The 71,454-nt window shown below is 51.3% G+C and overlaps 1 protein-coding gene across 1 annotated transcript; it reads right to left on the reverse strand.

Annotated features, from left to right (window-relative positions):
• Positions 1 to 2,207: 2,207 nt before the first annotated feature.
• Positions 2,208 to 58,293, reverse strand: Syt17 (synaptotagmin 17). The gene is made up of 8 exons (XM_026402494.2): positions 58,279 to 58,293; positions 54,753 to 54,770; positions 53,949 to 54,097; positions 49,113 to 49,261; positions 45,703 to 46,322; positions 26,546 to 26,666; positions 24,904 to 25,059; positions 2,208 to 2,404 (listed from the first exon to the last, which is right to left on the reverse strand). Exons 1-8 carry the CDS (start codon positions 58,291 to 58,293, stop codon positions 2,208 to 2,210), a joined length of 1,425 nt encoding a protein of 474 aa, XP_026258279.1.
• Between the last annotated feature and the right edge of the window lie 13,161 nt (positions 58,294 to 71,454).

The following is a 71,454-nucleotide window of genomic DNA, read 5'->3' on the forward strand; positions in this document are numbered from 1 at the left end:
TCTTTTGGCACTAGAGCCCCGGCCTCATTGACGAGCACCCCATCTCTTGTCCTGAGCGCCACCGTACCCCTGTCCTCCCTCAATCCGCTCATGCTTTTTGGCCTCTGTTCTATCACAGCAAAGAAGCCGTCCCTCCCGTCCTCTCCTGAGGACATAACTGGCCCCAAATTACTTCAGAGCAGGAGAGAGACCCTGGAGACCGCCCAGGTCCCTTCCTGCAATACCCAATATGGCCAGGAGGGGGCGACACATCTCAGTCCACATGGCATTTACCTGGGTCAAGCCAAGCAGTTTTGGAGCGAAGAGTCACAGTGGCAGTGTGTGAGCCAGGGGGAAATAGTCTGTATTCCTATTTGTCAGCACTGGGGTGACATGAAGTGTGCCATCCAATGTCCTAAAGCTTCCGTTTCAAAAGGCTGTGATAAGGATTAAATGAGATAGCACCTGTATTGGGTTAGCACACTGCGTGGCTCATGGACGGCCACCAATAAGTGGGAGATGTTAGTACAAAGGGTTAAATAGGCACACAAGCCTTTGTCATGCGGAGGTCAGGAAGGAGCTGTTGATTCAGTCTTGGAAATAAGGGAGGGACAATTTAACCTGGGCCTGAAGAACAGCAGCTGTTGCCTAGCAGGCATCAAGCCCTGGGCTTAATCCCCATGGCAACCATGATGCTCATATAAATGGGAAGAGACGGTCCAGAGATGGAGTGAGAAAGCAGAAGCCTGATGGCCTCACGTGATCTCCTGGATCCAGCTTTGCCTGAAGCCAGAACTTCCCCTGTTGTTTCAACTACTTGGAATTAATTTCCTGACACTTGTCTTCTCTTTTGACGGATTCTCCTCTCAGTCCTTGGATCCATACACTTTCATGTTTTAGCTGTTCTTCCTTCCAGGACCCCACACTAAGGTTACCCACAAGGTCCAGCATGACTGGCTGTCGGATCCCACTGTGGCAGGCTGTAGGCCAGCGCTCTACCACTGAGCCACCACCCCAGCCCCTCCATCCTTTATATCCCACGTTCATGAAGGAAAAAAAAAAAAACCCACCAATACATGGCACAAATAAATAATCTTTAATTTCAGTAAACAGCTCCTCATCACGCTGGACGGTACACGGGGGGAAAGACACGAAGCATCCCACAGGGAGAAGGAGAGGCCTGTGCTAATTCTACACTAATTCCCCAGCCGTGAGAGGGGCCTCGGTCCACACAGGGACACGCCAAGCTCCTCCGAGTGTGGTTAAGATGACGGTCATGGAGGGGGGGGTGCGGCCACGGGACTCCACGGAAGTCCTCGGTGGGTCTCCATCGCCAGGATTCACGTCCTGGTGACTCGTCACACACACATATCCCCGTCACCCGAGGGGGGGGTCTTCGACAGACAGGGGACACAGGGACTGGGTGAGATCTCACAGGGTGCGGGAGGCGGACAGAGGGCATGCTCAGGGCGGGGGTCCTGGCCGGTACCTGCTCTCCAGGACACGTAGGCACACAAGTGTTCAGCGGAGGGGCACATGCACACAGACGGACACGCACAGGGCCCTGGGGAGTCAGTCCCCTGGGGTAAGCTGACACAGGGACAGGTTCAGTTCAGCCAGGAGAGGGCTCTCACGCTTGGGGTAGTTCTGCGTGTGTGTGGCTATTTGGTTTCTCCAAATAGTCCGATCTCTATGTGACAGTCACTAAGGAGGGGACGACGATACTTACACCTTTGGAGAGAGGTATTGGGTTTGGAGAGCCCCAGGGAACAGCCGCCCGTCGTCAGGGGTGGGTTTCAGGCCGGGGTGGATCAGGGCTCCCACCTGCTGGCCAAACTCTCGCTCAACTTAGTCTTGGAGATTGGCTCACTCAGGAGGCCCTTTCTCCCCTCGGGGTACAAAGTGCATTTGGGGACAAGGGCATCAACAGGAGCAGCGCTGGCATTAAGTCCCACGGCCCACTCAGCGCTCGAGATGTCATGGGGCTTCTAGAAAGTTCTCAGGCCTCCCTCAGTGAGGGCGGCCGTTGGGTGGTCAATAGTCTGCTTCCTCTCGGTTCTGAGAGGTCGTAGGTGAGCGTGCGTGTGTGTGTGTGTGTGTGTGTGTGTGTGTGTGTGTGTGTGTGTCTGTGCGGAAGGGTGTGTGCGGGTGTGGATGGAAATAGGGAGGTGACACATTTTTTCTTTTTTTTTTTTTAAAGCAATTGAAAGCCTTCGCCCCTGCGGCCCTCAGGTCACCTCCAGGGAGGCAGGGGACACGCGGTCACACTCCGCCCGTGACCTCAGGCTGTGCCACTGCTCCACGGCCGTGCGGTGGGTGTTGAGCATCCGTCGCCAGTGGTTGGACTCGGAGGGCCCCGAGGAGTACTGGCCGATGACAATCCTCCCGATGAAGTCGTTGCTGCTCTTCATGTTGTGGCCGAACACTAGGGCGCAGGAGGGGAGAGAAGGGGGGACGGGACAGAGAGCAGGGACAAGACAGAGACCGTTAGCGGACACACTGCGCCTCTGCGTATGGGCTCGCTGCTCCGGGGACGGGGTCCGTTTCTTTCATGGAGCGAGTTCCCCGATGCCCTCCCCTCCTCTTCCTGTGGGTCTCTCTGCAAAAGCCACGTGGGGTCTCCCGCTGTCCCTGACCACGCAGGCCCTGTCCCCACGGCCCAGTCTTTCCCCGGCTCCCCTTTCAGCCAGGTAGCAGCAATACCTGTCACAATGCACTTAGGGTCCCCTGCCTTGCCAGGCTGCCTCAAGAGCAGTGGATGGTTCTAGAAGCTGTTCTGGCGAGCTGCTGCAGTCCAGTTGAGTGGGCACCCCTGAGCTGCTCAGGGGTGGCCCCGTTGGCACTGCGGGCTGGATTACCTTTTGCTGTGCCTTCTAAGAAACAGAGCGGCGTCTCTGGGGTCTAGCAGGTAGATGCTAAGAGCAGCCCTCACCTCCAGCTGGGACCACCCCCAAAGTCTCCCAAAGGTGGGGAGACATTCATCCCCATGAGAACCACCAGGGTGAAGCTCTGGGGTGAAACTCAGCTCTGTCCTTTGACAGAGCCCTGTGACTCTGAGGCGAGGAAGTCTCTCTGAACCTCAGATTCTTCTTTGGTGCAAGAGGATTCTTGGTAGGACATCATCTCACAGGTCGAGGTGAGGTTTCAAGGAAATCGTGTGTGGAAAGCTCCCAGCTCCCATCACCGAGCCCCTAGCAAGTGGTTTCATAGCAAGTGCTCAGTCACGCCTGCACCGCCACTGGGCCCTGAACTTCTGTCCCAGGAATGAGGCAAGTGGGCTGAGAGAAGCGGCCGGGGCAACTTCTGCCACCTCCGTGAGGCCCGTCTCCTTGGAAGGCTGCTTTGTAAATTCCCAGCACAAGCTTCATTTATGTCCTTTAAGCCCTAATGAGATGGTTCGCTTGATTTATCTTCCCGGCCAAGTTCTGTCTAATTCTTTCCGCGCATGTGGGTAGCCGGAGCATAGCAGCCCGCTAATGGGGGAGCAGGCTGTGTCGCTTATAAATGAAGGGCCGCAGAGGGGGAGAGATCACACAGTCACCCAGCGTGAGCCCAGCCAAGGCAGGCGGGATCCCAGGAGGGAGGCCGATTATCAGATAAAACAGCTAAAATATGCAGCCCCAGACAGAGCTGGAACACTAACAAGCCCCGTTCTCCCCTCATGGGGCTCATGCCAAGCATTTCAAATGATAAAAATGGGGGGGGGGGGAAAGAGGAGTGGAAAAATAAAGACAAGACCCTCCCGCCCCCATCCGATATCTAAGAACCAAGAAGACCTCATGACCTAGGATCAGTCAAACGCCAAGCCACGTCCCTCCAGGGGTCCTGGGCCCCATCAGCTCTCTGGGGGAAAAATGGACCACGTATATTTTTTGTACATTTGGTAAGGTGCCCAGTCCACACAGGTGGGCTTCATTTACATGAAAATCCCTTACAAAAGAAGGGAAATGTCAGGAATAGAATCTTTGTTTAATAAAGGATTAAGACTCTTTGATGCACTTGAAAAACAATTTTAAAAACAGCACTCGGGACTTCTCTGAACCGTGCTTAGTGGGGGATACAGGTTGGAGGTCACCAAACAAGAATGAATTCCAGAGTCCCCTTCCCCGAGGGCATCAGATCTAACAGGATACAATGATGAGACTGTTTTAGGCTCCATTTGTTTTTTTTTTCTTCCAGGGGCAAAACATTCTCTCCTTCTCTGCCTCTCCAAAGCTTGAGGATATCAATGAATAACATACCTAGTAAATCGGTATGGGTTTTATATCTTTGGAAGAGGGTTTTTTTTTTTTTTTTTTTTATAATTCAGGGGCACTTGCCCACTGAGCCCCAGCCCCAGCCCTACTCTGTATTTTATTTAGAGACAGGGTCTCACTGAGTTGCTTAGCACCTTGCTGTTGCTGAGGCTGGCTTTGAACTCACGATCCTCCTGCCTCAGCCTCCCAAGCCGCTGGAATGACAGGCATGCACCAGGAAAGGGGTTTTAAGAAAGGAAATCTTAAGGACTCTCATGTGCTCTTGCTGGAAGAGCAAGTTGGTTCAACTTTTGGGGTATCTGTTCAAAATAAAAGCGTCCTAACTTGAGTCCCAACACATTCCCTTAGTAGAGGACTGTTATCCCACAGAATTTTCTGCACAAATGCACATACAAGTATATTTTACACAGATGGGTTTGGCAGAGTCGAGTCTCCAAGCTGGATCCAGTCCACCACCTGTTTTTGTAAATAAAGTTTTATTGGAACATTGCCAAACCCATTTGCTCATGTATTATTATTATTATTTTTTAACATCATGTCTCTTTTCGGCTTCAGAGCAGGAAGGATGTCATTCTGTTCAGGGTGCTGTCACAAAATGCCAAAAACTGAGTGGCTTATAAACAACAGAAAATTCATTTCTCCCCCATGGCTCGGGAGGCTGAGGCAGGAGGATTGTGAGTTCAAAGCCAGCCTCAGCAACTTAGCCAGGGCCTAGGCAACTGAGAGGCAGAGCACTTGCCTAGTGTGTGTGAGCACTGGGTTCGATTCTCAGCACCGCAGACAAATAAGTGAATAAAATAAAGGTCCATCAACAACTAAAAAAAAAAAATATTTTTTAAAAAGGGAGGGTGATTGGGGATGTGGCTCTTTACCAGTGTAAAGCACCCCTGGATTCAATCCTTGGCACCAAAATAATAATAATAATATAATAAAGAAAGGAAGGAAGAGAAGAAGAAATAAAAATTATTTCTTATAGTTCCGGAGGCTGAGAAGATCAAGGAGCAGGCGAATCTGGACTCTGGGGAGGGCCCTTTTCCTCATGGATGGTGTCTTCCCACCACTTTCTAATATGGTAGAAGGGACAAGCCAGCTCCCTGGGGTCTTTTGTAAGGACACAGGTTCCTTTTGGGAGCGTGGATCTCAGGACCTAATGGCCACCGCAGGCCTGGCTCGTGACATCACACTGGGGACTGCACTCCAACAGGAACTGGACTCACGTCTGAATTCCGTCTGAACCCTTTTGCTATAATCGACTGTCACCGTGAACACGATGGCTTTGCTCGGTTCTGTGGGTCCCTCTAGTGAAGACTGGACCAGAGGGTGGTTTTGAGGACCTTGTAGACTGTAGACCCCTCGCTCATCAAATGTCCCCAACTGGTTTGCCCCCCTTTCTTTTTTTTGTGGGGGGTGAGGGTGCCAGGAACTGAACCCAGGGGCTCTTAACCACTGAGCCACATCCACAGCCCTTTTTATTTTATTATATTTTGGGACAGGGTCTCACTAAGTTGCTTCTAAGTTGCTGAGGCTGGCTTTGAACTCACGATCCTGCCTTTTTTTTTTTTTTAATAGATTTTATTTATTTATTTATTTATTCAATCATTTATTTGTTGGTTTATATGGGGTGCTGAGATTCGAACCTAGTGCCTCACACATGCTAGGCAAGTGTTCGACCCCTGAGCCACAACCCCAACCCTCACAATCCTTTCTTATCTCATCTCCCTACTCCCTTAGTGCTACTTCCTGTGGTCAAGTGATCATCTGAGAATCCACTTTGGGAGGTGTCTACACTGGCCCTGAGGAGCGCTAAGAATCTCATATAATAATAGCATGGAAATCCACATTACTGTTAAAAATGAGACATACCCAAGTACATGAGATGGAAAATTCTCTAAGATGTTGCTGGGAGACAAAAGTGGGTTTTAAAACTGTACATATAAATACAACCTCTTTTTGTTAAAGCGGAGCTTTACATTTAAGAAAACTCTGTATGAAGAGTGTCAGTTCACCCAGCGGTGGAGAGCAACTTTCTCTAGAGCGAAATCGCTCTGATTTCTGTATTACATAAGTATGTACAGTTTGAACTTCTTATCACCAGTACATATTTTGGAAAGAAAACAAAGAAAAAAAAAAATAAGTGGCTCTTAGAGAATTCACATCTAAATCGCCAGAAGGGAAGAAAACGAAAAGGAAGTCTAATAGCCTACGCGTCTTATCCCAATTTGCAAAGTCACTTGGCTGGTGAATCACTTGGCTCTGGGGAGGCGAGGTGGGCGCGCTGGAGGGACGCAGCCCTCCCAAGGGGAGGGCAGCGCGGTCCCGGCCATCTGAGTTGACTGGCAGGCGTCAGCCTTTGCGGATCACTTCGTAGAGTGAGGGCACCCGGAACATTTTTGAAAAAAAAAAAAAGTTCAAAATTTAAAATGCAAATTTATAAGCTGAAGCTGATGTAGAACTAATGACTTCTATAATAAAAGTCTCTTGGGAGAATACCAAGATTCGCCCTCCCTCGCTGGAGTGTGTTGCTGGAGAGAACAGAGTATTAAGATTTGACATCTAGAATCCAAAACAGGGAAGAGAGACAAGGAGACAGAGACCCCTGCCCCCTCCCTTAATGGCTAAGGAAATTGAGTCAAAAGGCTAGCAGGATTTGAAAGCAATGAACATGCGAAAGAAGCCAATTTCTTATAACTAGGTCCCTAAATTTCCTCTCTTTAGAAATATTCAGAATTACAATTTTTGTTCTAAGCACCTCCCTACCCCATTTCTCCTACTCACTGTTACCGGGGCCATATTGGAATGTAGACATGAATGTATTACTGGATAATGGATTGACTCCAAGTGCACCCTGGTCATCAGGAACCCATTTCCCAACAACCTGAACAACCTAGATGATGGCAGAAAAATAATTAAAAAAAAAAACTAACAAACAATCTTGCACCCCAAATATCCAATAGAACAGATGACATACAGCCGGTACACAAAATTCATGGAGAGGAATTCTCAGGCTTTCTCTAAGAACCTATTTACCGTATTTTACAGCAAAATCATTGCAGATTTGAAATGAGTTTTTAACTTAAGAGTTAATGACAGATCTGTCTACTTCTGTGGTGCCAATCGCCATAGCCACCCAGGCCAGGGAACCACTGGGTCCCAAGGGCAGGATCTGGAGGAGCCCGAGAAGCAACACTGATTTACTAAGCACCTACTATGTGTTAAGCACGTTCCATGGATTAATGCACGGAATCTACACCACGCCCTCTAAAGCAGGTTTCTCACTCTCAGCACTGTGCACATTTGGGGTGGATTCACTCTGTGCTATGATGGGCGGTCCTAAACACGGTCAGCGGCACTTCTGGCCACTGGATGCCAAGTGCCAGTCACCCGTGCCAGTGCACGCAGCCCTACACTGTAACAAGCAAGAGTGTCTCCTGACAGTGCTAATCCTGCTGAGAACCACCTCTCCAAGGCAGCTGCTCTCGATGGCCCCTTTTACAGCTGGGAAGACTGAGGTCCAGTCAGGTGAAGGCAGACCACCCACTGCTCCAGTCAAAATCCCGGTGCCTGAATGAGTCAGGGGCAAGTTGAGGCTCTCGCATGTTGATATTTGCAGTAAAAATGAATTTGTTCTTCTCCGTGGGAGCTAAACTCTTTGGGTTGCTAATTTCGTTTGCCAAGGCAGACGGTTCTGGAAGGGAAGCTGGATGACTTGGAATGTGGGTGTGATAAACACTGCAAATTAAAAGAAAAGAAAAAAACATCTCAATCCCACCAACGGGAGCAGATGCTGCGACAGGTCTTCATCTTGCAAGCTGGGTTCGCAAGGTAACAGTGGGCTCTCCTCTGGGCCCCGGGCTCTGGCTGCCCCTTCATGCAACTCTGAGCCTGACAGCACAGGGTAGGGACACCTGCAGATTGTGGCCGGAACCCCGACACCTCAACACTGCCCCCCGTGATCCAGCAGTGGGTGCCGGGTACATTGCTCCTGGATTTCTGGAAAAAAAAAATGTGCTCAGCCGGCAAGACCCACCCTGGTCTGCTTCCCAGGTCTTCCTTAAAAGGGCGCCCCCACTTCTCAGGGTGCGTAGAGCTGAGTGCTAAAGGGCACCTGCAGAGCCTCACCTGCCTCCTCCCTTCCCGCAGGCGCATCCCGACACAGTGACCCCATTCCCTTTGCAACTTCTGCAAAACTCCCCAAAACTACAGCACTCCTCCCTCTTTTTCTTCTTTCTGGAACATAAAAGCTCCTTTTCAGATTTTTCTTCCAAACAAGGTAGATCTTCGCTCTTCTCTGGGCCCCGGTTTCTCCATTTATGCCACCAGTTGCCAGATGCAGGTCTCCAGTCCCGACCTTCAGCTCTGACTTTTGTTGTTGTTCTAAGAAGTTTCATCCATGACTTCCGGGTGATGTTTTCCGAGCTTTCTTGGCTCATTTTGTGATTCATGGCAGCTGCTCGGACAGAACTTTCTTCTTGTTTTTCCTTCCGACAGTAACTGACAGTTTAGACAGCCACGTCATAATAATTAAAAATCAACCACACCGAATCCTGAGCTCTTTGTACTGGGCACTGAGCAGAGCACTTTATGTACATTTATAAAATTTAATCCACGTTGCAACCTGAAGAGGGGAGGTACTGTTTACACCCCTATTTTGCAGATGGGAAATTTGAGGCTCAGAGGTGAACAGAGTCCAGAGTCACCCAGCCACCGCGTGGTCCAGTAGGAATTGAAACTCTAAGCTTCATTTCTCTCTTTCTTATCTCAGAAAGAAAATCTCACCCATTCCCTGCTTTCCTCAAACCTCCCATGTGACAAGGACAAGATCAGAAGAAAAGATACACGGAGGAAAAAAAATACACCATTTAGGATAGAGCTACATCCCATAGAACCTTTCTAATACACTGAAAATATCAGGTTAAAACAAACACTTAATACCCGCCGACTACCAGACACCACAGCCCAGCCCAGCCGGCCTCCCAGGGGCTTAGAACACTCACATTGGCCTACAGCCCGGCAAAACCATCTCACAGAAGTGAGTTTGATAAGGAAGCATTGGACATCTCATGTCACTTGTTGGATATTTCATGTAACCGCACTTCAAGACAGAATGGCTGGTCAGGTACGGTAGCACATGCCTGTCATCCCAGAGGCTCAGGAGGCTGAGGCAGGAGGATGGCGAGTTCAAATCCAGCCTCAGCCAAAGCAAGGCTCTAAGCAACTCAGGGAGACCCTGTCTCTAAATAAAATACCAAATAGGGATGGGGATGGGGCTCAGTGGTCGAGTGCCCCTGAGTTCAATCCCTGGTACTCAACAAAACAAAACAAATCACTCTCCCCCTCCCAAAAATCCCCAGAATGGCCGTCTGAGTTTCCTTTCGCATCATCATAAACTCGAAGGATTGTGAAGTCCAACTGCTGTCCACTGGGGATCCTCTGCAGTGTGTGCGCCTGTGTGTTTGAAAAGGAGTCGGGTCCCCAACCCAGCAATGCGAGGTGAGGGGTGCCAGGGTCAGAATGGCCTTGGAAAATCCCATGATGATCCCTCTCAAGGGCCCACACTGGGGACCTTGCCCCCATGTCTCCAGGGACCAGCACATTTGTCTCCAGCATCTGAAGGGTGGCTGCTTTTTGGCCCGGCAGCAGGAGAAACAAACTGTCAAAGGTGCCCAGGAACGACGGGTAGGAAAACCCACACGACAGCGTCTAACACAGTGCCAACCGCGGGCCAGCCCTGCTGTGTGGACTGCCAATAAAATGTTCAGCCCCCACGACAGTCCTGGGCGGTAAGTGCAAGATGAGGCTCCCTGGAGCCCTGGGCTCTTCCCTCTGTGGACTCCTCGCCTTGGGACCCTTCATCCCAGGGGAAGCACGAGTCCCAAGGTCGGAGCCCCATTTCCTGAGCCCTACGGGTAGTGCCAAGTTGTTGAATTCTTTCATACGATTGGGACCGATTTCGCCCTCTCAATCTGGCCCTGTCTGGAGACATTTATCACCCTGTTTTCAGTGGAGAGGTGGGTATCAGCGACATCCAGTAGATCCAGCCCAAGGGTGCTGCTCAACGTTCTACAAGGTACAGGACAGGACAGTCCCCTGGCACCCAAGAATCGTCCAGCCCCAAGTGTCAACTAGCACCTGGATTTTCCAACCTCTGCCTTAGGGAAAAAGCATGAAAGATGAGATGCGTTTTCATTAACACCAAATCCCCCCTCACCTCAGCCCCCCAGGAAAGCTGCTGGTCTCCAGGAAGCTCTGCAGACCCAAGAGAAGAGGAGCCCCAGGTCTGAGGAGGCTTCAGACCCAATCAGGGGAGAGGAGGCGGAGGCTGAGGGAGGCCTCTGAGAAACGACTCAGGAGCCCTTCTGAACTGGAGGGGACTCAGGAATAAGGAGGAGCTCTTCCGCCTTCTTGAGGAGCCAAAGTCAAGATGGAAAGTTCTTTCCGACTCCTTTGGGGCTGCCGGACCACTGCTCTACTCCTCTGTGGAGACTGAGCCGCGTGGCTCCTGCGTTTGTCAGGACGACATATGGTTGAAGCATGGCGTTCGGCTCTGGGTGTGAATCACACCATCGTGGGGGGGAAGCATTTAAAGGTGCGACTGTAAAGCCATGTGCTTGTTTTTACACGAACAGCCACAATTTAAACATCCGAACGGGGACCGTCTTTGCACATTTGTTTCAGATCTGCTGGCACGGTGGCACTGGGGAACTGTTCCCTGCAAACGTCTCCAGAGCTAGTTACAAGATACCTGTTGAAGCTCTGGGGGTGGGGGTGGGGGGATAATGAATCATCTCTCCTCAGTGCCTGGATTTACCCCCCCAGCCGGCTCCAAAGGTCCTGTTGGTTGGTTTAGGAATGGGGGACTTGTGCCAGGTGTTTTAAAAATGCTCCCAGGTGCAGCCACACAAGTTAGATGCAAGAGCAGGACAGTCAGCTGACCTGATGGCCTAGCCTTGTTCTTTCTACAAACAAGGACCCTGACATCTGCTCTTTCGTTGGATTAAACTTCTCTGACTGCTATGGTGCAGATCTTGTCCCTGTAGGGTGGAGCCCTAACAGTGACAGAAAATGCTGCCTGTGACGGGTGGGGACTTCTAACACTGCATCCCCACCCAGCCGAGGACCAGGGACCTCTACCTAGGTGCTCACCCTCTTCCCAATCAGAGAAGGCAATTCTCCCCTGGGTGGAGGGGATAGAGGATAGAAAGAGTGCTGAGGTGCTACTTTAGGCCACAGTGGACACACTTTTTCCATCAAAGGACAGACACCAAGTATCTGAGGCCCTGAGGAGCACCTAAGGTCTCTGTTGCAAGTTCTCAAATTGGCAGCTACAGACAGTATGTCTACGAACAGGTGTGATTAGGTTTCAATAAAACTTTATTTATACAACAGGGAGTGGGCCAGATTTGGCCTATAAGCTGTAGCTTGATATCGGTTCTCAAAGTGGGCTCCCAGACCTGCAGCATCAGCAGCACCCAGGGACCTGTCAGAAATGCAAATTCTCAGGCCTACCCAGACCTGCTCAGTCGGAGACTGTGGGGAGGAGATTCCCGTAATCTGCTCCAGCCAACCTCTGACACTGATTCGTATCTCAAGCACACTCTATAGTCACTGGGGAGTTTTTTAAACATTATGGTGGAGAAAGGGATATCCATGGCCCGCTGTGGTGACCTCCGGAGGTGGTACTCAGGCGTCAGTTATTTTTTAAAAAGTTCTCCTGGGTTGGCCCTAACACACAGGCAGATTTCAGATCTTCTGGTCTCAGGTAAGGCCCCTCATGCAAACATTTAGATGGGGAATAGAACCCCCTTAAAAATTCCCAGAGAAAACAGCCTTATTTCTGGTTAAGGGGGGTGGGGGGAGGCATTCCTGAGCTCCATCTGTGGAATCACTTAGCTTTCCAAGACCCAAACCATCACAAAACATGTCACTCACTTCCAAGGATGAAAAATTCTGCCACAGTTAACTTATGTTTTCTTTAAATGTGGGGCATACCCTGGGGTAGTTTCAAAGGAGACTCGTTCTGAATAACAGTGACATTGCTTAAAGAACAGTAGCAGTCCTCTGACCCCCGTGCCCTGTGTACGCCAGATCTTGTCTCACCCTCAAGGCCACCTGCCAGGGTTTGAATGGTCTCTCATTTTTGAGATAAGGAGACTGAGGCTCAGGGTGTAAGTGCAATGAGCAGAACTGTTCAAAAGTGACCCCTGAAGCTCAGGAAGGACTGTTGGACCATGGTCTGTCTAGGACCCATGCCCCTGGCCTCTGGGGTGGGGGGGGCTTCCTCTACTGGAGAAAGATGAGCATAATCCCCTGTGTCTCTGGTTTCTGGCATCCCACCCAGACTGGAGGTGTCCCACCAACAGGCTGCCTGCCCATAAAGTGGCGGCAGGACAGACACAAAGTCCTGGGTCACAGTGCCTGGCCGGGTCACAGCTCTCGAGGGATGGCAGGTGGAAGTCAAGCCTCTGCCTTTCTTGCCAGGGCCTGTCCTCGGTCATTGTTCCTTGCTCCCAAGTGGAGTCTACTCTTAACCTATGGTGTGGGTCACTGCAGCGTCTGTCCTGAAGCCTGGTGCAAGGCCAGGAGTCAGATCCTAGTGAGAGGTGGAGGCGAGGCTGGGACCCAGCCAGCGGCCTGGTGGCAAAGCTGGGGTCTGAAATTGGGTCCTGATGACTTCATGTCCTAAGTCCCTGCTCCCAACCTGGCTGCTTGGCTCACGCAGCATCCCCCACGACTCCTTGAAAGAAATGAAGTTTATGTTGACGGGCACATTCTAGTGTGTTCACAAAGCACCCTACTCTTAGGATGGATACAGACACCTTTGCCGGGGTGTTCTGTGTGTGCTTTGTTGGAATGAACAGCCTGGCATAGTCACAAACCCAAACACGACCCCGAGAGCAGGAGTGCTAGGTGCTAGGTGCTAGGAATACACGTGATCCCAGGGGAAGGAGTGGCCATGGAAAGGGGATCGGAGGGAATTTCTGGGAATGTTCTGCTTCTTAATCTGGTGAAAATTTACGCACACTTCAAGACACAAAAGAGTAAAAATGGTGTCAGGATTTTTTTTTTTTAGACTGCAAATGGACAATGGCTATCAAAATGGAAAGATACATAGGCCTGACACAACCCAGGGACTTAAAAATCCACTGCTGGGATTTTAGCTCCAGGACCATTTGGACACACTGGCCAAGAAATATGTGCCAGGAGGTTCAATCCAACAGTGTCTAAACACACATACACACATACACACACACACACACACACCCCAGAATCCACTCACTCTTCAGCAACAGCACTGATGACATAAATTATCCCTCATCTCATTGGCTTGTGGAGTGTGATATAGTATGTGAAAAATGCATCTTTTAGAATAGGATTAAAGAGCTGCCAGTGCTCCCCCTGCCCACGCGGCCCCTTCAGGTCACTACATGCACATGACAAGCACCCGTAAGCCACCGGGTGGGGGAGGGCGGAGGCCTGATTTTGAAAACCCCCGTTCACCTTCCCATCTGCAGAACACGCTGTCTCCGCTTGCACCCATCTTCAAGGCTGGAGACCCGGAAGCCGTGAAGATCCTCCTGTAAGGGAAGATCCTGGAAGATCCTGAAGATCCGCATGCTCTACCCTTCATCTGTCCCACTGAGGCTGCTGAAGAGGGCCCAATGGGAACGCAGGGAGGTGACAGTACCATGTGGAGGGTACATGAACCCCAGACAGGTGCAGGACAGGGGCCAGCGGGCTCCGTGCCCAACCTGACCTGCCCTTCTCAGTTCCCCAGGGACGTCATGGTCCCCCACCCTCCAGGAGACCATACAATCCCACCATTCGACCTCGGGGTGCCTTGGCCTGGGTGCCGATGGCCTTTGTGCTGCTCCTCCTCTGCTGTGAGGGGCGGCTGGGCACTGGGGGGCATGCAGCACACAGCTGGCCTCTCCCCAGTAGATCCCGGGAGGAGGCCAAGTTGTGCGCTAAAGGGCCTCCAGGCGCTGCCGTGATCCCTGGGGCACCGTGCCATCCCCGTGGAGAACCTGGGTCTAACTGCTTTCATAAATCAGCAGGTGCCTGGGGCTTGCTGGGCACAAGGTAGCCCAGGTGACTGCCAGCCTGGGATCTGCAGACACGGGAGTCCCTCAGTGTTGACCTGAGGATGCACTCAGCGGTGAACGGTGCGCAGGGAGGCGGCACAGCCAGCTTGTTAAGGGCAAAGTCCGCTCTGTGTGGTCCCCAGCGGCTGCTCACCAGGCTCTATGGACTCAAGGAAGGACTACATTTCCCAGCATCCCCTGCAGTGATTGACAGGACTCCCAGGCCTGGCCCCAAACATCTTCCCATGCAACCCTCACTCCTCTCCCTCTCCCTGTGCCATCACCTGCTGCAGGCAAAGCCCTCCAGGGCCTCAGAAGAGAGCAGAGCCAAGGAATGGAAGGAGCCTGGTTGGCTGAATCCCGGCAGCGAGGGTCACCCTGAAGGGAAGCCACAGACTACCCGGGAAGCAGCAGGTGTCTGTGGCGCCCACCACCAAACCCCCGCGGCTCTCTCTCAGTTCCCAGCCGTCCTTCGAGCCCCCTCTGCTAGTTTCTTCCCCTGTAAAATGGGGAGGAATCCTGGGTTTGAGTCCTGCCTTCAGGACCTGGGACAAGGCCCGCCCCTCTCGCTGCCTGGATTTCTCCTGTGCAAAATGGTAACAAAGCGCCTTCAGGGTCACAGGGTAGCCACGCTGGACAACTTAGGAAAGCGCGGTCTGCCACGGCCCTCCGACGCCCTAGGGACTCACTGGGCTTGGGGACACTTCTCATAAGGAGGCTGGGGGCTCTCATTTTATCAAAGGCAATCCTGGCATGCATTAAATGTCCTGGTCCCCTCATTACCAAAGAGGCCACCAAGAGGCCAAGGGTGACCTTGAACCAAGACAGAAGAGGAACCCACCCTCCAATTCACCCACCAGCTGCCTTCGCAGCCCCAATAGGTCCAGCAGAACGGGACCCCACAGCAGAACCTCAGGTCCACTTTGGTCACCAAGTCAGAAGACACCGTCCTGGTCATGGGCCTGGTCTGTAACCCGGGATCTTAAAAGGGGTGACCGACAGTTAGGCTCCAAAGCCTGTACCCTGGAGGTGGGGCGCGCCTGCTCAGGAAGGCGGAGGGAGGCTGTGCTCTCTCACCGGCCGCCGGCTCTGCTGACTCTGCCCACCTGCCTGCTTTGTCGGGCCCTTGCTTCAAGCTCGCTCTAATTATGATTTCCAGCTCATTATGATAAGCCAACCGCATTCTGTGCTGCTCTAATAAGGGGGAGGCAGAAACCCAGAGAAGTTTTCATAATGACTTATAAACTGGAAAAGAGAGAAAATTACACCCACGGAGCATCTGCTATGTGCTAAGTCCCTGCATGCATGTCATCTTACCCCGTCCTTCACAGAGCCAGGAGCCACATCTGTTCCCCAGTGCCTCCCAGCCTTGGGCATACAGTAGGTGTCTGATAAACTCGTACCACCTACCCCCCTTACCATGGCCCTGACCCAAGGCTCTGGCCTCATTGCACAGTTTACTCTCTTCTTCAACTACCTTCTGGCCAGTCTGACCTTCTTCCTCTTCTTTGACCAAAACCAGCCTATTCTGCACCAGGGCCTTTGCACTTTCCATTTCCTCTACTTAGATGTTCTTTCCCCTTATTTTTGCACAGCTGGCCCTTTCTCAGCTCATATTATGCAATTTAAAGTCATTCTCCAGGCCCTCTCTGATGCCTTACTCTAGGATTAGTTAGGTGGTTATCAATTGCCTTACCCCAACCTGAATGGCAGCGCCAGGAAAGGATGTATTATTTCTATCTTTCTGCTCTTGTTTCAATAACAAATGCAGCTCTTCGGGGTCAAAGGGCTGTCCACATGTTTGAGGGAGTAGTCATCTGGGTGCCCAGATTCTGGTCCAGATGACCCGGGTTTGAATCCTGCCTTCAGGAACTGGGACAAGGCACTCCGGAGGCTCTCATTGCCGGGTCTCTTCACCCACAAAACGGTAACAAACATGGTCTCAGCGTCACAGTGTTGCCATGAGGACGAGATGAGCTATTTCGTGCCCGACACTTGGAGCGGTGCCTGGCTCCGTAGGAAGCACTAGATGCGAGTTTGCTATTATTATGGTCAAATATGGCACGAACAACCCTGAGAGGGATTTTTATTCGAGTCTGATAGATGAAGAATAGAGTTAAAGGCATGAAAAGGTCTTGTTCAAAATGAGGCAGCTGCTAAGCTCTGGGAATCCAGCTTTCTGATTGCTAAGCCAAAGCCAGTTTCGCTAGAGCAAAAGGTTTCCTTGAAATGTCAGCTCACGCTGCGGCTGGCACCCTGCAGGCCCTGCGCTTGGAAAGGTCAAGCTGCTGACGACAGCACTGGCTGGGTGGGGGGCTGAAGTCAGGACCAGGTGACGGCCGGGGACGTCTAGAAACATGCTCCGGGTGTCTGACATCATCCCCCACAAGCCTGACCCGGGCGCTGGCCGAGCCCGAGCTGTCGCTTGCCCACAGTGAGGAAGCCTGGCCTCTGCTGGCTTCCTGCCCACTCGGCCCAGCTGGGGCCCTGCAGGGACACGTGTGGTTGGATAAACCCTCCGCTCCTCGGTACCCCACACCCCACAGGGAGACATCTGCAATAAGGCTCCATCCAAAGGCATCAAGTCATGCAACAGCCATTTCTTTGAGTGGGACACAAACCCCCAGGGGCTCCGGCAGCTGGCCTGGTCTTCAGAGGCTGCCTCGGGCTCCCAGATGATCCCGCCAAGTCTCACCACATGGGCCAACTGGGGCAGCCTTAAGGTGAAGCTGAGAGGCAAGTGCCACCGGGGCTCGGGGCTGTGCCAGGACAGCCCCAGGGTGACAGGTTTGCACTTCCATCTGCTGACTGCTGGCAGGAGTTCTGGCCTCTGCCCACTTGTAGGATCGACGTCCCCAATCCACGGAGCCCTCAGATACACCAAGCGCCGGGCTGAGAAGAGCACACACGTCCTTCCCTGTTGTCCCCACGACAGCCTGCAGGGTGGGAGCCAGGAGCTAGACAGGAAGCCCAGACTGGGCCCAGCTCAGTGGCCTGGCCCAGGGAATGGGCCTCCGCGTCCACCCCACCCACACGCTCCACCGGCTCCACCTCCAAAATTACAGTCCACTCAGCTGCTTCTCTGAACCCCTTCTGCCGCCTGCCTGGTCCAAGCCACCGTCTCCTGGCCCAACGCAGTCGCTTTCCGGAAGAATCCTTCTGTCACCGTCCTCCCTTGCTCTCCTGCAAGCCCCGGCTAACCTCAGGGATGATGCTTTTCAGACTCAAGATCATGTTCATTCCCTGGTCAAACCGCTACAAAGGCTCCTCAGTGAACTGAGGGGAAACCCCACAAAACTCTTTTCCCTCAGGATCTGCTGGACCTGCCCCTGCTAATTCTGCAGACTCGCGTGGTCTCCCTGCTCTGGCCATCTGGGGGTCCCCTGGGAGAACCAGAGAGAGGGTCTCCTTGCTGTTCAAAATGGGTTCCTCCGGGTCTTGCTGTCAGAAGTTCAGGGGCCGCTCCCGACTTACAGGGCCAGGATCTGCCTCTTAACAAGATCCCCAGGGGATGCTCACGCACGTCACCCGCCGCGTAGAGGTTCAGCGAGAGGAGCTGAGGGACCAACCAGCGTTAGCTGACCACTCAACCGCTGGCCAGCTGAGTGACTTTGGTAAGTCCCAGTTTGATAAATTCCTGCAGAGTGAGGAATGCTCCTTGCCCCAAGAGAGGTCTGGCCTCTGTCCTGGGCTCCTGAGAGTGACCTCTTCCCCCTGGAATGTCCTGCCTCAGAGGAGAGTCTGCGTGCTTCAGGGCTTTGGTGGCAGGTCATCCTGGCAATGTGACAAACGATGGGACTCCAGGGCCACACGGCATTAGTCCTAACTCCAGAGAAACTGATGAGGAAAGATATTAGCAGACCTCCGGAGGCGGGGCTGGAGTGGAAGGAAAGACACTTGGACAGAGTGTGACTGGACCACATCAAGTGCCACACACCAAGACTCGGTGAGCAGTGCTCTGTGTGGTCACACGGGTGGCCAGGAGGAGGTGACAGTGATAACTCCACCAGGGGCGGGTGACTGGGAGCTGGGAGGCTGATGGAGACGGTCCTATGGGCCTCCTGAACTTGAACCTGTGGCTCGTACCTGAAAGGAGGAAAAGTCTTGTGGGCACTGCTGTCTCCGACTGCGGGGGCTGAACCCATCGCATTTTCCCTCTCTGAGCTTCAGTTTCTCCAACTGAAAAACGGCCATGACACAGATTGTCCCTTATACGTTTGCTGAATGAGGATAATAGGGCACAGGAGGTTTACGGTGGACGTAAGTACCACTGTTGCCACTGTCTGGATAAGAAAATGGAAGATCAGAGAGGTAAAGCAATGTCTTCATAGACACACAGAAGCCACGTCTGGCCATACGGTGTCCCCAGGGGTTGCTAATGCCTTCTGGGAAGGAAGAACTGTGGTGGTGTGGCCGAGATGGGGTCCCAGCAACCTGGTAAGGAAGCCGCCTGAGTTCCTCCAGGGTCAGTTGCCCTCGCCCGCTTCTGTTCTCTTCTCTCCTTCCAAGATTCACATGGTGGAAGTTAGACCTCTCCATCTCTCTTCCTGGGTCCCAGTTTTCTTTTCTCTGTGGCCCAAGCTGCATAATTTCTCTCAATCTCTCTTCCAGCTCACTCTCTTCTTCCTCTATCGTCATCATTCTGTCATTCGGCCCACCCAGTGAGTATTTTATTTCAGTTATTGTGCTTCTTCCGTTATAAAATTTCCAATTGGGGAAAAAAATTCCATTTGGTCTTCAAAAAAAAAAACAAAAACAAAAAAACTAAACTACTACTCTGTGCTGAAATTCCCTATTTACTATTGTTCTCAAGAGGGTTTGCCGTACCTTTTGGAACATGGTTATCATCCATGCTTTAAAGTCTGATTGTTCCCATATCTAGGCTACCCTGCAGTTGGTATCTGTCCATCCTAATTTCTCTAAGAATTTGTCAGATTTCCCCAGTCCTCATAAATCAAGTCATTTCAAATTGTATCCTCGTCATTTTGAACATTATGAGACTTCCGTGTCTTGTTTAAATCCTGCAGCATGCATTGATGTGTCAGCAGCTGACCAGGTTAGGTCCTGACCACAGGTTCTCATCTGCCATCTGCAGACTGTGACTGCAATGTCAACTCTGTTTGCCAAGCCTAGGCAGTGCTGCTCACATCTGCCCCTCTGAGGTGTCCCCTAGGGCCCAGTTTAGGACCTGGGTTAGGGACTACCTGTAGCTCAGTTCTGAAAGCCCACGTGATACCATCTGGGGTGAGATCAGCTTGTGAGCAGCTTGAAGTTCATGCACAAGTTCGTGATTCTTTATCAATCTCCCCGCTTTGTAATCGTCCCCACACTCTGCCTCCCAGGGGTGCACCTTCATGGCCTCTGGTTAGAGAGCATGGCCTTTAGTCTTCCTCCACTCACTCCCCGTGACCAGGTCTGCAGCTCAGTGGCAAGGCCAGCTCTTGCTGTGACCTGTCTCCCATCTGCCAATCACAGGGAACAGCAGGAAGCACAAACTGGTCTGGTCCTGTGGCCGGGTTGGCACAGATCTAGCATCCGTCCCTGGCTGCTGGACACGGCACCAGCTGGCAGCTTTGGGGTGCTGGCGATTAGGTGAGGGAGATGCTGGAGAGGCGGGCACAGGCAGCTGGGCCGAGCTGTCCACCACCCGGGTGCCAGCATTTTGACTCTCTCACACTGTGATGATTAAAACGGCAGACAGGATTTTCCAAGCGTCCATTTCTGCACTGGATGGGCCCATATGCTGATTCGTCTCTAATTCCCATAAGAGGCATGATTTGCTATATTTGATACAGGAGGAAGCTGGCACTCAGAAAGGTGGAGTCACTTGCTTGAGGTCACCTAGCTGGTTGACAGGGGGGCCCAGATCCAAACCCAGGTCTGCGCGATGCCAGGGGCCATCCCTCTGGGTAGGGTCCATCGATTCCCAGCAGCATCAGGAGCATCCTGTCTGCTAGTTATGGAGCACTAACTATGTACAGGGCGCAATCTAAAGCTTACACTATGAAGGACTGAGGCCGGACGCTCATGACAGAGGAAGAACTTGGGGCTCCCCAAAAGGGGTATCATTTACCCAATGTCAAGGGCTTGCCAGGTGGGAGGCGAGATCTGAACCAAATCGTAACCCGCTGCGATCCATACGATGATGGGCCTGCAACCCTCTCGAGGAGGCAGAGCTGGGCTGGTGCCCAAGGGGTCAGGGCATAAGGGCAGAGGGGGGAAGACTTATGAAAGTCTGCAGAGAGGAGGTGGCAGCTGGGCAGAGGCAGGGCCAGGACTGTGAGGGACATCTGTGTCTTAGAACAAGCCCACGGCCTCCGTCTCAGACAGGCTGGGCCCCTCTCAGACAGGATATCCTGTCTCCTCTGCTGGGTATCCTCAGCTTCTCCAGGGTCCTGCTTTTCAAATGTGTCCTCTGGTGCCCACTGGTCCAGGGCCAGCCCTGCCTTCCAGGCCTCTCAGCTGTTCCTGCCCATCTCCCCACCCATCTCATTGCCCCAGCAGATTCAATTAACCAATTTGATGCTCCAGCTGCAGAAAGCCAAGTAATTATGGAAAACAGACCAGGTGCCTTGGAACTTGCTCTCACAGTGGGGCCTGGGAGGCCTCCAAACAGACAGCAAGCTGGGAGGGAGGCAGAGCCATCTAGGCCAAGGCCGGCCAGCCCAGCCTGCATAAGAGAGCTCTCTGGCCAGCTCTGACAAATACAGATGCTCCCCAAAGAGCAAAACAAAAGCAGAGACCCAGGCTGGTTCTGTTACTATGGGCTGGGGCTTGGTCATCAGGAATTTTTAAAAGTCTTTGTCCCATTTTCTGTTGCTATAACGAAATACCTGAGGCTGGAGAATTTATTAAGAAGAAAGGTTCATTTGGCTCCTACCTGGGTATTTTTTTTTTTTTTGGATCTTCCCAAACTGAAACTGTGTACTCAATAAGCACTATGTACTCAATAACTGTGTACTCAATAACTCCCTATGCCTCCCCTCCCATTCCCTAAGGACCTTCATTCTGTTCTCTATGATTGTGACTACTCTGCGTACTTCAAATAGATGAAATCATGCACTGTGAGTCCTTTAATGACTGCCCATCTTCAATGTTTATCCATGTTGGGGCAGGTGATGGATTTTCCTTCTTTTTTAAGGCTGAGTAATATTCCACTGTATGGACAGACCACAGTTTCTTTATCCATTCATTCCTGCTTGGACACTTGGGTATTTTGCCCCATTGAGTTATTGTGAATAATGCTGCTGTGAACATTGGTGTACAAATATCTGTCCATGCTTTGAATTCCTTTGCAAATATACCTTGACACAGAATCGCTACATCATATGACAATTCCATTTCTAATATTTTGAAGTATCGCCATTCAGTTTCTTTCTTTCCTCCTTCTCCTTCCTTCCCTCCCTTTCTTCCTTCCAAAGTGGCCCAAAGACCTCCGGGGCCAGCTTCACTTTCCTTGGGTTCTGTAAACCTTCCTGCATTTCCCAGAAGGACTCTGGACCACACGTTGCTATCTCAGGAGTCAAAAAGTAAAGTAAATACTCCCCTTTCTTTTCTTTTCTGTCTTCCTTTAAACAAAACAAAACAACCCTCAGTTGCAGAAATCACCTAATTGAAAGTTGCAGGGGAAGAACCCTCCTCCACACAGGGAAGGGAACTATTCAGAAAGCCCAGCCCAGCCGCTAATTGCTAATTGCGGGTTTGTATTGGGGATTCTTGGCAAATGCTTAAATTGCACATCAACCTGACTTTTGTGATGAAGTGTTTGGAAACACACAAGGGGGCTGGGTTTGAGATCCTCAGCCTGGAGGTGACAGCGCGCTGCTTTCTCTGCTGACAAATAAAGCAAGTGAGAATCTTGTGGATTTGCATTCAGGAGAGCGGCAGCTTTGCCTGGATTTCTACAGGCTGCACCCCCATTTCCTCTACTATCCCAGCCAGTGGCCTGTATATAAAATGCCAGCCAGCCGTGATTCCTACTCACACTGTGGCTCCGAACCCTGACTGAACATCAGAAATATCTGGGTGCCTTAAAAATACATTTACATATGTCGGGCACAGTGGTGCACACCTGTCATCCCAGCAGCTCGGGAGGCTGAGGCAGGAGGATGGCGAGTTCAGAGCCAGCCTCGACAACTTAGTGAGGCCCTGAGCAACTCAGTGAGACTCTGTCCCTCGGGAGGCTGAGGCAGGAGGATTGCAAAGCCAGCCTCAACAACTTAGTGAGGCCCTGTTTCAAAATAAAATATAAAAAAGGACCAGGATGTGGCTCAGTGGTTAAGCGCCCCTGAGTTCAATCTCCAGTCCCCCGCAAAATAGTTGTGAGAGTGCTCACTCTGTGCTAGGGACAGTGCCCTGCACTGTGTGTGTGCTGATCTTGTGGATCTACCTAGTGATCCTTAGAGGGGTCTTTGTTATTCCCGTTTCACAGATGAGCAAAACCTAAGCACATAGACTGGCCAAGGGCCACCAAGGTGACTGAGTGGCAAAGTTGGGACCCAGGCTGGATCTCCGGCCTGTGCACTCAACCCCTGACCTTCTGGTCCTTGGTCCTTGTACACCTTTCTGTCATGTCACTCAATGTAACAGGCATGTGCTGCTTTTGTAGGAAAATTTTAGATGAAATATGGAAGTGTCGGGGCTCCCAGGGCCCTCTGAGGTCCCCTCTTCGTCCAAGCAGGCCACAGGAAGTCTTTTATTCCAGTCCAGGTTGGAAATAGATATTCACGCCTTGATCTGCGTTTTGGTTCAACCTCACTCCCTCGGCCTGCTCGCCTGCCACTCAGGGACTGGACAGTCACTGATCTGTCTGGGCCTGACACCTTGGAGGGGGCGGCCCTGGTCTGTAACAGCAGCTGTCTCAGGCTGCACCAGTGAGGATCGTGAGATCTGCACAGGGCAGGCCACAGGCCCTGAGAAGGTCCAGAGTCAAGAGGCCCATGGGGGGTCTCCGAGAATGGACACGGGCAATATAGGAAGTGTAACCAGCTTGTGCAGAGGGAGCCTTGCACGAGGGTTCTTCAGCCCTGAGCTCGTGGGAGACCTGGGGCCAGGGAGTCTAGACTAGATCTAAGCAGAGAGCTTCCATTTGCCCCAGAGCAGGACTCCTCAAGGGGTGACGTTGGGCCCCCAATGCCAGCCCTACCAGGTGCTGGAGGAAACGCAGACCTTTGACCTGTCGAGCTGGCAAGACCAGAGCTTGAGGGCTTGGGTGGGCTGCGTAGCCTGAGTCACTAGACCTGTAACCTGAGGACGACAATAGTGACTGACTGACAGGGCGGGTCATGGTGAATGTTATCCGTGACATAGGGACGTACCTACTGTGATAAGGACACACGGAATGATACTGTGACTTTCACTGAATATGATCTCCTGTGTGCGAGGCTTCTGAGACAGCTCCGGCTGATCCCTACCTCACACCATTTTTACCCTTGTGAAATCCCTTCCTCCTGAATGTGGGCAGGACCCAGTGAGTCGCTCCAATGAATAGAACCGGGCGAGAGTGACAGTATGTTACTTCCAGTATCAGATGACAAAAGATTCCTCCTATCCCTCTGTCGCTCCTTCACTTGACCACCACAATGGAAGCCGTCTGCCATGCCGTGAACTGCCCCATGGAGCAGTCCACACCGCAAGGAATCGAGGAAGATCATTGGCCAACCACCGGGAAGGGACCGAGACCCCCAGTCCAACAGCCTGCAGGGAACTGAGTCCTGCCATCCCAGACCCTCACAATGAATCCAACCACACATATGATTATGGTGCACCAATAAATAAATAAACAAATAACCACAATAAAAAAGAAAACAGAGCTTCCCGGGTTGGGCCTTCAGATGAGCCTGCAGCCCCAGCCAACTCCCTGACTGCCACCTTGTCAGAGATGCTCAGTCAGAGCCACTCAGCAAGACTCTGACTATGCTCCCCAGCACAGGAACTGTGATTGTTGATGTAAGCTACAGTGCGACTACTGCACCCTGGAAACAAGACTAAATCACACCCTGGAAGAAAGCAGACTGAACTCTACAGGAAAGTGGCAGATGATGCCTTTACTTAAACATTCTATCCTCCGGGAATGCTTTCAAAATCCTCCTCTCTGAGTTATTGACTCTATTTTCTTATCCGTACCCCTATTAGACTAAGGAACTTGAATCATCATCATCATCATCATCAAAGATTCCACACAGTGAGCACTTATTATGTACCAGGTACTGTTCTGTGGTCATTAGATACTTATTCATCACAAGAATCTTATGATACAAGCACCATAATCTTATGATACAAGCACCCCAGTGAGAAAACAGAAGCTCAGAGGCAGCGTTCAGTGACCGGTCAAAGATCTGAGTTATCATGTGGCAGTCCCGGGAAATCTAGCTCCGGAGTCAGATTCGTAACACAGAACCATTTTCTTACACGGCTCCACGGTCTTGCCCAAGTTCACAGACGGTCAGTGGATTCACACTCAGCTGGCTGAACATCCGACACGACGTCCCTAAACACAACTCACTCCAGATGCCTTTCATCTCTAGGACAAGAAGGGGTGGAACGGGCCTCACCTGGGCTTCCTCGAGGTCTGGGAGGCTACCTACCTGTGAACACGAGGCTGGCATTCTCCAGTTCTTCTTGGGGAACCTTGAAGCTAAAGGACTCATTGTAGAAAGGGTCAATGGTGCCTCTTAGGAAGGATGTCTTCTTGGTTTTCACGAGCTTGAGTCCGTGCACCAGCTGGATTTTCACAAATGGGTCTGAGATTTGGACACAGCATCAGAGAACGTTGAAGACCATGAAAACGAATCCACTCACCCCTCCACTAGGACCACCCCCTCCACCAGTCCAGAACTCTCTTTCATTGATTAAGTTCCCATCCATCCATCTCTTCTATCCTCCACGCACCATTTCCCCATCCATTCCTTATCTGCTCATCCTTGTCCTTCTTCCTCAGGTATCTAACATGTACCAACTTCCCCCAGGTTTCAGTCACGGAGCTCATTTTAAGATAAGAAAACTGAGGACTCAACAGAACAAATGATTTACTCAAGCTCAGACCAGTAGAGTTAAAACCAGGCTCAGAGGTTACCCTGGATCTTTGTCTGCTGACAGATTTATCACGCCAGGGAGCTCACAGCCCACCCACAGGAGAAAAGAGATTGACGAATTATAAATATCATCCTTCGATCATTTTATAGGGACTCATGTACATTAACTAATTTAACATTTATTTAAGCTCTCAATGCAATGAGATGAATACTGTTATTATGCCAACTTTTGAGATGGAGACATCGAGGCATTTAGAGAAGTTAAATAACTTCCCCCAAGACCACATCATCTGTATGCAGCGGAACTGAGATTTGGTTCCAGGAAGTTTGACTCCTGAACCTTTTTACTCATTCATCACACAGTCTCTCTCCCACTGGGATGAGTCTGAAACCCTCCAAACCTCACACCATTCCTTCCACCAGTTCCCTTGAAATCCCCTGTTTTACAATGTGTCTTTTGAGCATGCAATGTGTCTTCTAGACTCAGTTGTCACCTTATTGCAAATATAATCTATTTTGTTTATTGCATTTAGAGAAAACACTGAACTTAAGAGGTGCCAGGGACCGTGGCTATTTTCACAAGAATACCTTTTGCTGTCATGGGAGAAGCTACATACAAATGTCCCAACACCTGTTCCAGTTCATTAAAGGTCATGTTTGAGTTGGTTTTGCTATAGACACTTAACACATCATAGTCCTTTCAATTAACACATAGCCCTTTCAAAGCTGGGGTGTATAAAGATTTATGCTACACATGGAATGAGCTGGGGGTGAAAAAAGAAACAACCAGGCTGTGCCCACCACGCTGGTGGATTGGAATACAAAGTCCTTACACACTACCGCCACCTAGAGCATGGTGTCTCTATTGCAGGCACAGTTTTGAGAAGGTGAGCAACCTCCTCGCGGCTTCGTGTGTTCAAAGACAATCTAGATTTTTCAGGAGTGATCACACCTGGTCACAGTCCACTCCCCAGTTCAAATAGGGCTCCCAAGATGGTATCAAGTACCTACTTCATCCTAAGAGATGTTTGATCATTTATTTTCCTTCTTGAACTAGCATCCTAATTCTGAATGCTATCCACTCTCCCAAGGCCTTATCGAGAGAACACAGGATGCAGAAAAATCAGGTCCCCCAAACAAACACAGATGTCCCCTTAAAGAATTTAGTGTGGGGGGGAGGTAGATCTGAGTGTACCTGAGCCTTGGCTCACATCGGTCTGAAGAAGCTGCTTGGCTCGAATGATGTCCACATTCAGTCTCCCGGCACTCGGGAGGTAATTCAGAGACAGGAGCAGCTCCCCCAGCTCCACTTCATTCTGCAGAGAAAAAAAATGGTGAGAAAGTCGCTTGTTTTTTTCTTTTTCTCTCTCATTCCTTTTGCACCCACCATGCAAGAGACGGATTCCAGCAGCTTCTAAATGAGTAGCTGTGGGTGGATCCGTTGACAGTGGGTGCCTGTCTCGTTGACTTCTTTTAGATTCTGCCTCCAATTATTTTCTCCAGTCCATCACAGAATGTTTTCTTCTGCCCTTAGAGCCCTTAACAGCAGCAACCACAATTTTAACAACAAAAGTTTGGATAATTTAAAAAATGCAAGATGTCACGTATTAGGCTGAGTGCTCTCTATATGTCATAGCAAATTTAATCTTCATAATGAGTCCCCGAGGAGTTAGTTTATTTACTGACTGAACAGATGAAGAAACGGAGGCTCAGAGGGGTTAAGTAACATGTCCAAGGCCACACAGCACGAAAGTGGTAGGACTGGCCTTTAGAGCCAAGGAAGCTGCGGGACGGTGGGGCACAGGCTCAGGCTGCCATTTTGACAGGGAGACCAACTCTCTCTGAGAGGTGAGGCTGGCGGACGGCTCCAAATGTCATGAAGGACTGAGGCTCTGGAGGCAGGGAGGGGGCTCACCAAGCAGAGGGGACAGTGAGGGTCAGGGCCGGTGGCGGAGGAAGGAATGAACTCGGTGTGTTTAAGGGACAGAGGAAAGGCCAGGAAGAGCTGATGCGAGAGACGTCCATCAGAGCCAGAGCAAGTTGTCCAGCGCTGTCCCCCTTGGCCACCCCCAAGGCCACCCTCACAGGACTCAGGAGGAGGAGGAGAGGCCATCTCCTAGGCCCTCAGCACCTACAGGCCTTTCCTGGTTGGACCGGGCGGCTCTCCTTCCTGGGGCCCGAACACCCCATCAGCAAGGCAGCTGCCCATGCGTCCCCAGGGTCTCTGACAGCCACTGATCTCCTAGAAAGAGTCTCAGATCTTTCTAGCAAAGCCCTTTCCCTCCTCCTTCCCCCTGAGGACACAAGCTTCGCCCATGCTGTCCCCACCCCGAGCCCGGGATGGCGTGTCTTCTGGCCAAGCGTCGGCCTCGATCCTCTCCCTCCTGCGGGACGGGAGCCATCAATTTGCACAAGACGGATGTCTGGAGTCAGGGGACAGCTGGTGGAAGATAGAGAGGGCGCTCGCTGAGCCCCGTCAGAGGGTCTGCTGATCCGCGTAACCAACATTCATTCCATAACCTACGTCGACAAGACGTGGCCCCGGGGGCGAGTGCGGGGAACGTGGGAAACAGCCACAGTTCCAGAGGTGGCACCCCCATTAGAAAGGCCACAGCAAACAGATCAATAATTACACAAAAGCAGAAAGTGGCAGGTGTGGGCAAGGTTGTAACTCTGCTGGTGACAATGCCACATGGCGCGGCCACTGTGGTCAGCCACTGTGGCAGCTCCCACAAAGGTTGCACACGGAGCTCCCACGCAGGCCAGCGAGTCTACTCACAGGTAATCCCACCCCCCCAGAGCAGAAAACACGCAGCCGCACCAAAACCTGCTCCCCAACGTTCACAACAGCCCCAAGGGGGAGAGGCCCAGTGTCCACCATGGGGAAAAACAACTTATGGTCCATCCAGGTGATGGGTGCTCTTCAGATACGATGAGGAACGGGGCGCTGACAGGTGCTACAATGTGGGTGAACCTTGAGGTCATGCTCAGTCCAAGAAGCCAGACACAAAAGATCACATTTGGTAGGACTCCATCCAGACCCGCAAACCCACAGGGACAGGAAGCAGAATGAGCAGCTGCTGGGGCCTAGGAGCGGTGGGCAAAGCAGTGTGACTGCTTCATGGGCACAGGGTCTCCTTTGGTGATAGAATGTTCTGGAATTCGAGGTGATGGCGGCACACCACGGGGTGTGGACTCAATGTCGCTGAATCACATACTTTGAAATGGCTGAATTTATGTTTATATGAATTTCACCTCAATTAAAAAAAAATTATAGGGCTTATGTGTTAATGGGCCATAGGAACCAGACCCAGGAAGACTGAAGTACAGCCTATTCCCTGCAGGGGCGGGGACAGAAAGGGCTTCATGCAGAAGGAGATACTTGGGCCAGGCCTTGAAAGGTACGTAGGATTTGGTCAGGTTTATTCTACTGCTGAGAAATGTTACAGCAAAGGGCTTCCATGCGAATTCTGCTCCTGAACTTCCCCATCTTACCACATAAAGCCCCAAGTGACTTGTATTTATAATAAAGTAGCCAATGATGCTTAAAAACTTAAGATTTTTAAGATGAATTAGGAATCTCCTTACAAATAACATCACCCCTCTTTGCATTCTCGGTTTGTGTGGGTAAGTGGGAAAGAATGCTGGCTTCCCCTTAGGCAGAACAGGTGCGTGCTCTGGACCCCCAGAAGCAGGTGAGTTCCTCCACCTCCACTTCAAATAACAGAAATATATTTGGGAGGGAAAGGAGTGGATATTTCAGTAATAACAATGAAGGAATCATTGAGACACGAGGACCTTGCTGAGATTGACAGTTGAGAACTGTTACTATTTTGAATGGCATAAGGTAGGAATTGGGGCCTCAAGGTCTTTATTTTAACCCAGACCTGGAGAAAGTGCAGAGTCCCCCATTTGAACATCTGCCCCAGAAGGTGTAGCACAGAGGATCAGCAGCAGCCCACGTGGGCATCAGAAACTCTAGCTCATGCCTAGCACACTTGAGGCCCTGGGTTCCTTCCCCAGCACCTTAGAAACAAAACCAAAAGCCAAAACCAACTGCAGTTCTAAAAACCAGAAGGCAAAAATGTCCCCCCAAGGTTTCCTGGAGCCAGAGTCTTTTTAATTCCTCTTCCCCTGCGGAAGTATCTGATACTACATTTAAAAGCTGACCAGTAGCCAGTGGATAAAGAACTTCAAACGTGGAAACCGAAAGCAGGGCCACCTCATCCAGAAGCTCCCCAACCCATGGCCCCCCAAGACAGATCGTGGAGTTAATGGTGCCCTTTGCAGATGCCCGTAAAGTACTGGTGGATTAAAACTGCACCAACTCGGGGTGATTTTGCCCTTTCCCCATCTTCTTCAGGGATGTTTGACAATGTCACCACAGTTTTGATGGCCACAACTTGGGATAAGGATGCCACTGGCATCTGGTCTGGTGGGAAGACGTCAAGGATACTGCTAAACATCCTACAAGGTGCAGACAGCTTCCTCTTGCCTCAATGAAGAATGATCTGACTGCAAATATTCATAGTGCCCGGATTGAGAAATCCTGAACCAAACCCATGAATCCTGGGCTCCTTCAGGTTTCTCTCTTGGACACAACTCTGGCCAAGCGAATTGTTAACAGGAACCAGACTTGAACTCTTCTGCAATCAATTTCAGAAAAGACCGTTCCCTGCCTCAGTGGAACTTGTCCTGAACCTTCTTCAGACCCCAAGAGGCCAAAGCACCAGCTCCCAGTCAGAACCGGGAAAGGCCGAGCTACGGTTCCCCTCCTTCCACTTCCTTCCCATAGGATAATCCTCCCAGGAAGTGGGCTCGCCGTCCCAAGGAGAGTGGATGCTTGTTCTGGAAGGGTCTCGTTCCTGAAGTCCCCTTTCCCTTAACCAAATTTAGTACAATAATGTTGGATGCCGGAGCTGAAATAATTCAGCGGCACACTCCATAAAAGAAAACAGAACCATGCCTTTCGCTCTTCTCCCTCTTTAAAATCCTCCATGGCTCTTAAAATCTAGAGCTCTCAGCCTGGTCTGCAGCGGGATCCGCCCCCCTCGGCACTTCTGACACTTGCAAGGCGTCCTTCTTCACCGTGGAGGGCTGTCCTGTGCACTGTAGGACAGTAGGTCCCCAGCGTCCACCAGCTGGGAGCCAGTGGCATCCCCTCCCCACTCCTGTGACAACCCCAAATGTCTCCGGGCATTGCAATGTCCCCTGAGGGTAAAACCACCCGGCTGAGAACTACCCATCAGAAGGACCTAAATGAGTTGGCAGAACCCATCCACCAACCACGTCTTCCTTCTATTTTTTGAGAACACAAGATTCCTCCAAGGCTTGCCTCTGCTGTTTCCTGGGAATCTCAGGTCAAATGTCACCTTCTCATCTAAGCTTTCCGTGGCCGTCCCACTACAAACAGCCCCCTGTGTCTATCAGACCACTTTGTCTTATTTCCTTCATGATACTTTGTTCTTTCCTTGTTCTTTCCTGATATTTTCTTGCTCTCCCTAAAGGCCAGGACGGTGCCCATCCGCCTGCTACTGTAGATGATCCACCTTGTGATGGTTCGACTCATGATCTATTTCCACTTTACAGTGACATGAAAGGAATCGCCACTCAGTAGAAACCATCCTTTGACTTTTGATCTTTCCCTGGCCTAGTGATATGTGGTCTTGCAATGCTCCGGCTGTGGCAGTGAGCTCAGCTCCCAATCAGTCACATGATCAAAGGAGAAACGAGGAGTGTGCTGTGTTGCTGAGCTGGGATGTTTGGTAGGTTAGATGGTGCAATGGTCAGCTTTCCCTCACTGTAACAACATACTTGAGATAATCAACTTATAAAGAAGAAAGGTTTATTTTGGTTCACAGTTTCAGAACTTTGATTCCATGATCTGTTGGCTCCTTTGCTTTGGGGCTGTGGTGAGGCAGCACATCATGGTTGGAGTACATGGTGGAACAAACCCATTCACTTCATGGGCAGGAGGTGAAGGAGGGGAAGAGGAAGGGGTTAGGGTCTCATTCTCCCTTTCAACGGCACACCTCCAATGACCTGAAGACTTCCTAGGCCCCAGCTCTTAAAGGCTCTGCCATTCCCCAAAAGTGCCACTCAGGGGAACAAGTCTTCATTACATGGACCTTTGGAGACACTTAAGATCCTAATTATAGAAGCAGAATAAATCCTTTTTTTTACTGGGATTAAACTCAGGGGCACTTGCCCACTGAACCACGTTCAAAGCCCTATTTTATATTTGATTTAGAGGCAGGATCTCACTGAGTTGCTTAGTGCCTCATTGTTGCTGAGGCTGGCTTTGAACCAGCGACCCTCCTGCCTCAGCCTCCCAAGCCAATGGGGTTGCAGGTGTGCACCTCCGGCCCGGCTGAATACATCCATTTTTTACTTAGACTATTTTCAGTTTACGATGGGTTTACGGAAATGTGACTCCATCGCAAGTCAAGGAGTGCCTGTGTTTACAGCATCCGGAACCACCACGTCAATCCAGATGACCCCGAGCACCAGCTCAGGGGGCCGCAACATGGAGGCCGAGCTCTTGCCATACCACGGTCCCAGAGGGGACCTCAGCGAGACATCCTGTCACCTGCCCTATCTGAGTTCAAGACAGTCGAACCTCAGATAGGAGAAGGGACTGGGTGACCTTTGTCACTTCTACCTCTTCTCTTTTTGAGGCCATGTCACACATGAACATCGCTCCTTTCTTGTAAGAGTCTGATGAGCTGAATTTGGTCAAAGCACATGGGGTGGGCTGGGGAGAACCAAAATAGGCCCGAAGCCTCCCAGAAAGCTCCCCAGCAAGCGCTGCAGACAAAAAGCCTCTCTCCCTGCAGCCTCTAAATGCACATGCTCTCATCAATAAAGAGGAAATCAAAGAAGACCATCTGGGACAAAAGACATTCTCTGGGGAAGACAAGAGCCTGCTCTCCTCCTGACGGCTCTCTCTGAAGTGCTTCTAAATGGCCCTTTGCTGGCCCTTACCTGGCAGGGGGATTCGTCTGCGTGCACACAACTTCTAAGCAGCCCAAACTCAGCTGCGCCCACCCCACCACCACCTGGTTCGTCTTTTGTCTCTTAATTTACTGCACAGACAACCTTACGTAAGAATGGATCTTTTTTAAAAAGCAAAATCCAACCACAATCCCAGCATTTTACACATTCCACCGAATGCTCTCTTTTCTTTCTGTTCCCCTCTCTAAAAGTCCCCCGCCCCCAGCCACTGTCAATGCTGCCTCCATAACACGGGCAAATTCTTCAATTCCCTTTCTTAAAAACTTAAACATATAGCCCCACTTGGCATCTGACTATGGAGACATGGTAAGTGTCATTTTTAATGTCCACACGTAACATTCCATGAGGCTGATATACTGTAACAGATTGTAACCACTTTCCTATGGCTACACACTGGGGTTATTTCTTTCTTTCTTTTTTTTTTTTGGTACCAGGATTGAACTCAGGGGCACTCCACCACTGAGCCCCATCCCCAGCCCTATTTTGTATTTTATTTAGAGACAGGGTCTCACTGAGTTGCTTCGCGCCTCACTAAGTTGCTGAGGCTGGCTTTGAACTCGCAATCCTCCTGTCTCAGCCTCCTGAACCTCTAGGATCACAGGCATGCGCCACTGTGCCTGGCTGTTTTTAATGACTTCAACTGGACACGTAGGCATTTTCTTTCTTCTAGGTCACATCCTCATAAAATCCAAGCATGGGATCACTGGCTCAAGGAAAAATCAAGGTCTTTTTTCCTTCCACTTGATGTGAATTGCCTGACTGATTGCTAGAAAACGGCTGAACTTTAAACACCAGCAGAGGGGAGCACAGAAGTCTCCGGACCCGGTGACCAGCACTGACTGCTCACATTTTAGCAAATGCATGCGGGATCCGTGTCACTGCTAAAATATACAGCTGCAAAATGCTACCACATGCTTTGGTTGCATTTCTCAGATAGAAAATCTGGGCAGGTTTGGAGTTAACTGCGCAGGAGTCCCCTTTTCCCCTTATCTGAGGGGTGTGTTCCAAGACCCTCCAGGTCACAGATACTGTAGAGCCTCGTGTATACCGTCTGGGCCTATATGTTCATACCTATGTTGTAGTTTGATTTCTACATTAGGCACAGCAAGCGATCCATCATGATGATCATAAAACAGAACAATTAGAACAATTCATTATAATAAAAGTTATTTAACATTTGTGAATTCTTTCTAGAATCCTCCATTTCACGTATTCTGACCACGGTAGACCCTGTTAACTTCCATCAAGGAAAGCGAAACTCGATCGCGGGGGACAAGAGTATTTCCTTTTTGGCTCAGGAACCGTGATTGTCTGACTCTCTGGGTAAGTTCAGAGTCCTCTAGGTGGCCACGGCATGGCCGAGGAGACAATCGATTTCACAGCGGATTATATTTGTCTGTTATTGGCCGGCTTTTAGGTCGTCCTTGTTCTAAGGATACCTGATTGTGGGTTTAGTTTAAAAACGCAAAACCCTCCTAAGGAGGGCGAGCCCCTGCCCATGTTTGTCAGTTATCCACCCTCTCCCTTCTGCGAAAATCCCCTCCAATTCTTTTTGCCCATTTGTCTATTAGGTATGTGTTTTTCTCTTATTAATTTACAATCAGGCTTTAAGTATTGTGGACACCAATTATTCAGCAGCTATGTGTAGTTATGGGGTGACTTATGTCTCCCCCTCCATGCAGAATGGGACCGTGTTGGAAATAGGATCACAGCAGAGGTGACCGACAGCCCTGGCCAACTAACCCCGCGCCGGGCAAACGTCTTCTCCCCGCGTGGCTGGCCTTTCCAGTTTCTTTATCATGGTTTCTGGTGGACAGAAGTTCATAATGTTAACCCAATACCTGTGTCCACGGGTTTCCTCTGTGGTTTGGACTTTATAATCACCGAAACAGACATTTCAGCCCCTCTGCTAGAAGAGAACCTCGCCAACTGTGGGTGCATGGATGTCTAGTTATACCCCATAGGTGAAGCCAAATCTTCCAGGAAAGCTGGAGAGCAGGTCACCCTTTGGCCTCTGAGAGTCTGTGCTGTGGGCTCAGCAGCCACTCCAGCACCTGCAGAGAGAGAGCCCGATGCTATCTGAACTTGGGTTTTACAGTGAGACCAGGCTCTCACTCACCAAGACCTCTTTAACAGAGCATGTCCAGCCCAGCTACTTACAGAGAAATACCCAGGCACACAGCGAGCACACAGTAGGCGCTCAATGCTTGTCCACTGACCAGGTGGCCAAGGCAAGGACAAAGGATGCAGCGGTGACCAAGACAGGCGGGAGCCATGGAACAGAGGTCTTGAGAGTACACAATGCTTTCCTGATTAACTATCAGGCCGCATTAATTATGCAGTTGTTTAATTAGCACGGTGGTGTGTCATGAGTGAGCGCTGCGTGGGAGCCTCCCTGGAGGAAATGGTACTGAGGTAGAAAGGCAGAGCTGCGGCTCCAGGAGGCTCCAGTTTGGATCTGGAATGTTCAAGTCTCGATCTCCAGCTTGACACTATTGGGAGGTGCTGGACATTTTAAGAGGTAGGGCCTAGTGGGAGGTCATTGGGTCATTAGGGATGTGTCTTTGAAAGGCATTGTGGGACCATGGTGTCTTTCTCTTTTGTTCTTTGGCCAGAAGAGTGGTTTTTTTTTTTTTTTTTTTCTGCCATGGTGTGCCACCACATCCACAAATCCATAGGGCAATCAAGGTGGGAAAATCCCAAACCAAAATAAACCTTTTCTCTTTTTAAGTTGATTTTTCTCGTTTTTTTTTTTTTTTATTATAGTAACAGCAAGCTGACTGATACAAGGGCCAATAGGGGTCAACAAAGGCAAGCCCCTGAGGACAGCGTCACAGAGTTCCAGGTGGGAGGCGACGGTGGCCTGGGCCTGGCTGGAGTGGAAGGGTTCTGAGGTGGCTGCGGAGTGACGTGATTTGCCCCTGGGTATGGGATGTGGACAGTGGTGCCCTCCAGCAACCCCCCCTCGGGGAGGAACTTGGGGAGAAGCCAACAGGTGACCCTTCAGGTGAAGAGTGAGATGACACCAGCCGACCAAGCAGGGGACCAAGGTTCTGTGTTTCCAAACTGCCCTCAACGTGACAGTCCTCCAGGGACCTTGTAAAAGGCAGACTCCTGGGACCTCCGGGAACCCGTTCAGTCATCCTTCAGGGCAGGGCCTGGGAACTGGTGTTTGTCACATGTGCCTTAGAAATACTGACACTGTCAGGGGATCGAGTGGGACTCTGGAGGGACCTTTAGGTCCCTGGAAATCTCCCCCGGGGTGCTCCACTGTGACCTTTGACATCCCGCACGCCAAGCTGAACTAATCACGGCCACCCACCCATCCTCAGTGGCTCCTCCTGCTCCTGGGAGACCTGAGCCAGCTGACCGAGGGCCCCAGGACCCCACAACCCTCCTCCCTCAATGTCCTTTCCAACTCCTGAAACTCACCAACTGGGAGCCCGCCACAGCCACTCGACATCACACCTGGACACCTCTCACACCCTATTAGGAGTCACCCTGCCTCTGGCAGCTCCGGGAGAGGGAGCCATTTACAGGTGGAGGCCAAGGGGGCTGTCCCATGTCCTGCCATCGTGGGACACCCCCACAACACCACGACCCACCCAGGACGCCCCGAGCACCACGGGAAGACCCCACCTGTAGAACCACCTCATGTAAAGTCCACCCTGACCGCCTCTATTTTTTATCTTTAAATGGCTCCAGTTCCCCTCAGAATAAGAGGTGAGATCCGTGACCTGGTCTAGGAGGCTCGTCCCACCCCAGCTGCCTTCCATCTGGCCTTAAACCATTTCCAAATGAGGCACCAGGCAGATGGAACATTCCAGACCAAACTCCTCCCACTCCCTGTCCACCCGTGGCGGCCTGTGGCCTTTCCATATGCTCCTTACCTCTGAGGACGAGCTCTTCTTGGCCACTCATTCCATGAACAGAAACCCCACGTGAAGCCAGATGCTGGGGGGCACCAGGTGCAGAGCCATGGATGTCCAGGGAGCGCCCACCGAGGACGTGTCTCCAGACTCCAGGTTCTAAACGTCACCTGGGGCTAGACACCAAGCCCTCACTGCTTGACACCTAGGAACCCCCTCACATGCCTGTGAGACCAACGAACTGTGACCACAGCAGCAAACACTTTCTGAGCGTGTCGCGTGCATCAGCTCATCCAGTTCTCAGAAGGACCCTGGGGTGGCGCTGCTGCCCATCTGAGCGCTCAGGGGCACCAGGCAGAGTTCTCAGTGCCCGCCTTTATTCCCCTGACTGATCGTCACGTGGACCCTGCGGGGAGGTCCTATAACCCTCCTCAACAAGAATTAAGACACGCTCAAAGCGTCACAGAGACCATGGGTTGGACATTTTAGTATGATCAGGCAATGCCGAGGCTCAGACTGATCATTTTTTATAGGTTCCATGTGGAAAGGATGATGTTTTACTATACTGGATTCAATAAAAGTGTGCAAATAAATTTAGTTGTTTTTTCTTTTAATAAGGCTACTAGGAAATTCAAAGTTACATTTGGGTCTCACATTACATTTCTTTTTTTTTTTTTAATTGTAGATGGACCCAATATTTTTATTTATTTTTTTAATGTGGTGCTGAGGATTGAACCCAGGACCTCATACATATGAGGCAAGCACACTCTACCATGAGCCCCAGCCCCAGCCCCTCACATTACATTTCTATCCAACAGAATGTTCCGTGCTATAAAACAGGATGCTGATTACAGGTGATACGTTGGAAAATCCAAATCCATAATCTGAAACTATGAGTGATTCGATATACAGGATCCAGAATCCTAGGCAGCAAAGGTCTACCAGGGTCTATTCCGGACAGGGCAAATCTCAGGTGAATGCAATTTGCAGAAACATAAATACCCAGCGCTCCCATTGGCAAATATCATTTTCCACTAAACACATTTTCTTCTTCTGGGACCAAATGAAACACTCCTCCTCGGCAGGCAATTCTGGTTTTGTTACACAAGATACTAGACCCGGACAAGACTCAAGAATCATGCTCCATGAACTTATAAGTGCAGAAGGGTTCCGTGGAACACCACCAAAATGGCAGCCGTACCTTGGCTGTGCTCTGTACACCAGGCACTGGCCTGGCATGGGCACGGTACCAGCTAGGCCATTTCACTAAACCACCTCCCATCCAACCAGTAAGGCAGAGCCAAGCTTAAAACTCTGCCCTGTTCTATTCTGCTCTAATGGCCAAACTCTTTCCACCCTCCACCACCACCCAGCATGCTCAGAATGAAGTCCAGAGCTTGCCTGCATTAGAATCTTCTAGCACATTGGCTAGAATGCAGATCTGTGGGCAGCACATCCAAGAATTAGGAAATCAGAATCAGTAAGGCTGAGGTCTGGGAACCTCCTCTGTCTGTGCTCTGGGAGATGCTAATGCTTGGTCAAGAGGTAGCGGACAGCCTGCTCTACGGTGTCTGAGAGCTGGACCCGGTCCTCAAGACTCTGCCTCCAACTGCAACCCAAAGCTGACCACTTGCCACCTCCACCTTCTACGGAGTCCAGAGTGTCCCCATCTCTCATCCACAGCCAGCAAAACTCCTAACGCCATTGGGTACCTTGCGGGGTTCCATGAGGAACAGCTATTGACATTAACGATCCTGTTATTATTTTTAAACATATTCGCTTTACTGCATCTCTGTGTATCCATCACTGCTGTGAATGCATTTCAGAGTAAGCTGCGGACACGAGAACACTTCCCCGGGCCTTGGTGACTTGAGCTGCTGCCACAGATACATCAGAAGCTGGGCAGCTGGTGAACAACGGAAATGTGCTGCTCCGGGGCCGGGGCTGGGGCTCAGTGGTGGAGCACTTGCCTCGAACAGGTGAGGTGTGTCCTTCAACCAAAAGAAAGAAAGAAACGTGCTGCTCACGGTTCTGCAGGCTGAGAGGTCCAAGGTCAAGGCGCGGGCAGATTTGGTGTCCGGGGGGGTCTGCTCCGTCGACGGCACGTCCTCGCCTCACCCTCACGTGGAGGAAGGACAAGCCCTCTCTGGCCTCTTGTAGAGTCAGTGGTCCCATCAGGAGAGCGCTGACCTCAGGTCTAGCCACCTCCCCAAAGCCCCGCCTCTTGTGCCTCAGCTTGGGGGTGAGGATTTCAACATATATGTGTGGGGGAGGGACACGGACGCCCAGACCACAGTACCCCTAAACATGTCGGCAGGGACGTCACTCATCAGAGTTTAATGGTTGCCTACGGTTGCGTGTTCGTTTGCTTTAAGATTTTTATGTTACACTTATATATAGTGAAATGTGCAAATCTGAAGACTCAGACTAGGTGAGCCCCCTAAAGGCACACGCCTGTGTATCCTCCCAACTGCTCTGGGAGGTTCTGCCAGGAACCCGGGGACTCCAGCACCTTTGCCCTTCCTTCCCAAAGCCATGTGCCCTCAAGAGGAATGAACTGGAAACACCCTGGATATTTATACAGCTCAAGAAAACAAAAGGGCTGATCAGAGATGTCTGTACACCCAGTGTGTTCCAAAGCAGCACAGCATCATTCCCAAGAGCCAAAAGATGGACACAACCCAAGTGATATACCAATAGATGAATGAATGAACAAATCTCCCCCTTCTCACACACACACATGCACGCACGCACACACACACAGAGGAATATTACCCAGCATTTAGAAGGAAGAAGATCTTTTCATCTGCCACAAAGTGAACAAACCATAAGGACATTACGTGAAGCGAAATAAGCCAATGACAAGGTAAATACTGTCCGTCTCCACTTCTGTGAGGTTCCTGGAGCAGTCAAACCCACCAAGATGCCAAGCAGAACGGTGGTCGGCAGGGGCCAGGGAGGAGGGCTGTGCTTTTTTGTTGCTGTAACCAAAATATCTCAGGAGACCAACGAAGGAAGGAGGGATCACTTGGACTCGGGGTTTTAGGAGTTCAGCCCTCGGTGGTGGGCTCCGCTGCTCTGGGCCTGAGGTTGGGGAGAACCCTGCGGCCAAGGAAAGCTACTCAGATCCCGGCAGCCAGGGAGGAGCTGGGAAGGAAGGGGCCAGGGACGAGATATAGTCCCCAAGGGCACACCCAGTGACCGAGTTCCCCAACCACACCCCACCTACCCACTCGTGAATTCAGATCACTAATCCATCCAGTGGATCAGCCCATCGATGAGGCTGGAGCCCTCGAGATCCAAACACGCCCCCAGAGCCTCATCTCTGGCCACCGCTGCCCTGGGACCAAGTCTCCGAAGCCTGAGCTTTGGGGACATTCGAGGTCCAGCCCATAACGAGGGGAAAGAGGATCACGGTTGAACGGCACAGAATTTCCGCTCCGCAGCATGAAGACAGTTCTGGAGGTGGACAGTGGTGAAGGTCGACCGTCCTCATCTGTGTGCTGAGTGAGAGCCAATGAACGAGAGGCTCAGAGATGGCGACGATGAGGCCCTGTGTGGATCTGATTTTCTTTTTCAAGACGCAGGTTCTCACTCTGTTGCCCAAATTGGCCTTGAAATCCTAGGCTCACGCTCTCCTCCTGCCTCAGGCTTCAGAGCAGCTGAGGCTATAGTACATTCCGGGTCTGGCTTGGATCTCACGAGCCCCCCACAGGCCCATGTGGTAGAGCCTCCGTTCCCATGTTGGGAGCACTGGGAGGTGGTGGGACCTTTAAAAGGCGGAGCCTATTGGAAGGTCCTCAGTCTATGAAGGCAGCCCTTGAAGGGAATGGTGGGGGGCTCGCCCTCCTCTCCCTCCACCACTCCACAGGTTGTGATGTAGGTTTTCTTTTTTTCACTCCATCCTGCTCATGACCTACGATCTCATCAGATGCCCAAAGCCAAGGGGAACCCTAACCTTGGAACTGGAACCTCCAAACTAGGAGCCAAAATACACCTTTTCTCTCCTGAGTTCGTCCTCTCATGCATTTTATTGTGGTCCTGGAAAGCTAAGACAGGTGATGAATTTTAGATTACATGTTTTGCACCACAATTAAAACTAACTAGTGATTTTTTTTTTAAATTGTTATTAGGTATTGATGGACCTTTATTTATTTGTTTATCTGCGGTGCTGAGAATCGAACCCAGGGCCTCACACATGCTAGGCAAGTGCTCCACCTCTGAGCCACCACCCCAGCCCCCTAACTAGTAATTTTTAAAGAAAGAGTTGAACCGACACAGATCTCGCCGGTAAGTGGCCTTCAATCCGCTTGGAGGAGCGGGGTCTCCCTTCACACTCAGGGTAATTTTGTGGTGTTCACCCTCGGGTTTTGTATCTCTGGGTCCTTATTTTCCACGATCTTTTGACCACATCTAATCAATCAGACCACAAATCCATGACAGGCCCATTCGCTGCCTAGTTCCTGAATGCCAAGACCAAAGCCACAACGCTCACAGGCCATGAGCCAGAGAATGCCGACACACCAGCCCGACGAGTCCCCTGCTGGTCCTCCATGTGGATTCCCCAGGGCAGAGACGGCAGGACTAGACCCTAGAGTTACTCAGAATCACTGTACACCATTACCAAGGGATCAAGTGGCTCTGATTACACCTTGTGACGCAGCTGTGTCCTCCGGAACTTCCCGTTGAACTGACCACCAAGCATTCAGGTCAAGGCAGATGCTGGCCTCCAGTGAGAACCAGAAACTCCAATCACAGTCGTGGCCTTCACATGCTGTGTGGGGATTCTGTTTCTCGTCTACACTACAGGCCTCTTTTGCTAAATGGAGGTTTTTGTCTGGGGCCAGTCTCTCCTTTTCCATCGTACGGTGCGAAAGACGAAGCAGCACCAGGAACCGGGTCCTTGTACCCTCTGCTCCAGGATTCTCCCTCCACTCCAAGTGTGGGCTAGGACTCGGCTGCCAGCATGCTCTCTGCCTTCCCGCATGGCAGTCTGCAGCACTCCTGTCGGTACTGGCTGGACAACTGCGCCGTGGGGACCATCCTGGGCAACTTTGCGGCATCCCTGGTCTCTATGCACGAGATGCCAGTAGCATCTCCCACCCACCAGACCCAAAATGTTCCCCAAGTTGTCCCTGGCTCAGAATCGCTGTTCTAAAGCTTTGGCAAGAATCAAGTTTCCCAGTCTGGCTCATAGCCAATGACTGGCTGATACTGGGGTGCAAAAGGCTAGCTCCCTGGCTCTAGCTGTCCCTAGAGAGGGAGCAACTGTGCAGAGTTTGAGTTTATGACGAGTTTATGATGGAGGGTCCTCTTCCCGCCATGGGCCAGCCCTGCTCTGGGTTTGGCAGGAGACCATGCAGTGCTTGGCTGTGAACCCTTATCTAGAAGGACTTTGTCATGCACCCTATTTATGGAATGAATTATGTCCCCTGAAAAGACATTCTGAAGTCCTAACTGCTAGTACCTCAGAATGTGATCTTTGGAAATAAGGTCATTGCCGACATATAGAAGACCCCCAACTCACAGTGGCTTGACTTACAATGTTTTGACTTTATTATGGTGTGGAAGGGAGCCCATAAAAACACCGGTTTCCACTCTCAGTAGAGTTCAACACATTAGGCAACACTTGGTTGTAAAGCAGAACTTGCACTAGACGGTCTTGCGCCGCGTAGGCTGATCCAGGCGTTCTGTGGGCATTTAAACCCGGCCGAGCCAAACTCGTGTGCAACAGATCCAGGGGCATGAACTGCACTTGGGACTCAGGATGGGCTAGCTGGGATGTGACCCTGTCTTAAGTCCAGGGGCACCTATGATGATTTTATCTAGGATGAGGTCACACTGGAGCAGAGCTGGTCCTAATCCACATGACAGGTGTCCTGGGAGACACACCCGGGGAGAAGCTGGCCATTGACAGCCAAGACAGAGAGCAGAGAAATGCAGCTGGGAGCCAGAAAAGGTTGAGAAGCACCTGCAAACCAGAGGCCAGGAGGGAGCCGGAGGGAAAGACTGCGGCAGGCTGCGGGGGAGTCTGGCTGTACCAGTGCCTCCATCTTGGAGGATGAGCCTCCAGGACTCCGAGACAATACATTTCTGGAGTGTTAAGAGATACGGATTCGTGCCCAGGAAACTAACCCACGTCCCCATCCCTGTCATAGGCTGTGCTTCCAGAGAACCCAACATAACCAACTGGCCTTCCCACCCAGAGAGCGCGGAGCCCCAGGTGAGCGGGAACTCTTCCCTGCAAGTCAGCATGAGCTCCTTGTCTCTCAGAAAGTACGGCTCTGGCATTCAAAGAGAAATCCATGCAGCACCATTCCCCCAAGTCGGTGTCACTAACATGAAAACTCTCAATTAAGATCCACGGATTCGGCTGGGGTTGTGGCTCAGCGGTAGAGCGCTCCCCTAGCACGGGCGGGACCCGGGTTCGATCCCCAGCACCACATAAAAATAAAGGCATTGTGTTGCGTCCAGCTACACCTAAAAAATAAATATTAGAAAAAAAAAGATCCACTGATTCCCCCACTGCAAGCTGGACCTCTTGTGTTGGAATCAGGGGGAGACGGTGCCTTCCAAAGGGTTTTTTCAAGGGCAGATGTGACCCCGCTCAATGAAGCGGGCGCCTTGGTCCCTGCACGAGGCGCACTCTATACTAAGAACTGCCATTTGTAAGTCTGTGTCCTCTGCTAGTGGAGAGTTCCCTGCAGACAGGGATTGTATGATATTTATTTTGTTGATCCAACTAAAGACCTCTGGCACCTAATATGGACCTTAAGAAAAAATAGAAGAGGAAAAAAACTGAGCAAACTAGAAAAGAAGAAAGAACAAAGGGTAATGGGGGGAAGAGAGAAAAATCTATCCAAAGTTTCTAGACGATTCTCCCAACACTGCTCTAAGCAGTTGTAAAAAAAAATAAAATAAATAAAGTCATCTTAATCATAAGAGGGGCACAAGAGGAGTCCTCGGCCAGGACTGCAGGGCCAAACCCACAGTGACAGGAAGGAACAGCCACATCCGCCTGCCAGCAGCATGGGCAGCAAGCTCTGAAGCCCGACGTGACAGCACAGAGCGCAGATGAGCAATGCGAGCTGTTCCCAGATCTCAGTCTTACACACTTGGAGCTCCCGGAGGAACCCAGAGGCCCGGCCTGCAGCTCGTGCCGAGGACGGGGAGCCGGCCTGTCACCAGGGACAAACCTGCTTCCACAATGACAGAAGCCAGGCCCTGCCGTCTCTCTTTAGGAGCAAGGCAGACAGCCGTCCTCAGAGTCACTCGGCTTCTGAAATGGCAGCTGCCCTGCTTCAAGAAGCCACGAAGTGGGGAGTGGGCAGACAGCCTCTCCCCCCTGGCCTTTCTCATGACGCCCACGCAGGCGTCACGACTGTGTCCTGACAGGAGCTGGCCCCTGGGGTGGGCTAACCACCCACCAGCTCCTTTACCCAGGAGACCCCTTCACTCCGAGCTCACACCTGCACGGTGGTGTCCCTCCCTCCACTGCACCCGTGAGACAGCACGGGGACCCTCGCACAGCCAGGACATGGCGGGGGGCTGAGCACCGGCCACCTCCCTCACGCTTACCAGACTGAGGGGGGCCCCGTTCCCCTCCCCTGGGTCCATCTCCCACCCTGTGCCTGCTGCTGCCATCCCACAGGTTTCCGGAAGTCACCAGATGTCAAGCATCACTGGAGACTCACAGGAAGCACCCAACCCACCTGCTGGTAGTCCCGGGAGGGAAGATCCACCCAGAGGAACAGCCGGGTGCTGGGCTGGGGTGACAGTAGACCAGCCAACACCTTGCCCACCCTCTCCCCACCCTCAGCACCTCAGCACAGCCCGCCTGCCAGCCAGCTGCCACCAGCTGCACTCGTGGACACGTGCAGAGGCCAGAGGTCTCCTGGCCCACCAGTGCCACAGACCCGGGGTGTCAGGGAATGGACCTCCCGACTCCCAGCAGCCCTCCATCAGTGGCCAGCCCAGCAGCAGCTGGTGGACAACACCCAGCACCTCGCCCCTCTGCAGCGTGATCCACACGAGCACCCAGTTTCCACAGCAGCGGGGAGGAACTAGTCACCTCCTGGGACAGCCAGCTAGATCATGCATCCTGTCACCTCCTGGGGTCCCCTCCCTCATAAACGACTTGCTTTGCCTCAGGGTCTTCTCAAGGAATCCAAACTAAGGGAGGGATCAGTCTCTACCATTGAACACACACCTACACACCCACTCACACACACACCCACTCACACACCCACTCACACACACACACACCCACTCACACACACACACACACTCACACACACACACACTCACACACACTGATAGTGGAACAGTCCCTTCTGTCCCCGTGTTTAGAACCTGCACCTGAGGGCTGGGGGTGAAGCTCGGGGACACAGTGTGTGCACAGCATGCATGAGGCCCTGGGTTTGGTCCCCTGTACCCGGCAAAAGCTGCACCCCTAGATGTGGTGCAAGGTCATCAAAGCTCTGGCCAAGAGAGTACAGTTTTGAGGTGCACCTGGTGTGTTCGTGTAAAACGATCCTGCCTGCACGGGGTGGATGGTGGTCACCTGTGTGACAGCTGGATGGGCCTCGTACTGGTTGGGTCTTCCCCTTGCCTGGGGGGTGGGGGTGGTCCAGATCTTCCTACCCAGCCCTGGGTGGCCTCCCACAGCAGCCAATCACAGGTCCCTCGCTGCGGGGGTGGGGGTGGGGGGACAGGAAGCCAATCTAACAGTTTGCCTGAAAAATATCCATGCATCAGCCAATTCTCCTGCTCACTTTTTTTTTTTCTTTCCCAAATCAATTTCTGGAAGTCAGAATGACGAATAGCTTTATACCCCAGACAATCATTCTCCTGATTAAATAACTCAACATCAATAACAGAACAAGTCCCAGAGTGGTGCTGGTTACATGATCCTACATATATGGTGAGATTTCACAGAACCACACACACAAAGGCGCCCCGCCCCCAACACACACCCCCGTGCAAAAAAAAAATAAATAACTAAAACAACCCCCAAAACAGGGACATCTGAGCCAGGCCTAGGCTAATCACCATTATCCATTTCCTGATGTGGCTAATGTACTCTGGGGTACATGGAAACGCTGTCCTTGGGGGACAGAGGACACAGGAACTGCACTCGATTTCCTCAACCTCTTGGGAGTCAAAAATCATGTAAAAAAATTTTTAAATAATATCTGGGTGTATGATGCAGGCCTGTCATCCCAGCCACGCGGAGGCTGAGGCAGGAGGATGGCGAGTTCCAAGCCAGCCTCAGCCAAGGCGAGGCCCTCAGCCACTCAGTGAGACCCTGTCTCTAAAGAAAATCCAAAATAGGGCTGGGGACGGGGCTCCGTGGTGGAGTGCCCCCGAGTTCCATCCCCAGTCCCTCCCTCCCAAGAAAAAATCAAATAACAAAATCAAATTAAAATGCTGCTTTTTTCTCAAAGCTGCCGAGGAAGCCCACCCTTACCTGAGAGCTGGGGATCAGCGCCTTCCACCAGTGGCCGCCCTTCACCAGGTCCACCTCGCACAGGGGCACGGACACTTTCCCAATGACGCAGTGGCGGGAGAACTTGTCGAAGTCCACCACGGTCAGGAGCAGGGTCCTCCGCTGGGCCTCGAGGAAGGGGATCTCGAAGGTGTAGCGCTCCTCGAACACGGGCTTCTGGGTCTTGCGCTTGACGGCCGTCTGCTTGGAGTTCTTCTGGTCGGGCAGCAGGCACACCTTGACGTAGGGGTTGGAGTGCGCCAGGTCCTGGCGCGCGCCGTCCTGGGAGAGCGGGGGCGGCAGGTCCCGGGCCTCGATGACGCGCACCGTCAGGTGGTTGTGCAGCAGGTCGTACTGCGTGCTGAAGTGCAGCATGCCCAGCTGGTACCTGGACAGGATCTCCTCGTCCGTCAGCGAGTCCACGTCGTCGCTGCTCGAGTCCAGGGAGTAGAGCCGCGGCTCGAACTTCCTGAAGTAGTCGTCGGGGGTGTAGGTCCGGCGCAGCACCGACGGCTGGATGGCCTCCTTCTTGGCGCTGAGGACCCCGAACTCCATGGGCTTGATGTCGATGAGCGGGGAGCTGGGGCGGCGCGACTCCAGACCTGCGCGGCCCCAAGAAATGACCGTGAGTACCGCCACCTGGACGGCGGGGGACCTCGGGGGCAGCAGACGGGTTCTCAGGGTCCACTCTGCTCTGAAGGCTCTTCTCGGCACACTTGGAAATCTGGCTGTCCCTCCATCCGTGCAGGGGACGGGTTCTAGGATCCCCACCCCCCAGATACCAAAAACAGGTGGGTGCCCAAGTCCCTGGTATTAAACGCGGCAGCGTTTGGGGCAGAGAACAGGTGACATCCCCCTAGACCCCTCTCAGTGCCAAGTGCTAGGGAAATAACTGTCCTACTGTGTGGTGGAGGGATAGCCACACGTCCCGTTCAGACTCTTCCTTCTTTCTCTGAGTATTTCTGATCCACAGCTGGTGGAACCCGGGACACAAAACCCTTTTAATATTGAGACAGGGTCTTGTTAAGTTGCTTAGGGCCTTGCTGAATTGCTGAGGCTGGCCTTGAACTTGCAATCCTCCTGTCTCAGCCTCCCAAGCCGCTGGGATGACAGGCGGGCACCATCACGCTCAGCACAACATTCTTGTTAATTGCCCGAACATCTGTTTTGCAAGCAAGCATCATGAGAATCTTGCCTGAGGCCCGGGAGGTCTGCTGATAACTGTGAGAACAAAATCCCCCGTATTCAGAGCTGGGAGTGAGACTTAGGAATCCTGGAGACCAGCGCTGTCCACAGAAATACAATGACAGCCAGGAGCGCAAGCCATGAGAGTGACTTAAAATGGTCTAGCCACCACAACTTTTAAAACATGCAGAGAAACAGGTGAAATGAATTTTCACAATTTATTATTTGACCTACTAGTTGAGCATCACTCATCTCAAAACCCCAAATCTGAAATATTCCAAAATCCCCAAATCCAAACTTTTGGGGGAGAGATGGGGCTATCAAGGATCGAACCCAGGGGTGCTCAACACCTGAGCCACATCCCCAGCAGATTGAGACAGAGTCTCACTGAGTTGCTTAGGGCCTCGCTAAGTTGCTGAGGCTGGCTTTGAACTTGCAATCCTCCTGCCTCAGCCTCCCAAGCCACTGGGATTACACACATGTGTCACCGTGCCTGGCCAGAATCCAAATTTTTGAACACCAACATGATGCCACGGGTGGAAAATACCACGCCTGTCAAAACACTAGGCACATTAAAAATACAGTATAAAATTACCTTCAGACTCTGCATGGAAGATGTATATGAAGCATAAATGAATTTCACATTTTGACGTAGATCCTACCCTCAAGATATTTCCTGATGTCTCTGGAAATATTCCAGAATCTGAAATCTGAAACACTACCAAGCATTTCAGATGAGGGTCACCCAATCTGTAGATCCAAAATATCACTCTGACATGTGACTAATACAAAAACATTTCCGTTTAAAATGTGTAAAATTTTGACATGTAATACAAAAACATTTTAGTTTAAAATGCTTAGCATATTTTAAATTCTCTTTTTCATACTGTCTTCAAAGTCTAGAGTGTGTTTTACATTTTTACCCCTCCTAACCTGGCCCAGTGCCACTTTTGTGCCCAACAGCTAGGTGTGGCTGGTGGCTGTTGCACCAGGCAGCAACGTCTAGAGCTCAGGAGGCTTAAGAAGCTCAAGATGCCATCAGTCCCCGATTCAAGACCTGAACTTTTTTTCCCTATTTCCTTTCTCATCTGCTCCCAGCAATAGACACCAATTACCTCCACCTGAATGGATTTGTCACTTATGAATTTTAAGATTTTTCCTTCCATTAAAAGAATCTTGGAGCCAGGCACGGGGGCGGGCGCCTGAAATCTCAGCAGCTCAGGAGGCTGAGGCAGGAGGATCCCAAGTCCAAAGCCAGGCTCAGAAACTTAGCAAGGCCCTAAGCAACTCAGCGAGACCCTGTCTCTAAAGAAAAAATACAAAAGAAAAGGGCTGGGGATGGGGCTCAGTGGCTAAGCACCCCTGGGTTCAATCCCCAGTTCCCCCGGCCCCATAAAATTTCTTGGACATCAACTAAATAAGATAAAGATACTTTGGGGGAGTGATAGGAGGTGGGAGTCTTTGGACTTTATTCTTCTTCCTCCTCTCTTCTACCCAGATCTTTCCATCTGGTCAAATGCACAAGCTACACAGCAGAGTGGACAAAATGGGTGGTCAAACTGACCCGAATATGCATTTTTTTTTTTTTTAGGTTCAAAAGTAAGAAAACTTCATGCACAACTCCAGGTGGCCAGCTTCTCTTGAGAAAGATCAGGCCACACTGGGACCACGGCCTCACACAGCTACCAGTTTTGAGACCTGAGCAGCAGCCACCAGGGCCCTTTCAATGAGACGTGAGCTTTCTTGCTGGCCACAGTCCCCACTCGGCCCTGGAACGCTACACCAGAGCCTCAGGGGCCACTCGTCTCTGCATGAGGGCAAGGTCTGCCTCTAACCAACCCTCTGGCACAACCCCAAAGTCACCTGAATCAGCACGCCCTGGGCTACAACGGGGCAACACTCTCCTTTTAGGATCTGAAATGATACGTGGGAGAATGTCAATCAGCTGAGCCGAGTCAATCCAACGGGTGGTCAGTAAGAGCAAAAATCAATCAAAATGATCACCCTTGACGGAGCTCAGCAGAAATCAGGGAGGTGTGACTACTCCTCCTTCACATCATCATCTGTGTCACCCTGTCTCTCAGACTGTCACCCACTCCACCTCCTCCCCCCAGCAAGGAGGCCCTTCCCCCTCTCTCCTTGGGGACACTGCTGAGTGCCTGGGAAAGCCAGCCAGGACCCCCAAGGGTCCCAGCCGGGACACTTACTGGAAATCCTCCGGGTCAGGCTGTAGGTGGACTTGGATGTGTCTGAGGACGAGCGTCTCCCATCCGGGGAGTTGGTCCGGGGAGTGAGGGGGACGTCGCTGGCTGTGTGGACGGAGTCGCCATCCTTCTCGCTGCTCCGGCTGGCCATCCTACAGGCGGGGAAGAGGGGCCGCGGGTTGTCAAGCAATCCCCAGGATGTGCCCCCCGACCCCGAATTTCATTGGCTGCCTGCACCTTTTATGCACCAGGAGCAGGAAGCAAGCGCCTCTCCAAAGGCTGAGGGCAGACCCCGGCACGGAATGAAAAGACACCCCCAGGGAAGTGGCTCTCAGATCCGCTCCACGCACTTGATGCAGCTTGGAATAACACAGGTTATAGTGTGGTCGCCTGAGACTCTCCATAGAAAATGTGACGTGATGCCCAGGAATAGCCCCCAAAATGTAGACCAATCTGTCAGGGATCTGCATTATTTCAAAGCTGGAGTTGGTGGGTGGGGAGGGATGTGTAAATTCAGGCTGTTGCCACGTGGGGGCGCCACTTTGGCTAAGTGAAGACAGACCTGTCAAGGAGACCTGTCCATCTTGGGTCCAAAAGGATACATTGTGGTCGTTTATAGGCATCCAAACTCATGCAAGTGGCTTCTGGTGACAAGAGTCCTACTATTTCCACAGTCCCTGTGTCTATAATTTAACATCGTTCAAAAATCTCCTAGAACAATGTCACTCAAGGGCTCTCTGAGTGGCAGGGCAGCCGTGGCAAAACAGCCTGGAGAATCAATGATTGAAGAACAGAAATTCGATGGGAAGAAACAGCCATGAATTTTGCAGCAGCACCAACAGCCATGCCTCCAAGTACCCTCCCCCCACAAGAAGGGGCACATAAGGTTTTGGGGGGCGGGAGAGGAGATGGGGGACGAGCAGGGAAGAAGTGATAGGAGGTGGTCAGTCTGCGCCCTGGCTGGGTGATAGGGGCAAGTTCCTGTCCCTCTCTGGGCCTCATTTCCCCACAGTGCTGCCTTGTGTGGCTGCCGTACCTGCTGGACACGTTAACACGTAGAAGATGCTAGAACAATATTTGGTATGCTGTGGGCAGGCGCTCGGTGCGCGTCAGTGATGTCATGACAACAGGTGTGGCTTCAGGTCTCCTGAATACCCACCAGGCTGCTGAGGAGGCTGGGGACGGCAGGGGGCAGGGAAAGCTGGCAATGCAGACCGGGAACCTGCAGCTCCGAGGGCCCCTGAGTCACCAGGCAGCGGTCCACCCTCCAGGCCACACCCCCAGCCTGAGCTTTCCACCTGAGGCAGGTGATTTCCAGGAAGTCTCCCCAGGCAGAGCTGACTGCGCCAGGTGCCTCCGAGGACGGCAAGGGAGGGGGACAGGCAGGACCCCAGGGCCACACGTGGGGGACAGAGGGACAGGGAACAGGCCCAACCGTGATGAGCAGGACCCCAAATGAGCCCAGGATAATGTCGAGGTCTGCAAGTGGTGCATCCCCTGTGGGCCCGGTCCCCACTGTGCACACGCTAGACACTTAAGGTATGCGCCGGGGACAAATACATAAGCACCGTTATTAATTGTTACTCCTCAACAAGGGATCGGCTGAGGTGACCCCACAGCAGCCAATCAGATCACGGTTTTTCAGACCCTTACCAGCCCAGCCCCGCCCAGCTGAAGAAAGCTGGTGACTTGAGTGACAATAAGATGTCCCCTGAGATCACCTGCAGAGCACAGGCAAAGGGCCAGCTCCTCTGCCACGTGCCACTACACAGAGGTGGCTCTTGGGCTCTCAGAGGTGGCTCCCAGCTCCGATGTCACTGTAGGAGCAGCTCCGCCAAGCCGGCGCTAGTGACATCTCTCCTCCCTGCCTGTTTGAGGACATTCGACTGCCCACTTGGTAAATCAATCTGGGGCGAACACAAGCTGTAAATTCGCTTTCTGGACGACGTACCCTGCCTCCCCGGCACAGATTTCGCATGCCCTGTCGCATTCGGTCGAGTGCCCAAAAGTGGGTTAAGCGCTGCTCGGGGTCGAGGGGAGGAGACCTGGTTCATCCTGGGAAGCGTGAAGCTCATGTATGGCTGTTCACGCTGCAGACTGCACAACTCTAGATGGTGCCATTCATCCAGACCACATTGTGAAGGATGCCACCTGGAGTGTGTGTGGTGTGCTGACCCCGGTGGGAAAGTTCCGGTCTCCTTCTTCCATTTCTCCGCTTGTGGCAAAACCAAAAGACATGGGTCTGCTTGTGGTATCTGCCCACCCGGGGCCCCATTCCCTCCTCTCTGGAGTCAGCAAACCGCAGAGCCAGACCCCCACCCGACCTTGAAATGGTGTGTCATGGGATTGCAGCCATGTCCCTCGGTTCTGCTAATCAAGGCTGCTATCACCCAGCTGCAGGAGAGGGAAGAGGTTGCCATATGGCCCCTAGGTTAAATATTCACCCTCCGGCTCCTGAGGGGAAACCGTCGCCAGTCCTCGATGCCCCAGCTTAGCTCCTGTGTGATGGTGGCTCTGGGGTGGGCAGCGAGCCAGGATGATTCTAGAGCATTGTTTCCTCCAAGGGAAGGCTAGGTCAAGTGACTGACCCAGGACACAAGCCAGGCCAGTGAGTCTCTCCTGATTTGGGTTTCTTTGTATTTTTTTTTTCTTGCTACAAAGACAATAGAAGGTAAGTCTAGTGCTAGCATGTGGGGAGAGCAGCCCCATTCAAAAAAGAAACAGAAGAAACGATATCACGTGAGCTACTGGATCCAGCCATGCCTGAAGCCCTCATCCACGGACTATCCATAACAAGACCCTCTGCTGGGCTGTCCCATACGGTGTGCAGGGTGTGAATGCACAACTCAAGGGGACAACTGGACTTCCCCACCTGACTTAGGTCCTCTATGAAATCCAAAATCCCCCAGCATGGTAACAGGACCCCAGCTCTTTGTGTACTCAGGAAGTAACTACCAAAAAAATGACAGTCACTTCTCAACTGGATGGCTGGCACTTCCGGGATTCCTTTTCCACCTGTAGGTTAAACTTTTTTTTTTTTTTTTTTTTAAGTGGACAAGACTAGACAAAATTCCCTGTCCTGCCAGAGTCCGCCCTCTTGCAAGCAGAGCTTTAATGAGACCAGATGGGTTGAGCCAGTGTCTGCCACAGAAGCTGCTGCAAACTGGGAATTACTTCTCAATGAATGAGTTGCTTTCACCATCTTTTTCTCAACTTCAGACACACTTGGAGGACTCGGGCTGCCCACAGATAATGGAAAGATCTTCAGCACCTTGACACCAGCTTCCAGGCTCTCTATCCACAGCTAGTAATGGCAGAAGCCAGTGCTTACAGAGCTCAGACTGCGGTGCTGAGCGTGTGATATGCACCTCTCACTTACCCTCAGTCACAATCCTGTAAGTTCTTTTACTATTCCACTTTCCAGATGAGGAAACCAAGACCATAGTACAGTAAAAAGAATCCCATTCCTGATCCACAAGGTGTGGTCAGAATTAAGTACTTTTCCATACGGGAATTCATTTATTCCTGCAATTCCTGCAATTAATCTCAGCACTAGGAGATGCCTCTATCTTACCATCCTGTTTTACAGATGGGAAACTGAGGCACAGAGTGATTTTTTTTTTTTTAAAGTAACTTGCCCAATTCACAGTACTAGAAAATGACCGTAGAAATAGGATTTGAACTCACACAGTCTGACAGAGAGCCACTCTGCTGTGGAAAGATCTGGTACTTGCTTTTCTGTTTTTGTTTTTGGTACTCAGGATTGAACTCAGGGGCGCATAACCACTGAGCCACATCCTCAGTCCTTTTTATTTTTTAGTCTTGAGACAGGGTCTCACTAAGTTGCTGACGCTGGCCTCAAACTTGCGATCCTCCTGCCTCAGCCTCCCTGAGTCTCTGGGATTACAGGTTTGGGCCACTGCACCTGGCTGAAGTTTGCTTCTAAGGAGAGAAAATGAGAAGACTGAGGCATGATCCCCAACCTGCAGGGAAAGCCAGGGATCAGAAGCTTCTGGAATCCCAGCCCAGGGACTCAGCTCGGACAGTACAGGGTACATGCCCCAGGGCTGCGGGGACTGGTATCACCTCTCTTCCTTTTCTGGGGCTCCTCCCCGGCCTGAGGAGCTGCACTTGATGATTTGCAGGCCCTTCCTCCTGGCCTTTACCCAGACTCTCTGACCATGTCCCTCTCCCAGCCCCAGGGAGGTGGACCAGACACGTGGCTGAGAAGCTTCAAAACTGCGTTCCCAAAATATCTGAGCGACTGGCAGATGGAGATGTTGTATGCAGGCGCGGGAGGAAAGCGAATTAGAAATAAAATGAAAGATAGCTAGCGAGAACATAAACAGCGTTGGAGGGCTGGATGGAGCCCGGAGGTACTTTCCTGCTTCCTTGTTTCTGAAATTCTGGTTTGGACCAGCAAAGGAAAAAAAAAAAAAAGGCAATTGCTTGTTCATCCATCTACCCCTCTGTGCAAAAAATACTTATTGAGCATGTACTAAAGTGCGGAGAGTCGGGACAACTTGTCTGGGATGCAGACCCTTAGACTACGATCATCCTTTGAAGAATGCCAATGTGCACAGATGTCTTTTCCTCTGGGAATATCACTCCCCCGGGATCCAAAGTGCCCACACAATTAGCACTGGGAGGCCATCTCCCATCTCAGAAGCCCCGTGTGAAACCAGCTGAACTACAGCTACCCCACGGGACCAGCTTGCCAGACAAAACAAGGGGTTCAGGACACATCCCCCACCAGCAGCCGGGATGCCCCACGGAGACTCACACCCCAAAATCAAAGTCTCTCGGGTGGCCCGGACCCGACTCTCAGGTGGTACTTACAGCCAGGGAGGAGTCTGCGCGGGGAAGGGCCCCAGGATTTCCACTTCATCCTCACTTGACTGGCAGCAGCTGGACTCGTAGCACTTCTGACAGCAGTGCCGGCAGCTCCATCTACACATCAGCAGACCAGAGATTCTAGAAAGAAAACCCTGAGGCCCCGGGGGAGGTGGGCAGCGGGCGAGGGGGGAGAGGGAGGGGAGAAACAACACCCAAAATTACAAGCAGCCGATCCCCGGCGGGAAACAAAGACAGGAGCGTGACTCGGACGCGGAGCCTGGAGAGCAAGATGTTTTCCATCTCTGTTTACCCACCGCGGCACAGAGGCGGCCAACATCCGCGCCCAAGCTGCTGACAGCCAGCCACACATTTGCAGGTATTTCTTTCCTAGTGTCCGGGAGCATCTTTCTTGGTGGGCCTTTGAGTGTTTCTAGAACCCCGTGAGGGCTAGACAATAGGTTCTCCCAACAACACCGATGAGTCTTACTCTCTTCTTGCAAAGCAAAGAAGCAAAAAAAAAAAAAAAAATTGTTTTCTTTTTTTTTTCCCCCCAATGATCTCGAAAGTGAACGGGGAGAGTCAAGCGGAATGAGTGGGGTAAGGAGGGACATCTGTCTTGCTATCAGTGCTTCCTCTGACATGGGGATTGCCTTTCAGTCGAAAGGCAGGGGAACGGGGTGCCCCTGGTCCACAGCCAGTTATTACTGAATCGTCAGCGTCCCCGAAACCCCACATGACACTCCAAAACGAGAGACAAGCCCTTCTTGATGAGAAAACCAGACCCAACACATCATTGAATTAACCCACCTCGTTCAGTGGTTCCAGCTGCCCTTTTAGAGATCCACACCGAAGCCCAGGGGCGGGAGGAGGTGAGGGTTGGAAGAGAGAGAGAGAGACCAGTTTAGCCATATTCAAAAAAAAAGAGAGAGAGAGAGAGAGAGAGAAGCACGTCACCTGGAAGGCACCCTGCATCTTCCACTTACCATCCTGGGAAGGGAGAGGAGTTTCTAACAAGGTGTTGCTATGCTCAGGGCTGCTGGTAGCCTCCTGATTAGCCAACACCGAATGAATGGGCAACTTGAGCATTTCGATTGGGTTTGCACCGTATGCTGTTATGAATCAGAGCGGGTGGATAGAGAGTCATGCTATCCAGCACAGCCAGACTCCAGGGGACTCGCAAACCTTCCTATACAGAAATAGCCACGAAGCCACCCCAAAAGGACATGATGAGCTAGCGTGCAAGCAGGCACCGAATGGATGGCACTTGGAGCCCACGCCCTGCCGGAGGCCCTACCTTCCAATTCTGCTCCAATAGTGATGTGCAGAGTTTTATATGACCACCCACTAATCGGGGGAGTTGGACAGGAAGCTGCGGTCAGGTCCTCAGGAGGCGGGGGACCCCACACACACACCCTATCTTCTTCTTACAGGTTCTCAAGGTGCAGACTCCCCCACCCTCTTGCTAATGATTTTCAAATGGGCCGAGTACACCAGGAAGCTCAGGGGCCTGCAGCCCAGCCCAGGATGCCTCCCGAGATGCACTGGGGTGCCCAGCTCAGAACTTTGAAGTCAAGAGGGGGACGTTATCATCTTTTGGGGGGTCTCTTGCAAGCAGGGAGAAGGTCTCTGTTTGCTCCCATGGACATATTGACTTCTTTCTGACCCTGGATCACGCCCACCTTCCCTTTGAAACAAAGGAAGGTGAGCCCAGCTCTGAGCCCCAGGTCTGCCCTGCCCAGCTGCAGGGAACGATCCGGAGTCACTTTCCAGTTACTTTCTGCATCCACCACCCCGTGATCCCGGTTTCCTATTAGGGTACTTGACATAAAGTTTCCTCTTCACATGATTTTTTGAAGTTAAAAAAAGTCCATTTATAGAAAAAACAATTAATAACAGTATAGGTCATACACGGCTCATGAAAAGTTCAGAATCCTTGAGGCCGCCAGAGACCAACTGCAGCTTGGGAAAGACTCCAACATACTCCCCCAAACCCCAACCTCAAACCACACACAGAACAAGACCTGAAGGTGCACCCAAAGGAGCCGGGTGGGGGAGTACCAATCCTGGCCCTGCCCCACTGACTGGCCGTGTGACTTGAGCAAGTCAGGGAGCCTCTGGGAACCTGTTGCTTCTTCTCTTTAGTAGAAAGGCCACTCCCTACTTAAAGGAGTGCTGTTGAGATAGGACTCAGACTATGAAAAAGCTTGGGTATTGCCTGGCTGCAAAATAAAATGCACTCTTTCTGTGTCTTATGAGAACAAGGTGATTGATTGCCCAGGCCCCAGGTATTGTCCTGGCACATACACACAAGCACAAGGATCAGCAGGAATCTATCACCTGGCGGGGTTTACAGGCGAAAGGGCTTCAACTTGTTTGGAATAAAGTGATGTTTATTTACAAAGTCCCATGGCCATTCTCTCGTTCCCTGGGCATAGGCTGGTCAAAAGGGCACCATCTATAAAACCATGATGACCAGACCCAAGGCCACTGTGTGCCCCTGCTGAGGATGCACAGTTTTATCAAAGCCCAGGAGCAAGATGAGTGTCGTGAAGTAAAAAGAACCCAAGAAAGACAAAAGGGTCAAGGGAGGAGAGGTCCTCTGGATTGCCGACTCTTCCTCACACTGGGGCCCTGGGCTCGTGGGTGGTCAGCAATGGAGAACTGATTGAGACCAGAAGGTAAGGGAAGGAGAACCCAGCTAGTCTAAACAGAGGCGGGCAGGTAAGGCCCCAGAGCTTGCTTCTCTCTACAGCCCTCCAGCTAAAATGGATTGGTATATTTTAAATGGCTGGGGGGGGGGGGAGTCCAAAGTAGGTTACTCCTTATGGACTTGTGCAAAATGTCCAAAATTTAAATTTCAATGTCCAAAACAATTAGTTTTATTGGAACACAGCCACGCCCACTCAAGGACTTCGGTGGCTGCTTTACCACTACAGAGTTGAAGAGCTTTGACAAGGAGCTTGTGAGCCTCCAAGAAAAAAATAAATATTCACTTTCTGGCACTTCACAGAAGTTCACCAACTTGTTCTGTAAGGAAAAGTCGGTATCAGGAGCCCTCACGTGAGATGCTGAAGGTTACCTCCCATACTATCCCCAACAGGTATTTTAGATCCTACCTGGACCCCTGAACAGATGGGTGGCCTTGGGCAAGCACTTAATTTCTGGGCTGCAGGTTTTAAGGTTCATTTTTCACTAGATTGTGCATCCAGAGGGGCAGGGACTGTGCTGCTGTGTCTTCAGCACAGGGGGTGGTCACCCAAGTATTTGTCCAGTGACGAGTGAACAATCTCAGGACAACATTCAGCACATAGTAAATATGACCTTCGTTGAACTTGAAATGAGGACCTAGGGATTCCACTAAAAGGAAGCCAATCCAGGGATTCTTAGCCAGAAGAGGAGTGGGGAGTCTCTGCCAGGTGACAGACCTCAGAGTCCCTGGGTCTGGGGACAAGAAGAAGGAATGTGTGAGCCAGCAGCCCCCAGCCTGGGCTGAGGGGATAAGATGAGGCCCCGGGAGGGGTAAGCGTTGGCTTTGCTGCCAGGCTCAGGGGGAGGAGCTCGCTCCCGAAGTCAGCAGCTCCATGGGTCTGACAGCCAGTCTGACTGTGTGACCTTGGCATTGACCTGTCGCCACTTCTCTCTTTGCAGAGGAGAAACGTCTCTCAAATAAGCAGCCCAGCTCATCCCCACCCCACCTGCCAAAGAGGTGCTTGGAGATTATTTCAGCCCATGGGTTCCTGGGGGAGCTTCTTCAAGGTGATGGGGGGAGGGTCCAAACTTCCAGACCCCAATGCAAGGAGCTAAAGTGCCCGGCTCCTTCACCTTCGCCAATGCGCTCTGGCCTCTATGTCTCCCACCCCTCAGTACTCAGTGGCCGGGAGAGACGACGTCCTTGTCCCTCCTGGCCGGAACAGCTGCCTCAAGCTCGCTCCGCCGGCCAATTAGCCGGAGCCGTCACCACGGCAACGGCAGCTGGCGGGCCGGGCGGCTGGCGCGCCCCGGGCCGCCCTCTCCGCGGCCCCTCCCCTGGGGTGGGGTGCCAGGGGGAGGACAGACGGGCGCGCGGGGGGGGGGGGTGTCCGCCCCACCCCCATTCCCTCCCGGGGAGGCGAGGGCGCGCAGGCAGAGCCCACGAGGGCCCTCCATCCCGGGGTCCCGGGGTCCCCTGTTCTTTTCCCAGGGCGCACCACCGCTGCTGCACGGGTCGCCTGCGCTCGGGCACCCTTTTTTCTCGAGGCAAGTTTGTGGGAGCCTGGCCGCGTGCCCTCCCCTCGGCGCGCGCCCAGCCGGAGGGCGCTGCCCCCGGCGGCCCGCGCCCCCGCCTCAGCCCTACCTGGATGTACGCCATCTTCGCCCGCGCGCACTCACTCCGGCCCGGGCATGGCGCCGCCACCGCCACTTTGCCCTCGCCGACAGGGGCGGGGGGAGAAAGCAAGGGGGAAAGGAAGGAGAAGGCAGCCGGTGGCCCCAGACGTGACTGGCGTGGCTGATGAGCGGCGCCCGCCCATCCGCCGGCCGCCCCGTCCTTGCCTTCCCTGCGTTCCGGCTCCCGGAGTCGGGCCGCCTCCCCGGATCGCAGAGCTCGGCGCCCGGGGCCCCCGCCGCGGCCTCCCTGGCTGTCCCGCGCTCCCCCCGAGGAGCTCCCAGGCTGGAGTAAGGCCGGGCCGCCTGGGAGGGAGCCCGGGGCAGCCGCGGGGACTGCATCGACCCCGGCGCGGGCGGGGCCGGAGACGCCGGGGCCCGAGCGCGCGGGAGGCGGGGGAGGGGACCGGGCTGGGGAAGGGGGTGGCGGGGGCGGCGCCCAGGTCAGCCCATCCGGCGGGCCCCAGCGTTGGCACAACCCGTAAGCAGCGCTCCGGGGGTGGCCGCGAAGGTCTGAGTGCACAGCCTAGCCCGCCCTGGGGTCCGGAGCTGGGAGGGTCCTCCATCCAGCCCTCTCCCCAAACCCGCTTGGAAAAACTTTATTCCCGCCCCACCCGACGCGCCTAGATCGGTTGCGGCGAAACAGGCAGAGGCTAAATGAGTGGGAGCCCTGAGCTAAAGGTGGGCGCAGGGAGCCCCGAGGGCGGTGCCGTGGCCGGGGCTACAGGGGGCGCGCGTAGAGAGCGGAGCGCCCCGGTACCTAAACCTGCCGGAGTCGCGCCCTGGACGCAACAGGTCTAGAGCGGGGCGGCACAGCAGCGCCACCCAGCGTCGTGCCCGGCTCTTGCGCGCTTCAGCCCGCCCGCAACCAAGCCGCCAGCGTGCGCCCTGGGGCGTGTCCACCGCCGGAGCTGGGGCGCGCTGGACCCGAAGGCCTCAGCTAATCTCCCAGCCCAAGGTGCCCCCCCCAGCCCAAGGCCACAGAGCTCGGTGTGGCTCTGCACCGAGGAATTTGAATCGAAACATTGCCCTCCGCTGGTTCGCCTCTTTAAAGGACCAGCTGTCTCCTGTTGCTGGTCTCCAGCTTTTCAGCCTTTTAATTTTAATCTCCCAGCGCCTCTGGGGATAAAATCTCTGTCCTGCTTGTCCTCCAGGACTGTTTTGTGGGAGTAAGTGAGAAAGTGAACGCGGAAGTAATGAAGCATGCAATACACATATGTGTATTTATTTTGTGTAAAAAGCCAGCTGGTGTGGATTTTGAGCATGATATGTTTAGTTTGTAGCACAGCACATGGAACATGCTGCGCGCTTCTAATCCGGCGGGCATAAAGCCAACGCTTCCTGGGCATTTTTCTATGTCATCCTCGTGCACCTTTGCTCACCTGAGTCCCTCTAGCACAAGCCTGAGTGTAGTAAGTAGAGAGCGAGGTTTTTTGAGGTTGTTGGTTTTTTTTTTTTTTTGGGGGGGGGGGTGTTGCTGGATTGAACCCAGGGCCTTGGGCATGCGAGGCACTCTAGCAGTCTACCAACTGAGCTATTTCCCCAGCCCCAAGTGAGGGTTTTGCTATTGCTGCTGACATTGCTTCTGGAACGGATGCTGCAATGATCCCCAAATTACAGATGGGGGAGACTGAGGGACAGAGAGTTAAAGCTGCTCACGGGGGTGGGGGGGTGGGGGGGGTGCTGACAGCTGGTGTTGTAGGCCCTGGTCTTTCACACTGTTCTCAGCCACCTGGCCATGTTTCCCCAACACTGATGGAGCGAACTTGGAAGTAATGAAGTGTTTCATTGGGGGGTAGACTGAGCCGAGGAAGGATGCCTAGGGGACTAGTGTGCCTTGTGGGGTCACCAAGGAGGTGGAGGAGTTGCCAGCTAGTCTTTGAACAATGCCAGGCACTGTTTCCAGCTTTTCCCACAAATTCTATCTTAATTCTCTGATTAATAGGAGGTAGGTGCCCTTACCATCCCACTCTTCAAATGATCGCAAAAAAAGGAGGGGCAAAGAGGTGAAGTGACCTTCCCAGGGTGTATAACAGCGTCCAGGGCCTGGGGTTCAAATCCAGATAGGGTGTACTTGAGTTTGTCCCCCATTCTCTGCTTCCTGCTGTCTCATAACACCTGACCTTGGGGGAAGGGTGAGAACACTTAGAGTTAATTTAATACCTTAATCTCTTAAGATCTGAAAATGGGAAAACCAAGCTCCCCTACCCTAAGGGAAGAGCTATGCAAATGTTGGTGGAGAAGCCCCCAGTGCAGGTATTGACAAATGCACAGAATTACATGTGACACAAGGTGTGATAAAGAGAAGCCCAGGGGACTTTTGGTTATATAGGAGGGACCCAACCTAGTTTGATGAGGGTCATAAGGCTTCTTAAAGGGATGACATTCAATTGAGTCCCAAAGAACTGAAGATGAGATTATTCTAGAGCCTAGTGGTGCTTAATTGGGGGAGGGGCTGTGGAAATATCTCTGCAGGGTCCATGAACTTAGAAAGAATCCCAATCATATCTCCAGTGCCACCAATCTCTACCTGAAACTTAATATTTCTTTCCCTTACAAATGCCAGCAACAAATTAAAACAATGTGAGCCCTTAGCTGGGACTTGTCACCCACAAAAATCATGTATGTTCACATCAACATTAAAAATTGTTACAAATAACTTGAAATTTCATTTGTATCCTTTCCTGTTTGAAAATTACAATAGTTATTAGTCTCACCACTAGGGCTTTCTATTTAATATGTTAACAACAAACACACACACACACACACACACACACACATATAGCTGGGAGAAGTGGCACACGCCTGTAATCCCAGTGAGTTGGGAGGCCAAGAGAGGAAGATCGAAAGTTCAAAGCCAGCCTCAGCAACTTAGCAAGACCCTATCTCAAAACAAGAAATAAAAAGGGCTGGCGATGTGGCTCAGTGGTTAAGTGCCTCTGGGTCCAATCCCTCTTACCAAAAAAAGAAAAAAAAAAAGCTTATATAGTATCATATTTAAAATTGTTCAGATACTTTGACAACTGTATGTGCAACTAATTTCATTATCATCCTATGTAGTCTATGCTTTAAAAAATTATTGGGAGCTGCAATTTACAGGCTTCCACTCTCTGCCAAGGGTCCCATGGCACAGAAAGGGTTAAGAGCTCCTAAAATCTTCGAGGGGAGACTGGGAACTGCAAGTCCTTCTCTGTCAGGGTAGTTCCAGTACCCCATGGAACTGTATGTAGGGAGGAACGTGATTGGAAAGATTGGGGGCAGGGGTATGCGTGTCTACCTGGCTGTCTTTTTGCTGCAGGAGAAAAGCCCAGAGTCAGGAAGGCCCACGGGAGGCTGTTTCAACAATTCAGAGAAGAAGCGCCCGTGGGCTGAACCAAGACAATGGCCATGAACCCTGGCAGTAATGAGGGTGCCGTGGGGAGGGGTGGATGGCAGACCAGGGTGGAGGGGAGAGGGACGAGAGCTTTCTTATTTGGATATTTTGAGTCTCAGATATTTTCTAGAGTTCCTTAGAGAAATCCAATTGACCCAGCTTGAGCAAAAATAATAATTTATGGGCTCATTAACTGGGGAATCCAAAGGGCAAATCCTCCAGGCACAGCTGGAATTAGGGATGCTGTCAAAGTCATAAGGCTCTTTCTAGGTAGATCTCATCTCTTCACTGCCTCCTCATAAATGTTAAAAAATTTTTTTCCTAGAGTAGATTTGCTTCCCATGGCTGAAAAAAAAATGGTCTTAAGTTTATATTTTTATAGTTTGTGCTCCAGAGGAAGAGAGATTTGACATAATCTCTTATGGAGAACTTCTGGTCCTGCTCAGGTCACATGCCTGCTGTGTCCAGAAGACTCTGCACTCTGCAGGAGCCCAGACAGGTGATCAGAGATACGTGGGCACAGTGAGCCGCAATCCTGCAAGGACCGTGCGGAGGCTGGGAGCGGCTGGCTCTCTAAGAAAGATGCTGAGAGATGGAAACATTGTGCCCACGATGAGGAAACCGTGGAACACCTGGACAGTGTCCAGTGGGCAAAATAGATGGTTCTGGAATTCACCCCTTCCCAGCACAGAAGGACACTCAGAGCTAACCCTAACCCGAACCCTAACCCTGTCAATCACCTGCACTGGTGGCTTCTCCACCAGCGCCCTCCAGTGGGCACTTCTGGACTCATCCATCTTCAGCTGCTAAAACCAACCCACCTTCTAGCTTTTCCTCTTGAGCACCCAGCCCTGGATGTGGGAGACACAGGCTCCTAATAACCGTCTTCCCTTTAAGACACTTCAGGAAGTGGTCAGAGGTGGGAATGGAAACTGCCGACTTCAGAATACCTACAGAATACCTGTAATTAAGAAGGGCCCAGACTGGTAAAAACCAATCACTGGCACCCATTTGGGTCACGCAGATTCTGGTTAGGTGACTTTCTATTTCTGCCATCCGGGCTTAACGGCACTTGTCTTTGAACTCAGTTTTAATTATAAGATTCCCAAACGTGCCATCCGGGTCCCGTTTTAGCTGTTCCCGTAACCCTGGGCAGTGTTTCTGGCTGTCAGGGAAGTAGGAAGGCTCCGGGGTAATTAAATAGCTAGTCTGAAATAGAAAGGGCGGCCCCCAGTTAAGTATGAGCCCTGGAGCCCAGGCTGCCCTGTGTGGGTGTCAGGGCCTTTCATCTCCATCCTCACCAGGGGTGGCCTGGTTGGATAGCAATAGATCTAGCCTGTGACCTCCGCTTACCTGTGACCTCCAGCAAACCAGGTCGCCTCTGTGAGCCCCGGTTTTCCTCATCTGCAGAATGGATCTAATGTTCTCCTACCAGGGCTGGGGTGGGAGGTACAGCAGATGAGAAGATTGCCTTTGAAATGCTGTCACGCCATTCACCAGGAGTGGTTCTCTGTCTCTTTCCCCGAATGCATAACATTTAACCTGCTTTATTTTATAGTTGGAAGGGGAGAAGCATGTCATGGAGGAAGAAGGGGTGATGTGGAGGTGACATGGGTCCAAGTCTGGCTGCCCGCCACTTGCCAGCGGTGGGACCTCCGACGAATTTCTCCTTCCATGAGCCTCGGCTTGCTCCCCAGGAAATGGGTTGGCAACAGCCACTCTTTTGTAGAATTGAGGGGTCCACTGGATAATTGTATACAGCCAATCTATGCTTAGTGCCCCTAGCACTGTGACTGCCACCAAGGAGACGCTCGATAAATGTAAGCTGTTACTATTTTTTTTTTTAGTTTCAAAACATGTACGCATGACACAGACAAGTTGGTAGGATGACTTGTCACTGTGCTAAGTTCTTCGTTTACCCTGAGCTGCGTTCCTTCTTTATGCATGGACGAGATTGAGAAGAGAGAGCCACGTCAAACACACAGACAAGATTGTGCATAGAAGGGGGAGGGGGGAGGGAGGGAGACAAATGACCTGTTCAACTCCCTATTCTCAGATTCCTCACCCAGAGATTCTGATGCAACAGATTGAGGGGCGGAGCCTGAGGATCTGCTTCCCGGGAGATGCCCGTGCAGGTGGTCTGAAGTTTAACCTTGACCTTTGCTTTTTCGATATCATCTCTGTGATGTTCGCACACTTTCTACCTAGCAGGATGCTCACTGCCAGCCAGGCTGCCCCATGGTGGTGTTCCACTGGCTTCCGGGCGTCAGGGTGGGAAATGGCACGGGGGTGGGGGATGGGCCTATTGGTACCCGTGGGTCCTGAAGGTGCTCCACTCACCCGTGCGGCTCGACTTCCAGCTGGTGCCTGCATCCTCTCAGACGGCTGTTCATCTTGCATGCTGTCTGCTGGCTTCACTCCTGAGGCTCTTGCTTAGATGCAGAAGGCTGACAGTCTAGCTCTGACTCCCCCACCCCATGCTCCCTCCAGCCCCCACACTGGTTCAGGAATTTCCACTCCATATGCCCTTGACTAAGGCTGGTAGCTCCAGCCAGCCAAAGCCTCTCCACCCCATGATTCAGAAAAGGGTAGCTAATTATGTAGTCTTCAAGAAGGAAAATCTGAGGGCGATTTTAATAACAGGCTGCAAACATGAAGGGTTATTAGCAGGAAGCTGGTGACCACCTGTTCCCCCTCTCTCGGCTATCTCTAAGAGGAACAGAGATGGGTTTTACTGCAGAAAGAGGAGCCCGTGCCAGGTTAGGCATAAACATGACAGCACTGATGTAGTTTCAAGGGGTAGCATATAAAATCTGCCTTCCTAGGATTTATGACAAGAAAAGCAGCTTTGGATCTGATGTGTCATCTTCCCCAGAGGCCAAGAGAGGACCTGAGGCTGCGAGCATCTTTGAGACGGGATGTCATCTTACTCATGCCGATCCCCAGGATCTGGTGCACTGTGGACCAGTGGTTCTCAAAGTATGGTCCCTGGACCAGCAGCCGCTGCAACTTCTGGGACCTTGTTGGAAATGCAGTCTCAGATCCCACCCACACTGACTGAATCAGAAACTCTGGGGGTGGGGACCAGCAAGCTGTGTTTCACAAGCCCTCCAGAAGATTCTGATGCTAACTGATGTGTGAGAAGCACTGTGTATTCCTCACCTGGGATCTCGGTCAATGCAAGTTTCTGACTGAGCAGGTCTCCGGGGCAGGGCCTGAGAGCCTGAATTTCTAACAAGCTGTAAGCGATGCTGCTCCACTTGGGATGCTGAATGTCCTCAAAGATCTGTGCATTCCAGGCTTTGTCCCTAGGGTGGCACTACTGAAATGTAGTAGGACCTTTAAGAGGGCTGCTCTAGTGGGAGGTCCTTAGGTCCTTGGGCAGATTATGGGACCTCTTTCTCTTCCTTTTCTTGCTTCGTTGGCCATGACATTACTTCTGCCATGTTATACTGTCTCACCATAGGCCCAGAGCCACAAGACCAACCAATCATGGAAAACCTCCCAAACTGTAATACAGAATAAAGCTTTTGTCTTTTTTAAAAAATATTTTTTAGTTGTAAATAGACACAATACCTTTATTTTATTTATTTTTATGTGGTGCTGAGGATCCAACCCAATGCCTCACACGTGCCAGGCAAGCACTCTACCACTGAGCCACGACACCAGCCTCAAGTTTTTGTCTTTTTAAGTTCATTATCTCAGGTACTTTGTTACAGTGATAGCTGACTAACCCAGATACCAATGTGGCTGGTCCACAAACAGGTCACCACCATTTGAAAAGTAAAAAAAAAAAAAAAATCTAGAATGCAGACATTTACCCCTGCACACACACACACCACAGGGCTCATCCCATTTCCATAAGAAGCACACAAAGGACCAGGGCAGAAAGAAGATCTGCCTAAGCCACACAGAAATTCTCGACTCCCAGAAGTTATGAGATAACAGATGCTCTTCTCAGTGGTAGAGCACTCAACTAGCATGGGGGAGGCACTGGGTTCAATCCTCAGCACCATGGAAAGATAAATAAATAAAGGTATTGTGTCCATCGACAACTAAAAACTATTTTTTAAAAATCTAAAATCTGAAATGTTCCAAAATCCAAAACTTTTTGAGCATCAGTGTGATACCACCAGTGGAAAATTCCACTCCAGAAAATCCACACTCCCCTGTGAGAGGTCACAGTCAAAACACAAGTGCACTAAAAATACATGAAATTATCTTTGGGCTATTTGTATGGTTAAGGTGTGTAGCAAACAAATGAATTTCACATTTGGACTTGAATCCCATCCCCAAGATCTATCATTATACAGAGAGATCTATACAAATATTCCAGACCCAGGACAATCTGGAACCCAGAACATTTCTGGTTGCAAGCATTTCAGATAAAAGATACACTATTTGTCTTTCTGGTTTGCTCAAATGTCACCTTCCCAATCTGTTCTCTTTCTCTTTAGAATACCTATTCTGTCCTTTCTCAGGGTATCCCTACTGCCCTTCCTTCCTTAATTTGTCTCTGCAATACATTGTACCATGAGACATATCCTTTTTTTTCATATTATCCATGTTCTATCTCCCCAACTAGGATAAGCTCCGTGAGTGTACGAGTGTTTTGTCTGTTTATGTCAAGACTGTGTCCCTTAACTCCTAGGACAGTGCCCAGATTACGGGAAGCCTCAGTAATAGGGTAGAAGGAATGAATGGGGCTGACAGTCTCCCTCCACAGAAGTAGACAGTGGCACCACAGTGTGTCAACATCACATCTCCTCCGCACAGTAATCCCAATGAGAAGAGGGATTTTCCCAGACATCCATATACATCCGCCCAAGGAAGGACCCACTGACCCCACTTGGGTGTCGTGGCTCCTTGTGAAGGGAAACATGGGAAATCTAGAGTAGAGCCTGAGACTGTCTGACCTCCCCATAACCGTTTTGCCTTCTCAGGGGATGGAGCTGAGTCTGAACACACTATCTCTTGTTTTCAGGGTAAGCTCACCAAGGCCTATATTCTAGTCCAAGAAAGAGTCCGTTTCTCTGTTGTCGAGAAGAAGTCTGCACTGTCTAAAGAGTTGCAGGAAGATTATTTGCAAATGTTCTTTATATCCAAAAAGTGGATACAGTCCAAATATCCATCAGTGGAAGAATGGATAAACGAATTCGGTACAGCCATACAACAGACTACGTCTCTGCACCAAAAAGGAACGAACACTGATACAAGCTGCACCATGCATAACCTCCAAAACATTAAGTGAAAGAAGTGATAAAGGAAAGAACTCATATTATATGACTCCATTTATGTGAAGCATCCAGAATAGGAAAAGCCAGAGAGACAGAGAATAGATCAGTGGTTTCCTGGGCCAGGGGAGGGAATGGGGAATCAATATAGATTTTGGAGAGTGACAGACATGTCCAGAAGCTGTGTTGTGACCAGGGTTTCATGACTCAGTGAATTACTAGGAATCATCGAGTTGCACAATTAAAATTGATTATTTTGATGATTTGTAAATCATACGTCAACAAAGTTGTTTTAAAAAAAAAAAGAAATAGAATTAAAATCCCTTGCTAATTTTTTTTTTCTCCATGTCTAAAGGATCTGCCATCAAATTCTGTTGGGAAAATCACGATTCCTGTTTTTACAGGTGTTTCTATAAAAGATCAATGAGAAGCACCTCTCAGAGTTCCAAAATAATATAAATCAAGTTTATACCAAATAAATTCATACATTAGATTGGTCTGATTTTTTGTCCTGTGTAAGCCAGTAAAAGGGATCGTGATGTTCTGATCCTTTGAGATGTTTTTTTTTTTTGGTCATGACCACAGAGCTTTTGTTGTCTGACCTTGTCCCTGAAAAATGCACCAGCTCTAGGGATCACCGCCCAGCAGAGCAACTAACCAAAGCTACACTCACAGAGGGAACAGGAGGAGGCGGTAAAATCTTATATTGTCACTTCGGCAGATGGAGGCAGAGTGAAATTCTCTGATTAGCCTGTCTCTTTGGTGGCCTGCGATTTCCATTTGGATGCAATCAAAGGCGACCAGAGGTCACATAATCCCCCACCCTAGGTCAATGGCAGGTGCAAGGATGGAGGAGGATGGGGCACTATGATTGGCCTAGCCTGGGGGTGCAGTGCTCCGTGATTGGCAGCCCCACTAGAAACATATGGAGCAAGAGAAGGGCAGTTCCCATAAAGGAAATAAGATGATGAGACAGACACATCAGGTTTTTTTTGTATTATTCCCATGTGCAGAAAAGCCATTATGAGTCCAAATGTCTTATGAAGGGCAGCCCATGTCGTAAGTGACAGTTTCCCAGGCACTCATGGGAATATGCCTACTATTTATTCAGATCCCTTCTTAAAGCCAGCCCCATACACAGCTTAGTGCTCTCTGTACTCAAGGGGACATGCAAGTACTAAGAATTCTGGGAGGAAATGTGGTCACTTTATGGTCTATGTGGACAGAACAGCAGCTGAACCCCTTTCACAAGACTAGGTACTTGAGAAGTTCAGGATTCAGTACAAAATGAAATTTAAGAATTTTGAGACAATGAAGGCAGCAACTTAAACCAAGTGCAAGGTCCTTTTGAGTTTGGAACCCGATCCCCTCCTTTCTTGCTCCACTCCTGCACTCCCCCAGCCCCCCTCTTACCCAGTATCCAACAGTACAAAACTCACCCACCCACACACCCACATACCCACACACCCACACACCCACCTCCCTCTACAGACTCAAACCCAAACATCTCTGCAGCTAGAGGGATCTGCAAAGCCCTTTTGAAGAGTTGTATACATAAAGTGTGTCTCATACATGCTGGGTACTTATGCTTCTCTTTCCCAGAAACAGCCCCAGGATCTTCCTGGGATTGGGATTGAAGACCATGAAGGGAGTAGCTTCTGTGATGGAGTCCCCATCACCAGGATTGTCCCCACTTGATGGAGTTTAATAATAACCATATCCATGTATTGATCCTTACTATTTGACTCTTACTGTTTTATATGCACCGATGCCTTCCGGTTCTCACAACCACCCTGTAAGCGAGGCACAAGGCAATGAAAGAATTGCTACCCCATTCTTCAAGAAAAAAAACTGGGATGTTAATAAATCAGACAGCTAATCAGTGACAAGGCTAGGATCTGAATCCGGATCTGTCAGAGAGTAGAGTCCCCCCCTGTTTCTGCTACAGGAAGCAATGCTTGATCATTCCATCCCTAACCTCACAGAGTCCCGGATACCAGACACAGGGTGAATAAAGACATTTTCATCTCCAGGTGCATCTTGCAATGCAATGTTCAAATTCTCTTAAATTAATCAACCTTGAAGGTCATCATGCGGGGGAAAAAAAATGTAGGCCAACCAACATACTTTTGGTAAGTCAGTGTCAAATCCTGCTTGACAGGTATCTGTGGGTTCCAAGTTAAGATTAAGGAAACCTGAGCCACTAAACGTAAGGGTAAGGGTCGACCATTCTGCAGAGATAGGACAGGCTGGAGATGATTTTGGAGAACTGGAAAAGAGAAGGTAAACTTTTCAGATCTTTCTAAAACATTGCTTGGATCAATGATTGTGTGAGGCCCATGGAGCACAAGTTTCTATGGGTCTGGGGTCCGAGGAATGCATGCCATGGCAATGCTTAGTGCAGATGTTTCCACGGCTCCCAAAGCCTACAGATACATACCCATCCCTTGGCCCAGCAGTCTGGGCTGTGGTTGACCCAGCGTCACTTCACAGGGAATGAATGCATTCAATGCTGGAGAAGGGAATGGATCGCAATAGGGAGAGCCGGTGTTAGGAAGAGAGCTGAGAGAGAGGTGGGAAGAGCTGTTGCTATGGTTTGGATGCCAGGTGTTGCCCCCACAGCTCCTGTGTCAATGCAGGAATGTTCGGAGGTGAAAGGATTGGGTTGTGACAGCTGGAACCTTGGCAGCCGTGTTTGAATAGACTTGTTGGGTGGTAACTGTGAGTGGGTGGGGCATGGCTGGAGGAGATGGGTCACTGGGGTGGGCCCTGGAAGGGTGCATCTTCCCTGCAGCCCCTTTCTCCCTCTCTCTCTGCCTCCTGGCCACCAGGAGCTGAGCTGCTTTCCTTCACCGTGGCCTTCGGCCACGAGCAGGCCCAGAGAAATGGGACCAGCCCACCATGGACTGAACCTCTGAAACCATGAGCCAAAATGACCATTTCCTCCTCTAAGTTGTTCTTGTCAAGTATTTCGGAGTTAACAGTGAGTTCTCTCTGGGGCTGGGTTGGCTTCACTAGGAGGCCATGTTTTGCTTCCCTGGCCACCAGACTTCCCTGGAGAAGGGTTCTGGCCCCCTACCACCATCTCAGACGGGATGGTATCCAGAAGTCAAACACAGGCCCCTCGGCCCCTCTCATACTGGGGAAAGCGTAACCAATAACTCTAGGTTGTTGAGAGCCACAGCCGAAGTGGCCCCAGCAAACTTCCAGCTGATTGGCTCACAAGGCCCCAGCAAACTTCCAGCTGATTGGCTCACAAGGCCCCAGCAAACTTCCAGCTGATTGGCTCCTCTACCATGACGCTCATTGGGCTGTTTCCCCGCCCTTTCAGACTACGGAGCTGCTCATTGGGGGACTCTTTTGGCTCCGCCCATGTGACCCAGCCAATCGGCCTCAAGAGTGGGAAGAGTGCCCGTTCAGGTGCTCCCTGGAGCCTGTGGTGGCAGTTGGGCTCTGGAGAGGGAATTCCTGGAGAGCTCACGTGGTGAGGTGTTCTCAACCTTCTCCTGCTTGACAAGCAGCTCAGGAATCGTGCCCAGCCAGACTGTGGCACTAGGTTTTTCCCAAAGATGTGACATGGCCCACAAAGAGACTGTCCCTTGCCCTCAGCCCCCTCCTTCTCCAAAGAAGCTGCTTCAGTGAGTCCCCATGACATTACGGAATGGGTCTGGCCTCCTTGAGCTGCAGACAGTCGCAGGTGACTTCCTGCCACGCAGCGTTAAACGGGATCCTCATCTGCCTGACCTGACCCTCCAGCCAAGCCCCCCACCCAAGACTTGGAGAGCTCAAGCTCCTTCTTGCTCCGACAGGTTTCTGCATTCCCCAGGACGGGTCCATGTAATTGATGACAATTGTGAGATTTCCAGGAGCACTTATATAGCACTTGGCCGTATGCGTAGTTGTCCCTCAGGATCCGTGGGGGATTGGCTCCAGGACTCCCACAGATACTAAAATTCAAGAATAATGAAGTCCCTCTTATAAAATGCCATAGTGTTGACACATTACTTATGCACACTCTCCTGGACATTTTAAATCATCTCTAGGTGACTTATACCACCTGATACAATAGAAATGCTGTGCAGATGGCTGCTAGACTGTATTATTTAGGGAATAATACTGACAAGGAAAAAACCTGTGCATGTTCAGGTCAGATGCAATTTTTTTTCCTCCCGAACATATTTGATCTGAGTTGGGTTGAATCTGTCAAGCTGGACTCAAGGACGTGGATGGGCTGAGCCAGGAGTCCATGGTGCAAAGCCAGCCAAGTGCTTTGTGATTCTTCTCATCTGGGTCTGAAATTTCCCTGCCTGGTTCAGGAGCCGTCCTCGTTAATGTGTCAACTCCGTCACCTCCAACTGAAATGTGTCTTTCTCCAGGAAACAAAACTAACAGAAGAAGCTCAAAGGGTGTTCCCAGGCCAGGAGCATCACCTTGGAACTTGTGAAAAAAAAAAAAAAAAGAAAGAAAGAAAGAAAGAAAGAAAAAAAAAAACGTAAATTTCTAGGACCCAAACCAATGTTTCTGAATCAGACACTCTTGG

Source organism: Urocitellus parryii, chromosome 9 (assembly GCF_045843805.1).
Source record: "Urocitellus parryii isolate mUroPar1 chromosome 9, mUroPar1.hap1, whole genome shotgun sequence".
Taxonomy (NCBI): domain Eukaryota; kingdom Metazoa; phylum Chordata; class Mammalia; order Rodentia; family Sciuridae; genus Urocitellus; species Urocitellus parryii.

Excerpts from the sequence above, each read along its gene's own strand:
- Syt17 (XM_026402494.2), bottom strand. Across the intron at positions 26,667-45,702 it reads CGCTGATCCCCAGCTCTCAG|AATGAAGTGGAGCTGGGGGA; the intron begins GTAAGGGTGGGC and ends TTTTCTCTGCAG. Across the intron at positions 25,060-26,545 it reads CGATGTGAGCCAAGGCTCAG|ACCCATTTGTGAAAATCCAG; the intron begins GTACACTCAGAT and ends TCCAAATCTCAG.